This window comes from Ascaphus truei, chromosome 8 (assembly GCF_040206685.1).
Source record: "Ascaphus truei isolate aAscTru1 chromosome 8, aAscTru1.hap1, whole genome shotgun sequence".
Classification (NCBI taxonomy): Eukaryota; Metazoa; Chordata; class Amphibia; order Anura; family Ascaphidae; genus Ascaphus; species Ascaphus truei.
In genome coordinates this window covers 17,007,218-17,079,306 of record NC_134490.1, presented here as the reverse complement: position 1 = coordinate 17,079,306, position 72,089 = coordinate 17,007,218, and positions in this window count along the sequence as shown.

Below are 72,089 nucleotides of genomic sequence, written 5' to 3'. Positions count from 1 at the left end.
TACTTACCCACTACCATGATGTCGATCATGCAATAAAGGACTTTTATTTACCTTGGTGTATAGCCCCTGCATTTGCTCTGCTGTGCTCCGCTCACCTCTCGCAGGATTTTTCAATTTGTCTACTACTAGCGTGATGCACGCCAAAGGAATAGCCGATATCTTCTAACCGTGAGTACCCCAGTCCGCTCACCTGCGCTCTGGGGCTTATGTTCCTTGTACCCATACACTTCCTAGGGGGGCATTAAACTGTTCTTAGGTAATCAGATATTTTTCACTGATCTTACCGGTAGACACAGGTCCCGCCCGTTTCAGAGAGGAAGGGGTCAACTCTATGGAACACACGGCACTTATGTCTGAGAAGACGGCTTCTACAATTTGTTATTTCTTATGATATATAATATATACCTACCTCTAAAAGGAATACCACATAGCTGAGCACGGTACTGGGGATTTCTTTCCCTATTTTTCACTCACTTTGGGAATATACAGAGAGAATAGATCCCTGATAAACTGACCTCCATAACCTTGATTTCTACATCATTTTCACCCAGCAGTTTCTTCTGCTAGTCCGCACTGAGAGAATTATACAAATGATATAAATATGTGCCCTGTTAGACCAACATGACAAGAATATGCAGATATTATTGTAGGTTTCTTACTATAAGCCACCTTTAAGGTCTTAAAAACTCAGGAGCAGCTGCATCCCTGTATAGTTAAGATTATATATAAAATATCTATTCTCAAGCGTCTCTTTTTTTATATTATTTGTATTAAAAGGCGTCAGTAAATATATATCATATATCATATATATCATATATATATCAATGGCTGTACGTCAAATATAATGTTTCCTTTTCCCCTCTTTTCCATTTAACACTTTTCAATAAATTTTTAAGCAAAAACAAGTTCTTCAAACAGAATACAATACCTGGGAGTTGACGTTTCTCTTTCCTTGTGGATTGCAGCGTATTTAACAATACTTAAACTTAATCATTATAGTTAAGCTTCTTAACACATGATATTTTCGCAATCAGTAATTTGAAAGTTTTTGATGGTCCAGTGGGAAATATTATTGACCTTAAAGGAAACCAATTTCTTCAGAGACGTATTGAATCACATGTTGAACTGTAATGTTTATTTTATATATAATCGATATGTTGTGTCTGTGTGTAATGACTCGTGTAATTGGAAATCACCTTCTGATAGGATACTTTTCAAATGTTCAAATCTTTACGTAGAATTTGCTGTTACTATAAATGAACCCCTTTTTTCCAACAAGATGTTGCAGCCATGTTAGACAGAGACAGTCCTGCCACAGGCTGTGATAACTTTTATTGCATCTAGGGCTGCCACATTTAAGTTTTTAGATTACGTGACGCCAAAATCCGTATGAAACGCTGAGTAACGCCTATAGGCAGTGTTCGACAAACCTATACATTTGCTCGCCCCGGGCGAGTGGATTTAACCCCCGGGCGAGTAAATATTGGCCCAAGCAGCACACGTTTGGTACTAGGTGGCGAGTAGATTTTTTTGTGTGGCGAGTAGATTTTTTGGTGATTTGTCAACCACTGCCTATAGGGATTGGGGTCATGGTATTATGAGATGACCAGATAATTTAGTAAGGGCACATCTATCGGAAAAGGTAACTCTATTATGTTTTTATGACTGAGTTCATTACAGTAATTATAAGTTCAGGCATCTCACGTCAAGGTGCTAAAATACGGGACAATTATGCCTTCCGACAGACCTTTCAGCAACAACGGGACAAGTCAATGAAATAAGGGATAATCCCGTAAATATCGATATATGAATATTCTTAATATGCGTTTTTATATAACTACAGCAATGTCATTTGAACAAATGTGTCCCACTTGTGACCAGTTCTGGAAAAAGATGGTGTTTAAAGGAGCAGTTCCACCTGCAGAGATGAACAACAATCATTTAACCTCTGGGGACCCCTGGTTTCTGAAATGCGCACCGGGGAAGATGCCACCATAGCATCCCCTCCAAGGTGAACAACATGGGGTTTATGTGGTTCAACAAGAAGTCGCAATGTCATCTGGTGGCATCTTCCCGGGTACCTATCTCTGGAACAATGGGGTTCCCAGAGCTGAAATAAACACGGTTCTGAAAAAGGAGGTGCCAAAGATGGACTGCTGATTTACAGAAGCAATCCAGCGGTATTGTTTTCTTTAATTTATTTTTACATTTCTTTACATAGGATTGAAGCAGGGGGTCTCTGGAGCTGAACCCCGTTCATTTCAGCTCCGGGGACCCCCTGCTTCCTGAGATACTTACCTCCGAAAAGGGTGTGCCAGTAGTCGATCCGCTCAGCTAGCAGGGTTCATGTAATGGCGGCATTTCATAGCTTCTTCCTCCGGCGGGCTAATAGGAAGCCGTGACATCATCAGGTTCGGCTTCCTATTGGTCCGTGTGATGCGGGAGCTTTAAACTATTTCCGCAAAGCTTAAAGCTCCCGCATCACATGGGCCAATTATAGGCCGCACCGGATGATATCACGGCTTCCTATTGGCCCGCAGGGCGCGGGAGCTCTGAAAATCCACCATAACATTAACCTCGGCTAGCAAGCCGGAGTGGCTACTGGAACACCCTTTCGGAGGTAAGTATCTCTGGAAGCAGGGGGCCCCCGGAGCTGAAATGAATGGGGTTCAGCTCCAAAAAACGCTGCTTAAAAAAATGGCTCGCTTGGATTGCCGCTTTAATATTAGTATAAAATGTCACCATCAATAGACGATAAATGTTGAAACCTTGTAATATATTCACAATTTTACATGAATAATTAACACACTGACTGCCGGAGCCACCAGGTATGCAATGCATAATAATGCATGAACGTTCCCCCCATAACATACCACAACACAACCCATATTGGTATTGAAGAACCCTGTATCCCCTGTGCCCAGTAATCCTTTATTGAAACATGAGAAAGAAACAACAGCTGCATAGAATAAATAACCCATTTTAATTTATGCTAGTGTCATCCATTTGGTCACTGCTTCGTTTGAAGTGATCTCGCGGTGCAAATTACCTATGCTGCTTTTGTGATTATTCAACATATTTGCACTATAAATGTTTGGTGCAACATGCGTGATTGATGAAAGTCAATGTTGACATAATCATATTATACAATTCATCATATAATCAGTTTATATTTGCCTATCTGGCAAGCAGATAGTTCAAGTAGAGTTTACAACACAACACAGAGGGTTTATCATGCAGATTGTTTCCAACTGGTGCCATGTACCCCAACAAAAATCAGCATTCCTTTCCCTAGTGCAGAGAGGGCCAACTCCAGTCCTCAAGAGCCACCAACAGGCCAGGTTTTCAGGATATCCCTGCTTCAGCACAGGTGGCTGATGACTGAGCTACTAATTGAGACACCTGTGCTGCAGCAGGGATATCCCTAATACCTGGCCTGTTGGTGGCCCTTGAGGACTGGAGTTGGCCGCCCCTGTCCTAGTGTTTGCTGAAAATGTATGTAACAGGTTATTCCCATAATACCTTTCTTTCCTCACATATTTTATCTGTTATGTAAGTCCTGTTAACTCCAGGCAGTAACTGGTTAATCTAATGGCCAGTGACCCCCCCTTTTGCTAAGAAGTGTTGTGGTGGGAGCTGACGTCCTGCACCCCAGGAGCCCATCACAGCTGGAGGCGCTGAAGCACTGACGATCAAAAGAACCAGAGAACCTCAAAAGCCTGTCCTGTTGCCCCTTACCATTGCGGCTATACTCAGCTCTCCTGAACCAGCAGGTATGCCTCAGCACCACACTAACATTAGTAACATTTACAGCAGTGGATCTCCCAGCAGGCAGGTTTATCCTAATTCATTTCCCCATCCAGAATCCTTGTCTGCCGCTTAACCACTGTGTGACGTGATAATAGCCGGACAGAAGCAGGTTCGGGTACCTGTGGAACACATGTAGGCACACTAATGGTTATTTTACCTTTGCTGCATTACCTCAGAAATGGCAGTTTTGATGATACTGAAAAGGAAAACAGTTAATAACATTGATACATCTCACTATTGAGAGTATCCTGCCCTAACTCCACCTATTGTAAACGCACACCACAGAGATATTACTGAGGGATCGCAACACACTGCAGCTGCTCTAATACTCCCAGTGTCACAAATAACATCACAAATAACAGATAACTTCAGCCCCTTTAAAGTAAGGATACGCTAATCATTTTCATTTGTAGAGCTACATAACTGTGCACATGTATTATTTACGTTTTAATATGTAAGACTAAAAATGCACAACATGCATTTCAAACTTTCTGAAAATATAGAGATTAAGTAAGCAAACACAAGGAGACTAGACATCAACAGATTCCCTGTAGCAGCACAAGGCTAACAGATGCCATTGGCATAGCCTCAGTCAGTTCTATTTTGCATCCTCTCAATTGGAATACATCATACATGGCACAGTTTATAATTCTTGGAAAAGATGCAAAACAAAATAGCACTTGCTCACTTTTACGCCGGTGACTAAGTGCCATCTGGTTTTGTGTGCTCATGTATAGTCATACTTAGAGATGGGCGAATATTTGGGGTCGCCGGATCCCTTGGTCCCCGGATTTCTGCACATCAAAATCAAAAAGGGCGATTTGTGGTTTGCAGATTTATTATTATTATTATTATTATTACCAATACACTCCGCGGATCCCACGACCCGTGGACGGATTTGTAGAATCCAATCCGCGAATTCAGAAATTCTTAAGAATCCGCGGACGAATTGCTGAATCCCCGGATTGGATTCTACAAATCCCTCGGCAGATTGTATCCAATGGCGGATCTTGATGAATCCGGGCAGATTAAAACTGATCAAATCCGTTTGCGGATTTTACACCACGAAATGTATTTTGGGGGGAAAATGCGAGAAAATACGGGAAACGGATTTGGGCGTATTCGCCCGTCTCTAGTCATACTGTACCATGAACTGATGCTCCTGCTCCTGCAGTCTTCCTCATATAGAGGTGAGTACTCACATATACTGTACATGTTTTCCCCATGTGTTGTTTTTGTTTTTCCAATTTTCTGTGGGAGCTTCATGAATTTAGGCAAAACTCACTAATGCAGCAAATGTTACTTTATGATGAAAAACAATAAAACATGTCTAACCGATGAAATACTTCAAAAAATGGCATGAGCTTTTTGCATTCAGGCACGTTTCTTTGTTAATTCCCACAACATTTACCAACCAAGATGGGACACAATTGAATGTTTATATTGCTTAACCCAAAGCCATATTACACTACAACTCCATTGTTCTCTTTACCCTATAATTGCTTGACAAAGCCTGGAATACCTTTAATTTTACTGGAATTAAAATGGAGCATGTGCGTTTCTAACCAATGCTTGTCTGCAGAGGTACGGCAGTTCATGGTAGAATTGAATCTGCACCGAGTATATTTGTGCAAATAATTCTGCAGCATCTGTACAATTTTCATACTTTTAGATTGTTGTGACATGTTATGGAAAAAGCCTTTCACGATGTGATACTCAGACAATTTGTTATATTGATTCCTATAGGAAATTGTTTGCAATTACAGCTGTTTTTGATTGCCAATCAAGTCAGCTTGATTAAAATAAGCTTGTTTGTAACACTACAGTGGCGACCATCCCTATTAATAGTGGGCTGTCTCTGTCTTAGACTTGGGTCCCGCTGCATCCGGCGGCGCGCGCGACCGTGTTCGTGCCAATCACCAGCTCCTTACTTCCTCCCTAGTCGACCCCAGTCCCTCCTCGCTGCCAGGCTCACTTCCCACTGTGAGGCGTCAGCCAGCAGGGGCTGCAATAGGATTGTGATCCCGAGCCGCGATGTGTCATGTGGTGTGGCAGGGAGCCAATGAGAAGGAGAGATCGCCGGCAGGGGGGTGGATCCTTCCTCAGTGCTGGACACACAGACACACACACACACACACACGGAGCAGAAAATGTACATCATGGCCCCACCCACGTGATCATTATTTATTATTATTTATTTATTTATAAAATATTTTACCAGGAAGTAATACATTGAGAGTTACCTCTCGTTTTCAAGTATGTCCTGGGCACAGAGTAAAACAAATAATACATGGTTACAAATACAGTTACATAAATGAACAAGGTATACATTATATACAAGACATTGCATGCACAGTTAAAGAAAATATATATTATGGGCGTATGAAACAGTTACAGACCAGATTAAAGTGTGAGACAGCCTTAGATTTGAAAGAACTTAAGCTGGTGGTGGATCATGGCCCCGCCCACCTGACACATTTTGGCACATATATATATATGTGTGTGTGTATGTATGTATGTGTGTCAAAAGGAGTGCTACTGAGCGTGGCAAATGTATACAACAAAAGACGGGTGTCCAATGCTACATCCAATTGACAAAATATATATGGTAATAATAATTCTTATTACCATATATGTTTTGTCAATTGGATGTGGCATTGGGCACCCCTGTCTTTTGTTGTGAGATATTTTCTAGCCATGGAATTGGAAGAGGAGTTGTTGTACTAAGTAAGCCTTCTTTAGGGGCTCTTAATGCTGTCTCAGGCATGGTTGGACAAAAAAGTTACCCCAACCAAATCCATCTTTGTCACTCTGTAGACCTTTCCCTGCTGAAGTTGATGCTCTGGATAGGCAGTTGTCACATAGGAGCTCACAACAACAGTAGCCACATGTGACATATTGACAGCTTATGAAGCACGTGTAAAAATCCAGCCACAGAAGTAGCTCTTGGGAGCAAATGTTCTATTACAAAACTTTGCATACAAAAGCACTGTGCAATTACAGGTTTCACTAATTAGACAGACATTTTGAGGCTAATAATTGTGACTGAATGTCTTTAATGAAGCATTGTGATTTATTCCCTTTCGTCTATCTCTTGATGAACCCAACTGCTGGAAAAGGTTTCACCGTCTAATGACCTTTGCTACAAAACCAGATGAATTTTGTTTCTGGGACCTTTGACCCGGTGTCTCTAATAATGCTTTCTCTTGTCAATCAGGATATATCCTCTAAGGAAGGGGAATTCACAAAGGTATATCCTGCTGGGGCAGGTCCATGGATTGGACACATAGATCAGCAGTACTAGGAAGCTACAATATCAGGTTTCTTTGTTAAGTGGAATAATGGATGAGGAGGACAACATGAATTTAAGTGCTGGCAAGAGATCGCCTCTTCCTGTAGCAGTGGCACACTGAGACACTTTTAGATACAGTGAGTGAGATAGTGGGTAGCACATCCCAAACCCTTCATTATTGCAGTACATTCATTCCAATAATTTACTTGGGGAATGTTGATATGGTTAACCAAAATAACAGACACCACAGCGCTATAAGGCTGCGGCCCCAGTCTTCCCTGCTGCGCGCACGCCTGGCGCACGTGCAGAGACTACAGCCGCGATCGGTGGCCCGTAGGCGAGTACGGGGGTGCAGGGCCATGACAGGGGCCACGGCCAAGACGAGGCATATCTGCCCTGCCATTGGCTGCGTGCCGACCACGTGATAGCGTCACTGCACGGGAAGACAAAATTCTTATCTTCCCTGCTAGCGTATGTGTCACAGCGCTTTGCTCGACCACACACACAGCCACTGGGGCCTGCCCCATAGAGGGCTGGGCTGGGGTGTGTGGAAGCAACGCTGCAGTGAGCACCGCCGTGACCACTGCTCCACTTCCTGCCCTGATGAAGCATTAGTTTGAACGTAAAAAGGCCCTTGGCTGGTGCTTCTACCAGGTCCCTGGTCTTACCTCCATGGTGTAAAGTATCTTGCTCTGTTTTGGATTTTTTTTCCATGGCACATGGAGACTGGTGTATATATGCATTTGTGTGTGTTTATTTTTTTGTATACTGCTACAGTTTTCATTATTATGAATATGAATGGATGAATGGATGAATAAATTGAATGTTTCTTGGACAACTGGTTCACCCGTCCTCTTTTTTCCTCTTCTTTTTTACATAATGGATTTATCTGATGGTTGATACATATAAAAGAGGGATTTCAATTAAATATTTCGACATTAAAATGTTCTAATATACTTTATGTGCTGTTCTTGGTTCCCCAAATTAAATGTTCTGGTTCTTAGCACTATTAGGCTGTACCTGTAGAAGACGTCCTGATCACCTCCCAGTGTTATCCAGTTTAAAGAGAGGTGATGCTTGCTGCTTGTTCCCTGCAGAATAAATGTTTTAGCAGTTGCATCAACCAAGGGGAAAATGCTACAGTACTGATGGACTTTACTAGTGCTATTTACACTGTCACTTGTGTAAAATTAGCCAGGTATGTAGCTTTGCTGCTTTAAAGCAGGTCTACTTTTGGCAAACACAAACGCTATTATCATTACCCTGGTATTTCCTGGGATTTTGCAATCTAGTTCCAGATGATTGAATACCTGCAGGGCCACAGTCTGTATGTGGCTACTGCATCCCAGCCTGCAATTTTCCAAGGCCATATTTAAGCCGTTAGGATCAGGGTGTTATTACTGGCACTTCCCATAGCCTAAAACAGACCTGTTTACTCAACAACACTATTGAATGTTGCAGAGTATGTGAGTGGCACAATAGTACCACGTCACATTCAGAAATGACCTCTACAGCAAATGTTACCAGTAGGATCAGGATGCGTTTCTTAGGAAACTGACCTGGCAAAAACAGGATTCAAAATCCATTGCCTAGATGCAGGTAACCCTGTACCTCTACATATAGCTGCATGGAATATATGAACAAACTGAAATAGCTATGAGATATAGAGACGTAATGCGTTGTGCAGCAGTCATTTATGGAGCAGCACAGTATCCTTGGATAATAGTCATCTATGTTAAGTCCTTTATTTAAAAATAACCCCTTTTGCTGCCAGGATGGTCGGCAATGTATTGGAAAGAAAGGCCTTAGCCATTCTGACAGGGAAGGTGTCAAGCAGTGACTTTAGCATTGCAAATAGAACACGTGTTAAACGCAATTATGGAAATGAATGTGGTTTGATAAAAGTCCTTCAAGCAATTCTTTTCGATGGCCAATGTTTGGGGAGTTTGCAAGAGAAGAGATTTATCTTTCTCAAAAAGCTTACACAATGAATGTGGTGATGAGTGTCTAAGGGCTTTCTAACTTTAGCACTGAAGACAGTGATGTGCTAATGGATCTTACATTCCACTGATAGCCCCATAGCCCTATGGACCTATAGGACCAACAGAACAGAGAACACCAGGACTTACAACGAAAAGCATTTAATCTATTGCAGCAGATACATTTTTCCCCAGTCAATACAAGCTGTAAGATGCTAATACATTCAGGGCACTAAACGTTTAGACCTCAGCACAGCACAGCACAATGATCTGTTTGTTGTATTATGAACGATCTATCAATGTAGTATTTTTGAAACCTCTTCAGGGACAGGGACTGAAAACTGTTACAATATAAGTCCTAGGGCATCACACCAAATAGAAGATTCAGTAATAAAAAAAAATCATCACTCGGTCCCTTATTTAATCACCCACTGTACAGGTAGTGCTTTAAAATATTTGAATGTATTGCCAATGTTCAAATGCAACATGTTTTTTTGTGTATTGTTGGGAATATTTTGCATGGTTTAACAGTGTGGTCGATAATAATATACCCCCTGTATCCACCCTAAGCTGTCTACATCTTAACTATACACTATAAGAAAGAGAATCTTTGTGACACTGCAAACTCCATCTCATATTTCCATTGTTAACATGGTTTCAAGCTCCATAACACAGGTACAGAACCACTACCTCTTAACCGAAACAAAGGATCATTGTGTCAAATTGCCATATGTTATTCCTTTATATGATATCCTACTCTTTAAAAATGTAACCTGCAGTAGTCGGTCACATGACATTTGGAAACTTCTGGTAGTTAAGAATTTTTCCAGTGCAGATTGGTCCTCTAACAGGGACACGAGAACTCCATGCAGATATTGTACTGTAGGTCTTCTATGCCCTAGTCTAGGATCAACGCTTCCTTCTATTGTAGCATCATAAGATGGTTAAAATGCAACAACTTGTATCAAGTAGACAAAGAAGTGGCATTGAAGACAGACAGACTCCCAGCTTGGGGCTCCCTGCAGATAAAAAGTGACAAACAAAATGTTTATATGTCCTATCCTTTTAAACCAAAGGTATGGCTACATTTCTAGTGTAAGAACTTAATGGATCTCTTAAGCATGTTTGTGTCAAATACATTTCGAGTGCCGACTCATTACTACCCTATGCTAAGAAGTATTTCATTAAGGCACAGTTTGGTTTAGACATTTCCTTTATTACAGAGAAACATAGAATTTGACGGCAGATAAGAACCTTTTTGGCTCGCCTAGACAATTGAGAATTAACAGTTGTTAAATTAACATTCTCATTAGAGCAAAAATATTGTCCTTCTCCATCTAGAGTAAGACATGTAAAAAACATACAGGCTCCATTCAGAGCAACGTTTCAGTCAGTAGAAGAAGAAGAACATAAATGCTACAGTATGTGTTCATTTCATTTCTGAGCGATCACAATCAGAAGTTATTTAAGCACTTCGCTCACATGATTCTATGTTGATGGGGTGTCCTATTGCATGTTTGCAAGAGTGTGTCCCACGTTCCCCCTTTTGAAATTCCTCCATGTTACTCAAATGATTATTTTGCTGGCATCCCCTCTGAAATTCACATCCTGAGGACTTGTTTTATTTATATGGGTTCCATAGTATGATTTTCAAAGCATCTGGTACTCCAAAGTCTCGGTGTATCACAAAGCAAAACTGATCCACCGCCTGTCAACTGTTGAAATTCCTGTTTACGGAGCTCCTTTTGTGCTGCCATCAGCTGTCAACCTTCATCCTATTTTTAGGCAAGCATGGCTCTCTCCCTGTAAACCTATATACTGTAGCAAAGAGAGTAACAATTAGAAGCCTTTAAATGGTTGCATCTTCACCACTTCTTGTGAATATGGACAAATAAACACACTCAATTCATGGCATCTGCCTTATTTATCTTCCCTTAGATGGCTAAACATGACTAAAACACAGTGGGTGATTAATGTAAATATCTATGTACACAAATGTTGGACTATCTTATTATAATACAAAAATAAGCAGTAAAATGAAAGCTAGAATGCATAAATGTATCCTATCTAGAAAACAAATCAGGGCAGTATTTACCAAGTATTCTGTAAAATGCTTTGTGGCTTATTGCCACTTTGTAAATTAGCTCTGTTCTAAAGCACTTTAACCATGCATTTGTGAATATGATAGAAGAGGCGCTGCTATTGCTGAAGCTAATAACCGATGGGACATCACAGTCATGTTGTCCCTAGTTTGCCCAGTGCCGCTTTTTCACATATCTGTAAGTGTAATTTTAGCACAATGCTATCGTTTGTGGCCATGGTGACTTTGCCCAGTGGCTCGATCTTGAATAGCTTTGATAGAGAAATTAATAGGGAATTTGGTATCGTTATGGGCATATAACCTCCACTTATCTGTGGAAGCCTACTCAATTAGTAGCAGATATAGGACCCAGATCCAAAGCTAACACAGCAGCCATGGCTCCATTGATCTGCTATACAATAGGTTGTCTATAATCAAACTGTGTTCCTCTTTCAAATGACTGTTTGACAATTATTTGTTTGTGATCAATAAAGTGGTTGAATTAGGAAGAGGGCTTAGCCTTAAACATTCTCTTCACCATCTGTAGAGACTCAGCTTTAGCAATAGCAGAAGCACCCAGGGATTATTGGGAAGACGTATGGGGCATTAGGGGATACTTTCTGTCATTGATGTTTTGGAGTTGATGATTCTAGATAAGTTTAAACGTATTTACCAATGGTGATGCCTCTCGCTGATCAAGAGTTGGTTTTCTTAGGCCAGTTACAGCTAAGTCATTGGCTCTAACATGGAGGTATATATGTTCTTACCTGTTCCTATTTTTACCTGAAAAAGGCTGCGGATTGCTTGGCATATATTATATGGGTTAGGATGCAATCCTTTCAAAACAGAAGAGGTGGATTTGTTTGTCTTTTTGTCAGGCATGACAATGCGCTTGTCAAGGGCATGTGGTGGCAGTGGCTGAATTTCACTTTCTACTTCAACACAATGGAGAATGGGATCAGTAAGATACACGTTGGATACAAGTTGTTTCACAGTGTCAGAAAAGTCATGGCCACACTTTTTGGACTCTCTCTGGGTTTATTATGTGAAGGTAAGGGTACAGAAACAACTTATTTTTCCTCTGACTCGCTGTGCTCATTCTTTGATCAACCAGCCTATGACTCTGAGTGGTCTACAGATAACATGCAGCTGAGAGACCTCAATATAGTCAGAGACAGAAGTTGTATGACCCTGAAACTGGGCACTAGTAGTTCTGGTATCAAGATGATCTGAGTTTTTCCTTTCCACTACGTGTTGTGTATGGCATGTTGGCAATGATTTTCTTCCCATGTTGAAAATCCACATAATTTGTTCTCTGCAAGCTTGGGACATCTACTTAGGTTTTCTGCCTTTGGTGTTTGGTCATTGGTTTTGTGAAAATATTGTGCCTTACCATCATTTGCCATTGGTGTAGCCATCAAAAAAGAAATCCTGAAAGCGTTACTTTTTTTACTTTGGTAGTAATCACTTCACTCAACCTAGTGATTTGGACAGCACTGGTTTAGCACTCTCTGAAACACAGACAAATACGAGCTCGGGAAGAGAGGAGTCAGACAACAGGTCTGCTTCCACACTTCAAAGTTTATTCAGTTGTGCCCCGACATTTATACAGAAAACCAAGGGCATGTTAATACATAACATATCATGTTTAACAATGAGAAATAACAAGTTTCTGTAGAGGTTATGTATCTGTGTCTTTGGACAAAGCATTAGTAAATCATTACATCTTGCTTGTGTTTGGCCAGCAGCTTCTACTTCTACATTACAAAGAGAAATATAGGGAATGTCTATCAAGAGCATGCAGTTGTATTGTTTGGGACATGTTACTGCTCTTGTGCTATTGTATAAAAGACAAACTGAGAACAACAGAAGTAAATAAAGATTACAACAAGCATAGTGAGTTAATTCTCTCAGTACTGGAACAGCCCGTATAAGAAAGATAAAGCTAGCAGATTATATTCACCCTTTAAATCCCTGAGACTTGTAGAGCTGACATATAATTTTAACCCCTTCAAAACCCTCCTTTTGTTCTAAAAGAACAACCATTTGACCAATCCCATTTATTCTTCTGCTCACCACTCAGGAGAGGAAAAACTCCCGGGGGAAGAAACCTCCAAAAGACCACGGGCTTGCAGAATCCTATCTCTTACTAGGTATCTCATGTGATGATTAGAGATGAATATATGGGTGGTCTGAGAGAACCGCAAAGGTTGGCATATCTCCCTTTTGTATCACCCAGAATATTCTGTACAATTGAACATACAACTGGTGGGTGTAACATTTATATGTGTTTTTCTCCGTGTTTTGCATATAACAGGCAGTTAGTCCTGCAATTAGTCCCCAGATTATAGCTATTATAATAGATAACCACATGGCAAGTATTAGGAGCTTGCTGACGGGTCCAGGATGGGTGGACCATGGAAACCAATTGGTGCGGTCTTCACACGGCTTGCGTGTATCCATGTTGGGCTGTCTTCTGTCAAGATTGCAGTACGGGTGATAGCGATGATGGTGGTTGGTTTGCCGAAGGGAGGATCCAGTGTCTTGTTTTTGAACAGTTGCTTGACCAGGACCGTGTCACCTGGTTTGAAAGGGTGTTTTGGCGTACCTGTGGGACAAGGAGGAGACATAGATACATCACCATAGATGCCATTCAACTTGTCAAATAGGTGTATTACATATTCCTGTATTATACATACAGGTCGCCCTTTGTTTTTGGTACACCATGAGTCTTTGTCCATGCATTAAGAGTCATAATATCAGGGGGTTTAGTAATCAACTGGCTGCCCACAGTGATAAATGGCATTGTAACAACAGTGTCAACCTGGGCTGAAGGTGCCACATAATCGGCTATGGTTTGTAAGAGACCTCTAGGACTACTCATGGTCCACGACTTACTGTCTTTTGAGGGCTGACTAACTCAGTGAGACCAGTTTTATAAGCAGCCAGCTGCTGAGCAGCTTGTATTTTAGCTCGGGTACCCTCACTAACAGAAGTGGAGAATATTTGTTGCGTACCCGAACCCGAAGGGGGTGGAGGGGTCTCACTGCGACTCACAGTCGGACTGGGGTCAACACGGGGTGTTATTGCTAATAAAACATCCTCATCCGAAAAGGGTTCCTGAGATAAACTAGTGTACAGGGAAGATATATAAGGAGGTGGAGGTGCGGAGGACACAATTTTATCGGGTGACATTTCACACCCATAAGGGGCAATTTTAACCCATGCATTGGCAGATTCCCGCATATATTTCATATTCCACTTTGGGTTGGGACCAAACCACAACCAGTCAGGATCCCCTAGACAAGTGCCTCTGAGCATCAATATATGAAAATCATCAAAGGCACCGTCTCTTGGAAACAGACTAGTGGATCCCATTGCTTCAGTCCACCCAGACAAATTGTCCACAAACGGATCAACATAATAATCTCCGACAATCTGTACAACAAATTCTTTGGGGCTTTGACCTGGTTTCCGTCTACAAACGGTGACCTGTCCTACATTTTTATTTTTCTAGTCTTTTTGTTAGTTTTATACTTAATAAACTCTGGTTTACCTCCCAGATTTTTACTAGTGTTAGTACCCATAATTAGTTTATATAAAAATGAAATGATTGCAATACAAAGGAAACTTATACAGAAGATCTAAAAGAAAAAACTTATAACTGTAATTGTAACACTTGTGCTCTACAATACAATACTTATACTCTATAATACAACACTTATACTCTATAATACAACACTTATACTCTATAATAAGTCTGCTGTGTCCAGGAGAGCGTAAACCAGTCTGATAAACAACAACAATCAGGGACTTTATACCCATAATTGGTATCAGGGACTTTATACCCCAATAATATCAGGGACTTTATACCCCAATAATATCCTACCAATAGGGATCCCCAGAGGGAAGGCAAGAAACAATAAATTAGAGTATACTCACCGACCCAGTGGAGATCCCACTGCTGCCACCAACTGAAAGCGTTACTTTTTTTTACTTTGGTAGGAATCACTTCACTCAACCTAGTGATTTGGACAATACTGGTTTAGCACTCTCCGAAACACAGACAAATACGAGTTCGGGAAGAGAGGAGTCAGACAACAGGTCTGCTTCCACACTTCAAAGTTTATTCAGTTGTGCCCCGACATTTATACAGAAAACCAAGGGCATGTTAATACATAACATATCATGTTTAACAATGAGAAATAACAAGTTTCTGTAGAGGTTATGTATCTGTGTCTTTGGACAAAGCATTAGTAAATCATTACATCTTGCTTGTGTTTGGCCAGCAGTTTCTACTTCTACATTACAAAGAGAAATACAGGGAATGTCTATCAAGAGCATGCAGTTGTATTGTTTGGGACATGTTACTGCTCTTGTGCTATTGTATAAAAGACAAACTGAGAACAACAGAAGTAAATAAAGATTACAACTAGCATAGTGAGTTAATTCTCTCAGTACTGGAACAGCCCGTATAAGAAAGATAAAGCTAGCAGATTATATTCACCCTTTCAATCCATGAGACTTGTAGAGCTGACATATAATTTTAACTCCTTCAAATCCAAAAGTGAATACCAAACAAAATATGTAAAAGGCATGTTTATAAAGATTATACTTTAAATCTAAAGTGAAAATAAAAGTGACATCAAATGTGACACTTGTTTCAAAACACACGTTAATAGAGTGAATAAGTGCTTAAATATGAAAACTGTAAATGTGTAAAAACTGAAAAGCTTTCTTGGTTTTGCAGCGTGTAAAGTTTGCAATTTCTGCACAAAAGAAAAGACCAGTTTCCATTTTAGGGTTACAGGGGAAAATCAGGATATCACAATATCTAAGTTGCTAAATGACATATGGTTTATCTTTTGGAGTGCCCTTGTGGATTACCATATGTGGGTAGGTCCATATGACCCCTGAAAGTTTGTATTATCGAACACTTGCGGAATATTAAAAGGAAAGTCCTTACACACAGTGTCTTGAGACATTTTAATAACTAGAGCCAATCGAATCCAAAGGGACTCCCTTTTAGAGGAACAGAGCACGTGGCCCTAAATTGGAGAGGGGGCAATCGGATGATTGACCTTGCGAAAAGGGAAACCTTCTGGATCCATAGACTGAAGTCACTGGCTCCAGGAGACCTCAATGAATATTAACCAAACTGTAGCTAATTAATTAGTATGTTTGTATGTGTGGATGGATGTATAGATGGATTATGGTGGGTGAAAAAGGTGACAAAAAACCCTCCACCGTATAGCATATAGCAAATAAAAATATCGCTTATTTCCCAGAATCCCTTGCTGCAGCAGAAGCACTGTATGCTGGGTGATAATGGTGAAAAGCAGGGTTGCATACCTGCCTAAGGCCTCGGCCATGTTACTTGCTTGCTGGCGGAAGCGCGCTGAGGCGCGCTCCCGCTCAGCACTGAGCCCCTACAGCCGCAATTAGAGCGGCTTTAGTAGGGGCTCACCTGCGCTTACGCGCGCTTGCGGAAGCACAGGTCTTGGGGGAATTTAAAATTCCCCCGCTTGCCGGCGAGACAGGCCGGTCACGTGAGCGGTTCGCCCAATGAGGGCGAACCAGCTCCGTGACGTCACTGGCCCGCCCCCGGCCAGTGACGCGCCCGCCCCCGGACCGCCCCCAGACCGCCCCCTGACGGCTGCTGAGAGCGCTTGCGGTAAGCAACCGCAAGGCCAGGGAAAGCACCCGCTTTCCCTGCGCCTCAGCGCGCCTCAGCACGCCAGCAGGGACCGTGGACTCGGCCTAAGACATGTGAATGTGCTCACAAGCAATATTTTTATTTGGTGTGTGTATGTGTGTGTAGCCAATAAAGAAAATCACTTGTAAGCACATCCACATTGGCAGGTCTGTAACCCTGCTTTTCACCATTATCACTTCACATACAGTGCTTCCAGTGCAGCAATGTTTTTCTGGGAAATGACATGCAAATGAGCACACAATGTTTCACCTTCTTCCTGAAATCCATTTTTACATGGAACCCTTAAGCAAATGCTGTGCTGTTCACACAGCTTTTAAGCATAGCATGGAATTAGATGCAAAACCAGTCAAACCACTCATAGACCGCTGTTTCAACCTTGTGGGTCTCATGAGTGTGAGGTTGGTTGTACTGGCTTAGCAATTTTCAAGGCTGGGTAGGTTTATCATACACATTTTAAGTTATGGTGGGTGAACAAGGCGACATAAAATCTCCACCGTTAGCACATAGCCAACAAAGAATATCACTTGTGAGCACATTCACGTCACCATGGGCTACAGTTTGCTCCAATCGCTGGGGTTTGGGGAGGGGTTCAGATTTTGTCAAACTCCTATCTAATAGGTGGTTAGTAAAACATGCACAGAAATGAGTAAGCAGCATAAGACAAATACAGGTGAATCAGCAACTCTGCAGCTGGTTGCATTTCAACACTACTCTGACAAGTTCAGCACCTATGGCTCAGGGCAGCGGCTATTAATTCTGGCATGCATTATATGGCAGAAACGGTTGAGTGATGATTTCCCCCAAAGATAACATCAAGCTCGGAAATCTGCGAAACCTGAATAAGTTAATTAAACTGCAAGACAGCAGTTTCCATGGGAAATATCGCACGGAAACACCCCTCACTGTATTCATTAAACAGTTCCAAACAGTTCCAAACTGTGATAAGGTTTTTTCTGTTGTAATTTTTTTCCAGCTTGTCAAATCCATGCGATATGCAGATTTGGCATACAAATGAGCAAATTAGCAACCAATTAAATATTCCCAAACTATTCAAGTGCGAGATTGGAATTGACAACTCAAATCTTCCATCGTGTTCTCGCAGGCATTCTAGGCAGGCATTATACGAGAATATTGCACAGAAGGCGTTAATAGTCACATATGAAAACATTGAACAAATGCCAGGTGATATGATTAATAGGTTTATGTATGTCTATCTTTATTTATATAGTGCCGCTATCTAGGTACATAGCAATATCACAAGTGACATAATAATATAACACACAGTGGGAATAAGCGCTTCAGATATGAAAGTAACAATAGGAAAAGGAGTCCCTGCCCCAAAGAGCTTACAATCTATGCTAGCTGATTATTGATTTTGCAGTGTGTAGTATCTTCAATTCATGTTTTTACTCTTGATTACGGATATCATTGGAATCAATTGTACTGTCCGTTTTTAGCACTTTCGCTTTTTTTTTTAATTTCAAATAGTTAATAAAGAAAATCTTCATGTTACACATGACATTCAAATGTTAAATACCTATACATGGGGGCAGGAGTAGCCAGCTCCAGTCTTCAAGAGCTACCAATAGGTCAGGTTTTGAGGATATCCCTGCTTCAGACTTTGACTTAGATTAGGGGCTGTATGTACCAAAAGTAAAATGGTGGCACAAAGTCGCAACTCGTGCTAAAATATACCTGCGCTGGGGGCAGCTTCTCTGTATTATTCTTACTTGCACCACTTTTGGGTATGTCTGCGTCTTCCTGCGACGAGACGAGGGATTTATGAGCAAGTGGAAGGAGTTAGGGGCGGAGTTACATTTGCTTATTGCCGCACGTCTGTGTGTTAAAAAAATGTGCGGCTTGTGTTACTTTTCTTGATGAGTTTCTGCGTTGGTTTTCTCCCCAACCTTAAAGGTGGCGTAAGTCATGCAGAATACCAGCGTGGCATGGACCAAAATCTACAGCATCTGTAGATCTGATCTGAAGGTGGCCATACTCAAAGGTAATCTTTGAACACCGAGAGACGGTTGCATGAATACAAATGTATGCAACTGTTCGGGACACTTAGCGGTGGCCTAAACCGAGACCCCAGCTTTATGAGTCACTAATGACACGAGAGAACTCTCTTCCCACGAGTGCTAAAGGCCATGTCAATACACACTGCGCTATATGAATGCACACACAGCTGTCTCTTACAAATACATATGTACAATGTATTTCCATACCTATATACCAATAGGGACCACATAGTATCTACACACAATAGTAATGCTACACCCTCTTATATTTCTACACCTACCCACATCATTGGTATACACTCCCACACACACTTTTTGTAAAGCGCTGTATACACTGTGGGCACTTTATAAATGTATATTTGCGCGCACACACACACACACACCTCACTAACATTCAGGGACCATTTAACACCTTAAGTCATAAATCACATACTGCACAGGGGGGAGGGATAGGCTTCAGTCAAGATACATTCCAAGATGCACTGCTTTTAAGTAAAACCCTTTCTTGTTTTATCCATTGTTACATCGCCGGGAGAAGAGATCAGTGAATCTCGAAAGCTCGCACAAATAAAAGCATTTCGTTAGCCACAAAACTGTATCGTCTATTCATTTTTTTTTTTTTGTGCGTGTATGTATGTGTGAATGTGAGGGCGCTATCTACAAGCACCAGGTGTTTAGCTCATTGAGCAATTGCTGGACTGGAAGGGAACTGTGGTGCTGCAGAACGAAAGGAGCGTGAGCGGTCTTAGCCAGGGGGGGGGGGGGGGCGCTGAAGTGGACGCACATCACGACGGAGACACCCGGCGGCACAGAGAGAGACACACGCTGCAGCCACGAGACTACTGTTCCTGACTAACAGCATGACCATTGGTGTTCTTGTTCGATGCGCATGTCCTATCTCATTGCTGTGAGGTTTTTGATTTTAGCTTGTGATTAATAAACCTGTACTATTTTACACTATGGAGCCTGCGCTGCCCCCTTTTGTTTTATATATATATATATATATATATATATATATATATATATATATATATATATGTATATGTATATGCAGTGTTCGACAAATCACCCAAAAATCTACTCGCCCAACCAAAAAATCTACTCGCCACCTAGTCCCGCCCCCAACCCTAGTCCCGCCCCCAACCCCGCTTTAAAATAAAATATATAAATAAAATTAATTTAATAAATTCCTAGTCAGAACAACATTCGTTTTTTACATAAATGCATTTATTGTATTACATTATACTACAATTAGTCTTTGTTACGTGTGTGTGTAAATGTCGATCTAGAAATAAAATAGAAACCCAGTGACTTGGAACGGCGCTAAACAACAGTGCTAGTGCAAAAAAATATATAAAAGTGGATTATAGGGTGTAACTAAAAAGATTCTCAACCTTCACAGGGAAAATGTACTGATTCCCTTACAAGTAGTATGGATCCAGGGTAGAAGGGAGCGATGGTATCAGGAACACCCAAAAAAAGAAAAAAGGGGAATAATGGTGCAGCAAGTAAACACAAAATGTGGATCTATGACAGATCTTGGTTCTAATAAAATGCCTACTTACAACAAGTGGGTATTAAAACAGCAAATATTGATGTTGAAACAAGAGGTGGTTCGTGGAGACTTCCACTCGCAGTAACAGGTAGGTATTACAGCAGCATATACTGGTGTTGAAGTGGGAGATGGTTCATGCAGGCTTCCACTCGCAGTCAGGGTCATGCAAGACAGGGAGAGGCCATCGTGTAGATCATAAAAACGCAAGTTTTATATTTAAAAACTCATAAGACATGTACTCACATTGTGTACATAGAACAGGATCACATAAGATTTTACTTGAGGCAGTAGGTCAGCAAACGAGGTGTTAGAGCTGCAGCCACTTCAATGTCCCTCCACGAGAGTGCCCCCTCACCGGATCGCGGATGGAGAGCGTCTGATGTCACGTCCGGGCCTTGGACTGACGACTTCCGGCTGGAGCAGACAGAGAAGGGGACGGCAGGATCGCAGTGCAGACTCTGTGCCTTGAAAGATGGAGCAGCTTCCAGACTGTGTTACAGCTGTGCTGCAAGCAAGCAGGCTCTACGCGTTTCGCTGTATGAAACAGCTTCCTCAGGAGAATAATCACACCCCCAATGGGCTCACAATATATATAGTACAAACAATCAAATAATTAATTAAAAAATAAACCAATTTAATTACACACAGGTTCTCCCCATTAAGGGGTACATAACTCTGTAGTCAAAAAACGACGACGCACTAAAATAAAACACACTTTAAAAAACACAGGAGCAGTGATATTAATTGATTAATTAACTCGATTCATGGGAGAGAGAAGAAGAAGAGAAACTTCAGTTAGTAGATGGTCTAATAACAATATCAGAGATATATAGTTATATAGTTAAAATATGGCATATATAAACGAATAAAGTAAATAAAATAAAAATAAAATAGAATAAAATACACATAGTGAGGAGTGAGGTAGATCTAATAGGGAAAAAGGAGGGGGGGAAAAAGGACACACTAAAGTACTAATGAAGGGGAGTAGGTATATAACTAGAGGAAAGGTGTAATTTCGAAATCTGCATTTAAACCATTGGGCATCAGGGTATATAATCTATGTATCCAATACATCTCTCTTTTGCTCAAATCCAGATCTCTATTACGGCCTCTCCAATGTTGGGCTATATGCTCAATTGCAGTGAACTGCAAACCTCTAGTGCTGGAGTTATGGAAGTTAGCAAAGTGTTTTGAAACACTATGTGTCTGCACACCCCGTCTAATGTTGCTTAGATGTTCTAAGATGCGGATTTTGATAGCCCTTTTAGTCTTTCCCACATATTGTAGCCCGCAAGGGCATTCTAGGACATATATTATATATTCAGTGTAGCAGTTCATATATTGTTTTATTTTATAGTCCTCATTTTGATTGTTACACTTAAAGCCCTTTTGATCTGGCTGTTTATTCTCGCAGGCTTTGCAGGTTGAGCAACCGTAAAATCCTTCTAATTTTTGAAACCATCCATTATTTTTAGTTTCTAATTTTTTTAATAGCACTAGGAGCAATCATATTTTTCAAATTTTTTGAAAATCACCTTTGGATTTTTAGGGATTTCACTTTTCAAAATGGGGTCATTTAGCAGGACATGCCAGTGTTTATTGATTATTTTACTGATCTTGTTTGCTTCTTTATTAAAGGTTGTTAAAAATGCTGTGTCAAAGTTCTTATTTGTATTAGTTTTTTTGGTGGGCACTATTAGATCTTTTCTGTTTAAAGTTTTAGCTTTTACAAAAGCTGTATCCAGAATATCTGTTTTATAATTTTTATCCAAAAAGCGTGTTTTTAACACATCGCATTGATCCTCAAAAACTGCTTCGTCAGTGCAGTTTCTGCGCATCCTTCTGAATTGATTGTAAGGGACGTTATCCATCCATAGATGGTGATGACAGCTGGTGCGTAAAATATAATTATTACTATCCACGTCCTTGAAAAAGGACCTGGTTTTCAAAAGACTATTCTCTATATAGATATTCAGATCCAAATAATTTAGAGAGACTTTGCTGGTTGTAGAGGTGAACTGTAAATTATACGTATTAATATTCATATTTGATACAAATAAATCAAGATTGTGTTGGTCACCCTGCCAAATTAAAATAATATCATCGATGTAGCGCCGCCATAGGACAATGCCCGCCCCCAGAATGCCATTGGACCAAATGAAGCTGTCAATTTTTTCCTTAAGCAAGATCCTGAACTTAAAGAGCCACAAGTTCAATTTATTATTGATGGTATATCTTTCATACTGGAGAAGAACTATTTTTGGTTTGAAAATAATTTTTATATTCAAAGATGTGGCACCGCCATGGGAACGAGGTTTGCCCCCAGTTATGCCAATCTCTTTATGGGACTTTGGGAGGAACATCATATTTGGCCCAATCGCATTCTGGGGGCGGGCATTGTCCTATGGCGGCGCTACATCTGCCCTGCTCGCCTCCCCGCGACCGTCTCCCGTGCGGACAGCCACGGGACCGTGGGGAAGCGGAGACCAAGGAGGTAAGGGGGAAACACCCCCGCTACCATCTCCCGCCCTGCGCGGGGATCGGGTATCGCGGGAAGCCGGGATAAGTGGGGAACACCCCCACTACCTTCACCCGCCCCGCACGGGTATCGGGTATCGCGGGAAGTGGCGCGTGAAGCCGGGGTAAGCGGGGAACACCCCCACTACCATCACCCGCCCCGCACGGGGATCGGGTATCGCGGGAAGTGGCGCGGGAAGCCGGGGTAAGCGGGGAACACCCCACTACCATCACCCGCCCGGCGCGGGTATCGTGGGAAGCGGGAAGTGGCGCGGGGACCGGGGAGAGAAGGGGGGGGGGACACCCCCACTACCATCTCCCGCCCCGCGCGGGGATCGGGGGAAGCGGCGCGGGAAGCCGGGAAGAGATGGGGGGAACACCCCCACTACCATCACCCGCCCCGCGGCGCGGGTATCGGGAGAAGTGGCGCGGGAAGCCGGGGGGAGAAGGAGGGGAAAACCTTGGCTTGCAGGGATGAGCAGAGGGGCCGCAGGATGGAGGATTGGAGAGTACTTACTCTCCAACAGATCTCTTGGCAGAAAAAATGACTGCTCGTTGGGGGCGGGCTCCCCTACCGACAGCTGATTGGTGCGCGCTCCCAGGCTTTGTGGGCGCGCACACCAATCAGCTGTCAGTTAGGGGGAATTTTTTTATTTATTTTTTCAGCCAGCGCGAGCGGGAAAATTTCAGCGCGAGCAGGGGAAATTTAAAAAAACAAACAAGTGTGCTGCTTGGGCCAAAATTTACTCGCCTGGAGGTTAAATCCTCTCGCCCCGGGCGTGTAAATGTATAGGATTGTCGAACACTGTGTATATGTATATGTATATGTATACATATATATTGCAATTTGCTCAGGCTGGGGTGACTTTATTGACTCAATGAAAAAGGAATTAGCAGATACCAACATTGATGTATCATGTTAAAATAACAATGAACAAAGCAATTCCTCTTCAACTGCTCCTACTGTATAATCACTCCCTATATCACTCGCTGACACAGCTGGAACAAAACTGAAGCAAAGCATCGTGATGCAGGGACACCGTATAAAGTCAGTGTCCTATCACAATACCCATTTGGATATATTTCTACTGCAAATTTATTTTTATTTTTTTACATTTAACTTCGTATTAAATCCAACGTGAAATCATTAAAGCAGGTAACATCTTGTGTCAATCTTTCTTTCACTGATTTAAGGTATGTTCCATCTTGTGTTTGTTTTTAACTGAGGCTGATCTTATCAATAAATCCCATTGAATATGCAATACATACTGCACTGCTGTCATTAGGGCTAGTAAATATGTTATACCTGAATGAGGTAGGAATGTAGTGGGGATTTTGCATGTAATTCTTAGGAAATTCACAATGGCAGCTATAATTAACCTTCTTGAGGCCTTCAGGGATCTGTAAATATGGTGCTGTTATTTATGCTAGTTGGGTCCAGTTTTGCACCCAGAAGAGTTTAGTAGACACCTCTCCCACCCAGGGCTGTCTTAACAGCATTATATGCCCCCAGGCAAAGCAGTGCACTGGGCCCTGCCAACTCTCCGTAATTTTTCTCCTTCTACCGAGTTAGCGGGAGATTTGAATGTTAAGGCCGGTGAATGGAAAATTAGTGTTATATTCTGGTCTGTGCATAGATTATCATGGGGCCCCTAAGCTCGTGGGGCCCCCGGGCAACTGCCCAGCGTGCCCATGTGTTAAGACTCCGCTGCTCCCATCCCCCAGGCATTCTGTTTATTTGGAGGTAGGCCTTTGGGTTTAATATTGGCATTATATACCTGACACAAATGATTAAAACTGGTAGAGGTGGTGTTACTTTCCGTTTATATTGACATGTATTTTGTTGAGGGGGAAGGCACGTTTACATATGATAGCTGAACTGCCATTGAGTGGGCAAGCAATGGAATTCTCTCTGCAAGTTAACTTGTGGTTGTCAAGCAGAGGAGAGAGAAAAGACATTCTAATCAGATCAGACCACAGTACATCAGTAAAGAACTCAGGTAATTACAGGTTTAGCATTGTCACATTAAAACCAGACCCACATACCATCAAATGTAACAAAAAGTTGATGTTTATAATGCAAATAGTCATTTATTGTGTTCGTCAGTCAGAGGCTATGGCTTTATGTTTCTGATTGTAACTTGACCTCATGTGGTTCTAATTGTGTCAAAGAAAATAAGCTCTCACTGCACTTGGACCCCAATGGCAATCTGGGAATAATATAATGACTGCTTACTTCTGATGCTCTTGAGATAATAATGTTTCCATAGGGATAAAAAAAAAAAAAAAAAGCATACACAAATAAACATTACAGAAACAAAAGGGGTATTTGTTTTGGTTAATTTAATTAAGTGAAAGACTTGATAAATAAGCTTTGCAAATGTGCAAGGCTGCAAGTTTGAATGGATGGGTGGTTTCATGCAACGATTCAAAACAGGCAGAGGTATAACTTTTTGTTAATTGTATTGGTTTTATTGCTATGTCAAATATATGCTTTTTGAAATAAAAATAATGTGAACAATGTGCAGTACATTCTATGAATATAGCACAAAGTAATGTATCTGTACGCTGGAGAATATGATGCCCAATCTTATTAAATCGTTGTCTGGATTTGAAATAAAATGTATACCTTATTTTACATATATATTTTTTTTTTATTCCAGATTTGGTACAAACCTTTAACATGACTTGGATTTCAAGCAATGTGAGATTTTTTTTATTTGTGTGACCATTAATGATAATTCTTCAGAAATGTAAAAAAAAAAATAGCATTGTATTACTGACCTGTTCAATTTGTTGGATTTTGTGTTTTCCTCTGGTTATTTTTCGGGTATAAATCAGTAAGGGACTCCCATCCCTCTTGTTTTCTATGACCATGTGAGAAGTGCTATCTGGCATTTTCCACTTGGCAATTTTATTGCTACTGTTTTTTTCCCATTGCACTCCTCACAGATACAGCCTGCAGATTCAATGGTTACAAACAGCACGGATAAGACACACTTGAGCAGTGATGCTAACTTTATACAATACATGCCAAGTTGCTGCCTTGTGAAATAGTTACTACTTCCCAGCAATGGAATGTGAACCAAACCATTGATAACGTTGATCTTGTGTACAGGTTTTTATAAGTGAGTATGGTGCGGTAAAGATAAGGTTGCAAAGGACAATGTCATTTTATGACATAATGCACAAAGGTTTCTCAGCTTTGTAAAATAACTTAAATCAGCGATTTCTATTCCAGAATATTTTTATAATTCAGTGATGATTACAAATACTTTCCTAGAAGAACTACGGTCCCAAAATAAACTTTTTTGGCCAACACCGCTCATCGTATCCTACAGTATTTCGTTGCAAGCCCTTTCAACAATGAGGCCTCTTTTTTTAAAGCCAGGGACAAGTCTCCCTATCTCCTTCTGCTTCAGTTACCAAAAATAGATGAAGAGTTCTATTGGTGGTGCTATAATTTATAATTAAGCCCTTCATTGAGCAAGCATTAGTTTCCTAATTGTATGTAAAAATGATGCCTTCTGGTATATTAGGTTATTATCCTTGATTATTTAGCAAGAATGTCCAGGCATTATTGCATACACTTTTTGAGTGTTAAAAGCTGTTCCCCATGCTGCATGGGAATACAAACTTGGGCCATGCATACTTCTTTTCACTGTCCAGGGTGAATGGGGGATCCAAGAGAGAGAGGTAGACCTGCAACTTATCCAAGATTCCTTTGTTCTGGCTATTAGAAATGAGATATCCTTTTCTAGCCAGACGGTGGGAACATGTGTTCTTATAATTGCACTTCCTCAGCTACCGTTCAATCTGCAAGTGAGTATTTTGTGTCGTTGGGAACCTACCAGACAGAACCAATCTTCAATGTCATGGTAGGTGAAAGAGAAGGAAGTGAATGACTAAGTGAAATAGTAGTTCCAGCTCACAGCTACTCTGCCAGTCTTTGACATTAGTTTGATTGCACAGGCAAATCTTACACACTTAAGATTGTCCTAAAAAAACAGTGGCCCTGTGCTTGACATATACAGAACTATATTAACTAAGCAATATTATTCCATAATCTTATCTCAACTCTGATCTCTCATTACACACCTAGTTGTCTTGCACGCTCTACCCAAGGCTGTCTCATCAGCATGTACAAGGAAATAATATCAAATTCCAATGTAAAAGTTTGCAATTTCCTTGTAATTCTAAAAACCAATGAACATTTTAAGCAGTAAATAGTTATTGAGCTCATGGATTCATGAAATATGTTTCCCTAAAATGGTCAATATTGAACAATCTGACATTTCACCAATACAATACTTCAATATTATCTATGTAGTAGCAAAGGAGGGAGAGGGAGTAGGCGTATGATGCTTTTTATTGGACCAACAAGTAGTTGATATATTACAAGCTTTTCGAACCTCTCAGGGTCCTTCATCAGGTTTGCCGATGAAGGACTCTGAGAGATTTAAAAAGCTTGTAACATTTCAACCACTTGTTGGTCCAATAAAAGGTATCATACGCCTACTCCCTCTCCCTTCTTTGTTACTACATGGCAGAAAGGACCAACACAGCTTCCCACCCTTCTTTGCTCAATATAATCTACAATTACCAGAAAACAAATTTGTTTCATTATATTCCAAGCACAGTCCAACGGTTTCTGACTTGGTAGAAATTGCAGCTGTTATTTGAACAGTTTATTCATTATTTAAACTAATGGAACAAAAACAATTTAATCTCCGTAATTGTACATTTCATGGGACACCCTCTGCTGTGAATTACAGCTTGATAGAACAGAAATGTTCCCACTCTTTACTTAGCCCTTTTAACAATAGGGCTTCAGGCTTATTTACATATTGCTAATTATTTAAGATATAAACATAAATCAGATCTTTGTCACTACCATTAGGTCTATAACAAATTAGTTAAGATACAGCATTTTTTTTTCCTACTGAGTAGTATGCAAAACAAATTGAGTGTTACACTATTTTAAGCTCGTTTAGTCATTGATATACAGTGTTTTCTGCTACGTCTCTTCAATGTAATATTAAAATACAGGAATCAATCTTGCATCTATGTAGTTCATCACATACACCTACAAATCATCCCTAATCAAACCATAATCATAATTATACATATAAATAATTTGCCTCACATGTGTATGTACTGCCTTTATGCCGATGCAACGCCAGTCCTTAAGATCCCCCAACAGGACATGTTTTAAGGATATCCCTGCTTCAGCACTGGTGGCTCAATCAGTCCCAGCTTCAGCACAGGTGGCTCAATCAGTGGCTCAGTCTTTGACTGAGCCACTGATTGAACCACCTGTGCTGAAGCTGGGCTATCCTTAAAACCTGACCTGTTGGGGAGACTTGACTACTGGAGTTGGCACCCCTGCACTACATCACATTTCCACGCCTCCCCCTACTCCTGTAGATTGAAGGATATTGGATCATATTGCAGAGTATTAGAAAACATAGGCAAAGTTATATTCACATCATTGTTATAAGGTCAGAGTCTATGCTTGTTGCTTGTAGAGGAAGTAATAGATCCCTGTCTGCACCACGGTTTTAAAACTACTGTACAGATGTGGCAGCCGGTATTACTCTCGCTGGCGCATTCCAGCAGGCGAAGGGCCGGACTTTGACATTCTGAGGCCCTAAGCTGTGTCAAGTTTAATTAAGCGCCCCCAAAAATTAGAAATAGGTTCATTATTCTGACTGAAGAGACCAAGGTCTAAATATAAACATGAAACTGAAATGAATGAAAGTATTATACTAGCATTGTTATATACAAAGATGACGGTGTAAAGCTAAAATGAACAGTGTTTGCCCATCACATTAAGTTTAATATTAAAGTATTTTCCCTCGTGGTTTTTGGAGAACAAGGTCATTGATGATTGATGATGCCTTACAATGATAAGCGATTAAGTTTGTCACTTTTGATGCACAAGATGCTTATGGTCCCATTTCAACAAAAATTTCCATATTTATAGGGAAGCTTCTTTTCCCCATATTTTCTATATTTATCATCCGATTTTAAAATTTGAGATACATTCATTTATTTATTAATTTTTTTGAGACCCCTCATATTGTGAGACCCTAATCTGTAGCGGAGTTAGTTCCTGATCTGCAGCGGAGTTAGTTCCTAATCTGCAGCAGAGTTAGTTCCTGATCTGCAGTGGAGTTAGTTCTTGATCTGTAGCGGAGTTAGTTCCTGATCTGCAGCGGAGTTAGTTCCTAATCTGTAGCGGAGTTAGTTCCTGATCTGCAGTGGAGTTAGTTCCTGATCTGTAGCGGAGTTAGTTCCTGATCTGCAGTGGAGTTAGTTCTTGATCTGTAGCAGAGTTAGTTCCTAATCTGCGGTGAGTTAGTTCCTGATCTGCAGCGGAGTTAGTTCCTGATCTGCAGTGGAGTTAGTTCCTGATCTGCAGCGGAGTTAGTTCCTAATCTGCAGTGGAGTTAGTTCCTGATCTGCAGTGGAGTTAGTTCTTGATCTGTAGCGGAGTTAGTTCCTAATCTGCGGTGAGTTAGTTCCTGATCTGCAGCGGAGTTAGTTCCTGATCTGCAGTGGAGTTAGTTCTTGATCTGTAGCGGAGTTAGTTCCTAATCTGTGGTGAGTTAGTTCCTAATCTGTAGCAGAGTTACTTCCTAATCTGCAGCGGAGTTACTTCCTAATCTGCAGCGGAGTTAGTTCCTAATCTGAGGTGAGTTAGTTCCTAATTTGTAGCGGAGTTAGTTCCTAATCTGTAGCGGAGTTAGTTCCTAATCTGCGGTGAGTTACTTCCTAATCTGCAGCTGAGTTAGTTACTAATCTGTAGCGGAGTTAGTTCCTAATCTGTAGCGGAGTTAGTTCCTAATCTGTAGAGGAGTTAGTTCCTAATCTGTAGAGGAGTTAGTTCCTAATCTGCGGTGAGTTACTTCCTAATCTGTAGCGGAGTTAGTTCCTAATCTGTAGCGGAGTTTGTTCCTAATCTGCAGCGGAGTTAATTCCTAATCTGTAGCGGAGTTAGTTCCTAATCTGTAGCTCAGTTAGTTTACGTGCACGCCCGGCACGGAGCAGGACACACACAACACGCCAGAAGGATCAGACGCCATTGTAATGGCATTAGATGTGGGCAAAAAAGGGGTGGGACTAGTGGGTTGTTGTACTCGCGGGCACATGCCAGTGGATGCAATAACACCTGCTACATCTGTACTTCCTCCTCCTGCCTGTTTCCCATGTTTTGACCCTCTTTACCAATAGAAAAAGAAGGATACAATGCCATAAATAGAAAGTTGCTTTGCTCTGGCCAGTCGTAGTCACATAAACACAATGCAAGTTAAGCCCATGTTGGCAAACTGCAAAGTGTTTAGTTTGTAAACTAAATCTTCACAAGTGGCTATGTCTCATGTGGTAACAGTAGATCTCACGGTGCAGAACAAGCCCCCACATACAAATATATTCTGTTTTGAATTTCTTTGGAACTAGCAGGTACTATACAATAAATGTTGACAGGACAAAGCACCATACAAAACAATGGATATACATGTTACAGAAACATATATTGTGTACAGAAAATAAAAACATGTTTTGTGTGTCCCAGGTAGAGTATAAATCTTTAACACTGGATCTGCAGCTTACATTAGGGAAAATCTAGTCATGTCCAATAAAAACTGCAGTAGTTTTGGCTAGTGGTGTATGTTTGTATGTTAAAAAGGGGGAGATGTCACCCAACATAGCTTGGGGCTATCACCAGATGATTTTTAAGAAGGAAAGGGAGATTATTTGTGCCAGATAGATTAAAAGGATCTGCTGTGAGGAGGTGATAGAATGGTAGCACTGAGAATATTTATATTTAAGTTACAGAGAATTTAATGGGATCCACACTGAAGTTACTGGACCTTCAAGGGGATAACTAGAGAATTCCATAGTTACATAGTAGATGAGGTTGAAAAAAGACGTACGTCCATCAAGTTCAACCTATACTAAATTTAGACGACAGATACTTTACCCTATATCTATACTTACAGTATATTGATCCAGAGGAAGGCAAACAAAAAACCCCAGTGACACATCATCCAATATCTCATAAGGGAAAAATGAATTCCTTCTTGACTCCAAGAATTGGCAATCAGATTACTCCCTGGATCGCCATCCTTCCCATGTTTACTTATTAGGTAAATAATGTGTTGAGATGGACAGGGCTAAGACAGAGAAAGTGATGGGGAGTTAAAGTACAAAGAAACAGACAGAACATTAGTAATGGGCCAGGGAGGCATGGCCCCATTGTTCTTGTGGTAGTCCCATAGTATACAAAGTTTCAGATGGTAATAGGTTGTCCGAACAAAAAATAAACATATCTGCCTCCTTTAGTACTGTAGAATGACAAAATTTAATTAAGAAGATACAAAACAACTCAGATCTATAAAATTAAGGACGATTAATAAAATATACGCAGATAAAGTGAGAAACTCAATTGCAAGGAAGTAAAGAAATGTTACTCCTATTCCCATCATAAATCCAGGAAGGTTTTTTAAACGATTGACCATCCTCCAGACAACTTTTCCAGGAGATGTTCATATCACTAAAGATGCAGAGCTAATGGCGTTAGGGCCCGAGCTGTGCTAATCCATAAGACACTGGATGGATGGTGCACTTGAATGATACCCGCTCTATAAAGATACAAACAGCTGTGAAATGAGTGACACAATGAAACAGTGTCAATTTATCTCGGCCTTCCAAAGGTTTTTACAATGTTGCTTTGAGGGCAAGATGCACAAAGCACCTGTATTTCCATAAAACGCAAGCACAGCTGTGATTCTAATATCATTTCAGACCTATGTACTATGTTTTATACTGATCCAAACAAGTTAAACAGCCTCTTTTTTTTTTATTCGGCCATGGCTTATGATCAGAAACTACCACAATAAAATGCAACCGTTGTTGCGGTTGAGTTATTTTATCCGCTTCAGCTACAGTTTTTATTCCTTGGCATGGCTCCCACTCGCGAGGTCTGAGTAGCAGCTGAAGTAGAAAACAGATCGAATTTAACAACCGTTGGTTTTGCTTTTTTATTTCAGAAGGGGATAAATACGAATCTCTTTCTCCCTCACTTTTCTGTTTGTCTTCCCTGTCTCTCAATTAAACACAGATGCCAGGAAATCTCCCATGTAAGGTTGAAGTGAAAACATATGGAGAGTACTTTACTACTTAATTACTGTCTTCTATGGAAACTTGGATGGTACATAAAAGCAATTTGTACCCAATGTACAAATATACATGTGGACGTGCGGATGTGCATGGTTAATTTTCACCTGATTTTTCTATTAAAATATCTGTGTTTTCACATAGTACATTTTTAGTAGAGAAGTTCGCTAGTGGCCTAGTGTTTTGGTTTTGCCTCTACTATATACACACACACACACACACACACACACACACACACACACACACACACACACACACACACACACACACACACACACACACACACACACACACACACACACACACGGAACAGGGCATTTTTTGCGCTCGGGGTAAGTTCCACCAACTGCACCTTCTCTCTCCTCACATCCCCCCACCCCAAATTTATAGAACCACACCAAAACAATGCTGTCATTTTTAACTGTATTTGTGAATCTTTTATATTTTGGTGGGACAAATTGCAGATTAACTTTGACCTTGGTTAAAATGAAATAAAACGAAATAAATAAACGTCTCTCTCTCTCTCACACATACTCCCCCCTCTCGTCACCCTCTCTCACTCTCCCCAACTCTCACTCTTTCCCCTTTCTCTCACTGACTCTTCCTCTCTCTTTCCCCCTCTCTCCGTCTCCTTCACTCTACCTCTCTTGCCCCCTTATTTCTGTCTTCACCCCTTTCTCTGTTGCCCCCCTCCTCTCTCAAACTCCCCCTCTCCTTTTACACCCTCTCTATCTCACCCCCTCTGCCTTCTTCCCTCTCTCCTCCCCCCCCCCCCAGGCAGGAGGAGGAGAGGTGCGTCCTGGCAGCAGAGAGATGTCCAACCAAGCAGCCGATACCGGAAGAAGGGCCCAATTTCTGGCAAGGTCTGTCTTCCAGGAATAGGAGCACCTGGACAGGCCCCCCTGAGCCCCCTGGCCTGGGACAGATGCCCCCGCTCTCTCCGTCAGCTTGTCTGTCTTCGATTGCTGGATCTCAGCTGCCCCACTTATCCAATATTCTATCCTACCTCTCCCAAGCTGTGCACGAGTCAAAGGGGAGAAGGGGAGCTGCGGGATACCCTTATACGATTCTTGAGAAGACGAGCACAGCAGATCTTGACTGGTGAAGGGAACCTTGTGATGAGACCCTGCGGATCCCAACCATGAGCGGATCGGGACAGGGGAGGACAGATCACCCTCACGTGCTCAAAAGCTATTCAAAACACTGATATACCAGTGCTGTTTGTGAGTGCAATATTGTTTTAAGTCAGTTCATTTTATTACATTTGTAACTGCATTTCCCCCACCCGGTGGGAGATTTGGCCATTACTGGTCGTGTGGTGCATGATACCTGCTGGTTACAGCAGGGCTGAGTCGGACACCTGTGGTAGTGGGGACACAGGACCAGGCTTCTGGGGTTCATATAGAGTGATAAAGACTGACGCTCAATATCAGTGTAGACTCAGAGTAGAATTGTAGAAATGAATGAAAATAGGAACTTGTCATAAATCCATAACGTCATATATATGATATAGAGTTAAGGGGGGGCAAAATAAAAAGACCTAGCGGTCAGTTAACCAGACTACCGCAGATATGGTCCAAAAGCACACCCCACTTAACATATACACTTCCTCATATAGGGTCAAAGGTTAGAATATAAGGGCTATTGCCCATTTCCTGCCCACGGGGGTACATTGAAGTCCAGAAGTCATCTGAAGAGGTAGGAAACAAAAGAAAACAGCGCACAACGCCAAATAGTGAAGCAAATTCAACAATATATTATTGAATTAAAAAGGGGGTAATATATCTGCGTACATGAAAAAGGTTGGTAAAAGGCATGTAGTGTGTATCACACTGTTTACCACTCGGCGGCTGTTAGCTGTAGATTCAGGTGCTTGCTTCCCTCTGCTGCTGCAGCTCAGTTGATTCTGGGGCAGGGCGTCAGTCTTTTCACTCCCAAGGGGATTTCCCTTCATGCAGCCAGGTTCAGCAGCTGGTACTGGGGCTCGGTGAAATCGCTCCTGCTTCCTGGCCGATATGAAGCTGCTCCTGTACCTCGGCAGGTGTATCCTCTGCACAGAGGTTAAAACGCAGCTTGCTGGGGTGCCCTCAGCGTGCCACGATGCAGCAGTGGTGGATTCAATAGGGAAGTTTGAACAGTCTTACAAAGTCTCTCACAAGTGTCCAAAACAGCACACAGGATGAAATAAAAACAGGACAGGCCAATACATAGACAAAGGCCAATGTAAGCAGATATAAGGCAATAGAATGTTACATCCAACTAGTTTTGTAGAATTAACATTCCCTGAAGAAGTAGTTAATTCTACGAAACTAGTTGGATGTAACATTCTATTGCCTTATATCTGCTTACATTGGCCTTTGTCTATGTATTGGCCTGTCCTGTTTTTATTTCATCCTGTGTGCTGTTTTGGACACTTGTGAGAGACTTTGTAAGACTGTTCAAACTTCCCTATTGAATCCACCACTGCTGCATCGTGGCACGCTGAGGGCACCCCAGCAAGCTGCGTTTTAACCTCTGTGCAGAGGATACACCTGCCGAGGTACAGGAGCAGCTTCATATCGGCCAGGAAGCAGGAGCGATTTCACTGAGCCCCAGTACCAGCTGCTGAACCTGAGCTGCAGCAGCAGAGGGAAGCAAGCACCTGAATCTACAGCTAACAGCCGCCGAGTGGTAAACAGTGTGATACACACTACATGCCTTTTACCAACCTTTTTTATGTACGCTGATATATTACCCCCTTTTTAATTCTATAATATATTGTTGAATTTGCTTCACTATTTGGCGTTGTGCGCTGTTTTCTTTTGTTTCCATTCTCTTAGTGTGTGTGGGGTGCTGAGCCACCCCTGCGTTTACAGCTGCAGACGCCATTATCCCCAACACGGTTATGTGGCACTTATTATTTAATGTTTAATTATCTCACTGTGGGAGCTGTGGTTTAATTTTTTATAAATTTTTTATCACTAAATTGATGGTATAGTCACTGCACTGTATATATATATACATTTATACTTTATAGGTAGTTAGGTAGTAGCGCACAGTTTTGTTTTTTGTGTTATCTGAAGAGGTAGTTCCACTGCGTGCAATCCTGGTGTGTATAAACAGCATAGACAAGAAGCGCAAAAGAGCACTGCTGACAAGAAGATCCTGAGGAAAAAATCCTGAAGGAAAAAATAAAGGGCACAACTCCAGACTAAAAACTGAGGGTATTTATTCCATGAACTCACAGGGACATAAACACAGCCCACGCACCAACGCGTTTCGTCCCGTGGGACTTTATCAAGGTGTATTAGGAAAACATACCTCCTCACAGTTATAGGCCCCATTTCGAGCCAAAAGGTCCTTGGGAACGCACTGCGCATGCGCGCCAGTGACGCGTCGCAACACTGTGACACCGCCCCATGCCCAACCTATCATCTCGGCCCATGAGGTGACGTCACTCGTGTGCGCCCGCATCCAGCCTGACACGCAAAGCCCTAATGCTCTCACCGGGCTAGAGGTGGAAAGGGATAGTAAAACAACAACAACTTTATTGATACACTAAAAACGGACAGACTAACAAAACTAGCAACAACTAATGTAATGCACATAAACGTTCAGCTAAGAAATAACACATAATAAAGCAAGAAAAAATAGAGAAAACCTAGTGATAAATTTAATACATTAAATGCAGGAAGATGTTTGAACAATCACAAACCCAACCTGACTATGATAAATAATAAGTAATAAAGTATTGAGTATATGAAAAAAATGAAAAAAAATATATATATAAAATATATACTAATTACATAGTAAATAAGTATAAACTAAATTTATAAGAAGAAGCACAGACTCGGTGTTTGTGATTGTTATGGACATAGTTCATTTATATGGAAAGGTAATACATATTAATTCTCAAACATAATATTAAACCAATACAATACTGTAAATAACATAATATAACTTCCATATTTAGATGAAGTAGATAAATACTATTAACTGGAATATGTCAATAAAAAGAATAGTATCAACTTAGATAAATAATAAATCATAAACAATATAATTGAATTAGTTGATCAGGGTGAGCATAGAATATTACAATAATAAAGAACCCTTAACCACTAAAGAAAGTGGGAAAGGTCCCAATCGATATTCATACCATGAGGCACCCTGGTCCTTAAAGTAAAGATCCAGAATGCCTCACGTTGATCCAATCTTTTAATTCTATTACCCCCTCTGGGTAACGGTGAAATGAACTCAATGCCTTGAAAACTAAAGTTTTTTAATCCACCTTGGGTACAGTTAGTGAAATGTTTGGGAACAGGGTGATCCAAATTCCCTTTGGAAATCAATCGTACATGTTCCATAATGCGAACTTTAAGATTCCTAATTGTTCTTCCCACATATTGGCTACCACATCCACAAGTTATGAGGTAGACAACATATGAGGATAGTTTTGTATCCAGCCAAACTGGAAGAACTCATATTATAAAGTCATTCATTAACTGCAAATCCTCATATGTTTGAGAATTAATATGTATTACCTTTCCATATAAATGACTATGCCCATAACAATCACAAACACCGAGTCTGTGCTTCTTCTTAGAAATATAGTTTATACTTATTTACTATATTAAGATGTAATTAGTATATATTTTATATATATATATTTTTTTTTTTCTTCATTTTTTTCATATATTCAATACTTTATTACTTATTATTTATCATAGTCAGGTTGGGTTTGTGATTGTTTAAACATCTTCCTGCATTTAATGTATTCAATTTATCACTAGGTTTTCTCTATTTTTTCTTGCTTTATTATGTGTTATTTCTTAGCTGAACGTTTATGTGCATTACATTAGTTGTTGCTAGTTTTGTTAGTCTGTCCGTTTTTATTGTATCAATAAAGTTGTTGTTGTTTTACTATCCCTTTCCACCTCTAGCCCGGTGAGAGCATTAGGGCTTTGCGTGTCAGGCTGGATGCGGGCGCACACGAGTGACGTCACCTCATGGGCCGAGATGATAGGTTGGGCATGGGGCGGTGTCACAGTGTTGCGACGCGTCACTGGCGCACATGCGCAGTGCGTTCCCACGGACCTTTTGGCGTGAAATGGGGCCTATAACTGTGAGGAGGTATGTTTTCCTAATACACCTTGATAAAGTCCCACGGTACGAAACGCGTTGGTGCGTGGGCTGTGTTTATGTCCCTGTGATTTCATGGAATAAATACCCTCAGTTTTTAGTCTGGAGTTGTGCCCTTTATTTTTTCCTTCAGGATTTTTTCCTCAGGATCTTCTTGTCAGCAGTGCTCCTTTGCTCTTCTTGTCTATTCTGGGGTTCATACCCTACATATCTCTTAAGCAGTGCAGTGCCTCTATCTGTCGAAGGCTCCAGGAACTGAAAGTGATCTCCCATGGTAGAACTATTACCTCTCCCCCCAGTAAGGTCACGCACCAGGTAGGAGATATAACAACAGGAACGGTTTATTATCTCTTCTGTACAGCACAATAACAAGGCAGGCTTCTGCCCGATGCAGTAACTCTCAGCTACCACTGAAGGATGGTCCCTGGATCGTCACCACAGGCCAAGGGCACCCACAGCAGTCCAAGCTCTTCCCTGCCTCCCTAGCAGAGGCAGAGGTATGGTCCACACTCACTCTCTCCCGGAGGGAAGAGCACCAGAGAAGGCCCAATATGCAGGCTCTTGGCTGTGTGACCTGCCCCTCTCAAGTAGGTAGAGGCACTACTGAATTTGGGTTGGCACTGCCCTTAAGTACAGCCACGAGGAGGGCACCAAGTCTGTCTCATAATTGGTCCTGCACAGGCCTGATGTCACCGCCTCCCGCTGTCACTAGAGTCCAGCTCCTCGGAGGGGGAAAACCCCATATCAACTACTGGCAACCTGATCGTACCAGGGCTTACTGCCAGGAGGGAAGCAAACTAGTAGCCACAGATGGCATGGCTACACATTTATTGTGCCATGATATTTTCTCTTCTGTTTATACCAAGCCATTATCCTGACTAATCTGGAGCATAGTCTCATCTAATCTGGTGTAGCTACTGAACTCCCATGTGGGAGCAAAGCTCCATTGACAGAACTGGGATAACCAGTCAACCTGTAAGTGTACCTATTTTTCTATGTGGATAATTGAATAATATTACTCATTAATACACTGCTGTGTTTTCTGCATTTCTTCTATGTCTGGAACCTTTGCTTGGGTCTACGCGCCGAAAGACATTTTCTCTTCTTTGGATGGTACTGTAGGAGATTAGGCCTAATAAATACTAAATGCCAGATTACTTGCACCAAGAGAAGGATGCATCGAGCCCAGGTTACAAATTGCATTATTCAATACTCTGTTAGCAGGCAGGTCTCATACAAAAGATACATCTAGGGAGCATATCGTTCCTACTATAAACTGCTAAGCCATCCAACTCTAAAACTTAATGGAAGGAGATCTATCCCGGGAGTGTGTAATTCCATCAACTGTCTTCTCAACTCTACTTCCAGGCAGAATGATCACACTACAAAGCCTAAATCCCTCACAGACAGAGCCAGAGCTAAATGGCTCTACTGCAATCTCTATGTTGAAACAACAGCCTCTCTTATTACTTACCTCTTTGGCTTCAATTCAATATGCTATGAAGCTACTTCTCCATGTCAGGGAAGACTGTGAGCTCTATTCCTTTAAATACTTCCCTAACACATCGTAGCAGCAGCTTCACAACATAATGAGTAGGGGTTTCTGAGTCACATGGAGTAATATGTGGTTACTTGCTCTGCTATGGTATTATTAAACAGTATTGTTCTGCTTTGCACCAATGTATAGCCTAATGGTTACAGCATTGACGTATAAATTAGGCAGCTCTGCTCTGACACTAGGGAGCAGTTTCAGGTGACTTTGAGTAACCACAGGTCAGAGATGGTGTTAACCAACTGTGATCCAAATGATGAATGTATTAGAACCCCAAACTCTCACCAATGCTTTATTCTGTGTATATTTGCCTAAAACTTGACCACTGAAGGTGTTAAAAAATATATATTTTCACTGAGTCTTTCTTTTTAACTATGGTGGTACATTATTTCAATCAAAAAAGTTATGCTAAAAGATTCAGAATAAAAGAGATTCCCAGCATAAATACGGAGACCTCTACAGTTAGGCCAGGTGGTCTCCAGGAGAGGGGGCTCTGTCCGTGATGGAACACCGGATTAGGAATATGAAGTTATGGAGTGGATGTGAAAAGAAACATTGGTGAAAAGTGAGTGAGTGAGTAGGACCAAAGAGTTCTGAATGTTGTTGTGGGAAATTATAATTTGCACGTAACAAATAGCCAACCATTACAATGTTTTAATGTGCAATACTGATTTGGGATACAAAATCTAAAAGTCAGAAAAACATAAAACAGCCCTATATTTATCAAACAATGGTATCCTATTTAAATCAATTAGCGTTCTTCCTTTGTTGATTTGGTGCAATTTCCATTGCACTCGTTTTGCAGCAGGGAGACTGTAGTACAGGGATGGCCAACTCCAGTCCTCAACAGCCCAGGTATTAGCCCCCTGTGCTGAAGCAGGCTCTTTGACTGAGCCACTGATTGATCCAGCTGTGCTGAAGCAGGGATATCCTTAATACCTGGCCTGTTGGTGGCTCTAGAGGACTGAGTTGGCCACGACTGGTTTAATAAATAGCCCTATATATGTGCCTTGTTGCTGCCATCCGGAGATGTTTGATCATTTGCCAGTGTTCCAAAGTGCAGTTTAATTCCGTTTAGTGATATTTTAGAATTGTGTGTTTGCTTTCTTTCCAGAGTACACTGCTAAATGTTACATCCAAATATGGATTTGAGCAGAAACATTGAAAAAAAAAACATAAGCAGATTTTAAGTCTCTGTAAAATATTTGTAAAGTGACATGTAGCCATCATAAAAAAAACATTCATAAAGGATATAATAACCATTCTCAGAAAAATGTCATGTGTTGCATAACAGGGCTATACTTATTCTCTCAGTGGCTCTACAGAAATAACTGGATATTATTGGGAAAGGAGATATTTTGGAAAAGAACCAGAAATAAATATAGTAATACAGTTTTATGTCTTACTAAACCCATGCAATGAGTATGTGCGTCATATGTACCAAGCTTATTGCTCCAGTTATTTTTTTTTTACATCTGGCACAGACTTCTAAACATGAAGCTTTTCACCCCCTCAGATCCGGGCAAATGTTGTGACTCACTGAATTAAGTAGAAATAGCCGTGTTAGTCCAGTTGCGATAGTGCAGAGTAAATGAGTACTTCAGTATTAGGTGATATTTGGACTAACAATTGATATTATAAGACAAGCTTTCAAGCGTTCTCCTCTCTTCCTCAGGACAGAAACACGGTATTGCAGACCTGAGGAAGAGAACTCTTGAAAGCTTGTCTTATAATATCAATTGTTAGTCCAAATAAAAAAAGTCTCACCTAATACTGAAGAACTCGGTGACTCACAGAGACGCTCAGAGTTATACAACCAGTATAATCTGTGCGGCATGTAACTCCTCCCTTGATTTCTCTGTTTTTGCCCCAGAATTATCTGCGTACATAAGCCCCTCTGCCAAGGCCGCAGACAGATTTCCCGGGGTCCAGGACTAGAGTTGCATCCTGCCCCCCCATTTCACACCTCACGGGCCCCTCTATTTCGCACCCTCTACCCATGTATTTCTCTCCCCTCCGTCTCACTCACTCTCCCCCCTCCCACCTCGCATGTATTTCTCTCCCCTGCGTCATACTCCCCCTTGCCTCACCGGGCCCGGGACGCGATTACTGGCTATCCCCCTCCCCTGTCGTCGGCCCTGCCCCCTGCCTCAAAGCCATGTACTGTATCATTGTTTATTTGCTGCACATTTGATTCAATTCTGTGAGGGTGAAACTGAAACCTAAATATTTGTACGGGTGCGTTTAATTGTCTTCAGAACTACATCATCATTGATGCAAAGGATCTTTGATACATAGTTACATAGTTACATAGTAGATGAGGTTGAAAAAAGACGTAGGTCCATCAAGTTCAACCTATGCTAAATTTAGACAACATTATCCCCCTCAGTGCACCTTATTAATAGCTGCTCAGGGAAACGAGAGGTATTGGAGGTTATGGCTGTCATTCATCAAAGTTTTCCAACTGAACAAAACCAGTACAAAAAAAAACTAGTTATCCAAAGGGAAAATCTATTGTTTTCAATTGCGATAGCTGACATAACAAATCTAGTGCATTTATTTTTAAGGCATTCCCCAACTGTTTATCAAAATCATTATCTGAAAGCAAAAAGGCACCTTAATGGAACTGGATGGGTCAGTTTTGATATTAGCATCAGTGTTTATAATCAAAACAAATTTGGATACCCAACCCTTTACTTTCAGAAATCACTGTAACATGACCTAATATTCAGGGATACTCAACTTTAACAGGATCCCCATAAATATGGCAAAGCATCTGTATACTGTATTCTGTAATAAGTCTGAATGTAGTCATGTGTGGAAAATGGAGGAATTTTCCAATAAATTGTGCATTGTGGAAGTTCAATTATTTTTTCATTTCACGTTGGCATTGCACCAAGTTATTTAGTGAACGTATTAGAATTTTCCTTTTTGGATATGGCTAAATGTAAAGAAAAAAAGATGAGTAAGAGGAGGAAGTCAACGCTGATAAGCCATACTGCAGGGAACTGTATATTTATATGGAACACCCATATAACTATGAATCCGTAACCAACGCAGTTACTGCAATATCAGACATAATTGTACATCTGCTTATTGAATAGCTCTAATTAAACCTAACTAAATGTGGTATTGTTTTTTAATGTATTGCACTGTAATGGTTTTTTTTAATGATTTTTGAATGACCTATTACGGTGTTTTGTTGTTGGTTCAGGGGGTGGGTGAAGGTGGTAGTTGCCCCAGGATGGTGTTTAGGCTTTTTGGGAGGGTAGTGCGAGGGGATCAACCTCTACTGAAACACTTCACAAACCCCCCTGTACCAACAACACATGAGTTCCTGCCATTTAACCCTTTCATTACTTTAGCGGTTAGCTGCTAAGGTATTGAAACTGGCTGTAATTTTATTGTTATTACATTGGAGTGAATCCGGGAGTCTCCGGAGCTGAAATTAATATGCGGGTCCGCTCCGGAGACCCCCGGAGGCCCCCGGTATCAATCCTATGCAATAAAAATAAAAGAAACGCCTTGATATGCAAATCACAATTTAAACCTCGCCACCCTTTGGATTGCGAGAAAAGAGCGCACGTTTTTATAGTACGATCTGCATATCGGAGTTTAGTGAATAGTAGTTGCTGGCAGAAAATGGGAGTTTGGGCATTTTTTCAGCTACCGCACTACTTGTTATAGCCAGAGTGTTATAGCTTGTTAAAAAGCCATTTTAGTGTAATATTGCCAAGTTATCGAAGCTTTGTGAATAGCTACACATGCAATATCGCTCTAAAAGGGCACTTATTGTGCATTAATGCACTTATCGCAGTTTAGTGAATGAGCCCCATAGAGAGAAAAATGACTAACGTCACAATGAGCTACAGTATATTCACCCACTTTAAAGACACTGATATTACACACACACATGCATCTATATATTGATCATTATAAATATATATATGTTATATATATATATATATATATTTATTTATACAACACGTTTTTTTAAATGCAAGCAAACAAACAAATATAAGCCCTCTAAAAACGTTTTTTTAAATGAAGGATTCAATGTTTCTGTGTTTCAATCCTCTAGGGACAGTATAGAAAGAGAGAATCCGGGCGCTACCTGTGTTTATGATAAGGATGGGATAAAGGTATAGTTACAACCTTAGAAGTTCATAAGGTATCCCTCCGCTTCTTGGTCTCCTCCTGTGACTCAAACAACCCCAAAAGAGGATCTACCCAGGATCCTTAGTGGCACAGGGAAAGAAAGGGCGAAACGCGTAGCTCAAACCCCCCCAGCGTTTTGAACCTTCACAGCCACCGTCTGGAGTGGGACAAGGGAAGCGCAGCACTGCATCCTGACGCGGAGGGAGTTTGCTGCAAAACCACAAGTCCTGCATTATATTCCCCATAGACTGGCTTTTTTATCTGTTTTAGCGCTACTTACTCTTTTAGTTTGTAGCACTTCTTTGTTTATCGCTTTTTTTGATTTGTTTAAATAAAGATCTTGGCTTTTACCCCTGGTTTAAGACCTTTCCTTACCTTTCTGGGGCAAGATTTTATCACCCTATTTTTCTTTGGACTAAGATTTGGAGACTGCAGGAGGAGCAACAAAGATACCATTCCAAGTGTGTGCTCACACTTGGCCGTGTGAGTATTAGTACTCTGTTATAAATTATCCATTTCATTTCCATTACCTACTTGGTTTTAGTAGAGATCTTTTATCCCTATTGGAGAGGCTAAACCGTTCATTGGAGCTTAAAGAAACCTCCCCAAAGATTGCACTCACACTTGCCCGTGTGAGTGTTTACAGTGTGTTTTAGCCCTGTTTTCATTCCTTGGGACACTTTGAGACTGTTAATGTATTCTGATCATATGTTCATTCGTTTATCCCGAGGGTGATATTACATCAAAGAAGAAGGAGAAGAAATCCGCAGACGGAGAGCGAAGAAAAAAACTCCACAAAACAGAGAGGAGAAGACCAAAAGATACCTTGATGCGACAGCATTTGCACAAGGCCGTGTAAGTGTTAAGAGTTAATATACACTTTAAAACCACCATTGTCATTGCTTCGGGGATTAACACACCTGAACCATATTTTGTTCCATTTCACCCTTCCACCTGTGCTCCCCCATCTCTCTTTTGTCAATCCTCTAGTGCAGGGCTGAGCAAACTTTTTACGCCGAGCCCCCCTTTTCATCCATAACATTTCTCGGGCCCCCCCTGCCTGATGTAATCAAAATCACATTTAAAAAAAAAAACCTTTATTAAACGGTATACAATGTAAATACAAATATGTCTAAATACTCACATATTTCAACAGCTAGAGCTTGCAAAATTGGCTGTGTCCGCGCTGCCGCTGAGAGCGGTGACATCACCAACTCTCCAAGCATGAGCACAGGGTGTCCTGCATAATTTTGCAAGCATGAGCGGGGGGGCATGGATCGGGGCTATTTGTGTGTGTGTGTGTGTGCGTGCGTGCGTGCGTGCATGGACTGCTGCTGAGCACGGTTCAAAGTAAATTTTGTTTGTCTCCCCAAGCCCCAAGTGTGGGAGAGCGTACGTGCACAAAGGCAATCCTTTTGTGGGGGCATTCATCCACTTCTTTGCTACCTACCTTCCCTCTCTCTCCCCCCCCCTTTTTTTCCCCTTCCCCTCCCTTTTTTCCTTCTCCCATTTGCCTTTTTATTCTCCATGATCTTTGGCTTGCTGTCCCCAGTGTCATCCACACTCCTACCTACAGTGTTATGTATTATTTTCCGTTTTCAATGTTGTGTTTTCACTTTTTTTATTATTATTTCTGTGCATTCATAGTATGATTGATATAGTAGCAGCCTAACCTTTCACTTGCAGAGGATCGCAGCGAAGCAGGTTGCTAGCGGAGGAGAGCAGGAACACAGCGCTATTGCAGGGCAGACACCGGAGGGAGGGGCGTTTAACATCACAGCGCAGGGGCATGCGCCTCCTGGTACCTCCGAAGCCCCCGCGAGTGTTCACACACACCCTCACGTGGCCGCCACCTGCTCAAGCCTGTTCGGCCAGCCGCGCACATCTTCTTGGCCGCCCGCGCAAGCTATTTCGCCCTCCCGCGCACAGTGTCTGTCGGCCTCCAGGTTTTGCCGAACGCCGCATGCACTCCCATAAATAATCTTGCACCCCCCAGTTTGCGCACCGCTGCATTCAATCACAACACCCACACACACACACAATCACAACAAAGACACAGCACACATACTCAATCACAACACACACAGACAACACACACTCATATCACAACACACACTCAATCACAACAGCACACACACAGACATCACACACTCAATCCCAACCAACACAGACACAACACACACACAATCACAACAACACACACACAGACAACACACACACAATCACAACAAAGACACAGCACACATACTCAATCACAACACACACAGACAACACACACTCATATCACAACACACACTCAATCACAACAGCACACACACAGACATCACACACTCAATCCCAACCAACACAGACACAACACACACACAATCACAACAACACACGCACAGACAACACACACACAATCACAACCAACAGACACAACACACATACTCAATCACAACACACACAGACACAACACACACTCAATCACAACCAACACAGACAACACCCACACTCAATCACAGCACACACCCACACTCAATCACAACACCCACACACAACACGCACTCAATCACAACCAACACAGACAACACACACACTCAATCACAACACACACCACACACTCAATCACAACCAACACAGACACAACACACACACACACTCAATCACAACACACATTCTCACACACATACACACATCACAACACACACAATCACAACACACACACAATCACAACACACACAACACAGTCACACTTTCACCTGAGGGGGGTGAAGTACAAAACATGCTGGTCCCCCTTGTGCAGCTGAAAGCACAGCAGCAAGCACAGGAAGTCCTGCCCCCGCAGCAAGAGCAGAGCAGGGAAGCAACTAGCACAGAGCTTGAGCTTCTTGGCCGCCCGTGCACAGCAGCTGCCGGCCCGCGCCCCCCCTAAATAATCTGGCGCCCCCCCCAAGGGGGCACGTCCCTAGTTTGCGCACCGCTGCTCTAGAGCAGGGGTGTGAGAGATGTGTTTGGGGGACCGCGCGAGGCCTCTGTAAATTTCCTTACCTTGGTGTTAGGCAACGTGTCGCCAAGGCAACCCAGCGTCAAATGACGCCGCAATATCACGTGATGTCGCGTTGTCATGGCAACGTGACATCACATGACCCCGCGGCATCATTTGATACTGGAGCCGAGCCGAGAGGGGGCAGAGGGGTGCAGGGGGGAAACGTTTGCACACCCCTGCTCTAGAGCTCAGATTTCACATATGTTAGGGAGACAATAAAAGTATATTACAGTTACAAACAAAGCTTTGCATATTAAAGGTTGATGGAAAGAATATTGATTTGCCGTCTTGCGCTTGCACTCGGCTCCAGTTTGGGGCCATGTGAGTCAGCTTGCAATTTGGGCAGGGAATTATCTTCGTCAAAAATAATGTGTCCGGCCCAACAAGTCATAAACCTGCCGGGTAACAATCTGTACAGGAAATAAAACAAACATTCTTTAAGAAACCGTATGTGAACGGAAAGAAAAAAGCAAATATTTTGTCCTCTCAATATACGCCTTTTTTAGTAGCACGTGAAGAATGAGCAATTTCCTTAACGATAAGTGCATTGCTTGGCCGTCTGAAGTCCTGAGAAGTCTAAATGTTCCTGCAGATCGGATACATTTCCCCCAAAAATATTCACATTGCTGAAAGATCAAAATATGAGAAAAGTGGAAATATTCATATTCCTTATGGGTCCCACTCACTTGTTAGCAAAATAATTTGGGCCAGATTGTGAACTAGAAAAAAAAAAGGCCGAATTTTATTGAGGTGTTAAAAGAATAGACAGCACTGCAGGCATGCAGATGCCGTAGTAATAATACTCGTAATAATGTTTTCAATAAGAATATAGAAATTATTTTCCCAAGCATATGGAATGTCGATAAACTATTCATTTCCTTTTATTAAAATTCCTGGAAAAGCAGTTGGAGTAAATGATTTTCTTCGCATTCATTTACCTCCTGGTAAAGATGAGAAGAGATGGGCGAAAGAAGAGAAGAGATGCATAAGGAAATGTGCAAAGACTATGTTGTGTATTTACTAAGAAGTGCTCTGCTAAACTTTGGTGTCGTTGGCACCAAAAGGTGTCTCATGCAATATAGCACTGCTTAGTAAAGAGGGGCTTAGGAGACCTATACACCAAGCTAAAGGTCTTTGCCATTACATTAATGCTAGCAGCAGAATTTGGAACATCTCATCATTGTTGATTGTTCAGCTTACGTAGGAGCAATAGGATATAATAGAAAAGATTAACGCAATACTGTGCTATATAACTGGGAACTTCATTTCCCCAATGTTCTCTGTTAATATTGCTTGCCAGGTCTGAAATGGAGTTTCCGTTGATGTCAACTAGAAGAAGCTTGATCAGCAGAGGATTAAAACCTGGAAAAGAGCCGTTTAAGAGCTTGACGCATAACTTTCTTTACGTTTGTACACTGTTACACAAGTCTTAAATCGGTGAAGTTACCTGTGTCTCTTGCACGTCAGAGGATGCAAAATGGCTGTTCATATTTTCCGCATTACATGGGCCAAAAGGAAGCCACAACGTCATATTTTGCGGTTCCTATTGGATGGCCATTATTAACCCCTTTAGAAACCAGTAACTGATACCAGTAAATATCTTGAGAACTGGGGGTTGCCAGAGCTGAAATTAACGCAGGGACCCCCACTCCCCCCAGGTTGCCATCTTGTAAAAAAAAAAGTGCCAATAGACTTAACGTTTCGGCCACACAGGCCTTTCTCAAAAGCAGAAATAGTACAACAGAAACTGTGGCGCTTCCCAAATACAGACAATGAAAACAGTCAATAAAAACGCACAAATGCCGTATATGGAAAAGGATGCAGTAATATAAAATAAATATGTAATGATACTGGCCCTGGGTGGTAAAGATGCAGCTCTACCCGATGAAGAATCTCCCTGGATCCTTGAGGTAAGTAGTGGAACAGGTGTGGGGAGCGCAAACCGTAAAAATAAAGAATATACAGAACAGATATCAGTCAAAAACACTGTATATAAAAATAGATGTTTATAGCATGCAATAGGCCATGCACAGTTGAGGGTGATATGGGTGAACACAGATAATGGTTAACCCTCTGTGGGGTGTCTGGAACCCGTGGTGGTATCCAAGACACACTATATAGTGAGAGAGATGATGGTGTACATAATAGGTATAAGTAAATAACCAACTCACACGGCCCTGTGTGAGTCCCCACACATAGAGGTGTCTTTAGTAGGATCTCCTTGTACCTTGCAGTAGCAGCCCCAGTGAGCGTGCAGACAGAGGGGTGATGGTATAGATTATAAGCAAATAAATAAATAGTGACTCACACGGCCATGTGTGAGTCAATACCCATAAGTGGTATCTTTTCACTTCTGTGTCTCCTGAGTCTGTCACTCCACAGGGCGTCCTAGCACTCGTGGTGGAAGCAGTCCCACAAAGACATCCAGAAGAATAGGGGTTAGAAATATAAAACACTTTATTTAAGAAAACAGTAAAAATTAAAAATCACTCACATAGCAAGTGGCCTTGCTGGTTCTCCGCTCCTCGTTCCTCCTCACAGTGACGCTGGATGCCGCGTCCGGCAGCAGAGAGGGAACTGTAGAGGTATGGGAGTACGGAGTCCTGTAGTGTCCAAAAATTCTCCACATTCACCAGGCTACGCGTTTCGCACAGAGAGCGTGCTTCGTCAGGCCATGAACGTGATGGGCTGGAAGTGTCTATATGTAGTCTGTAGGAGCAGCTGATTGGATCAATTAGTAGCCACTCCCCCTTGAACATATATGACGTTATAGAACCTGGACGCCACGAAAAGGACAAATTGAACATTTGCCATCAGTTAGAATTGATCCAATCAGCTGCTCCTACAGACTACATATAGACACTTCCAGCCCTCCACGTGTTAATATGTATATTGATTTACTTTTACTCACGTAGCATTATTCAAAGATCTCTTTAAATTGAAGGTTTTAAGTCCCTTTCTGAATACAAAATTTCACCGATCATTTTTCAGTGTTTCAATGATAGATTCAATGATAACCCAGTCATGTAGAAAAATGGTCCCAGCTGTTCCTCAACTGCATCTATGGTCAGAAGGCCCCAAACACCAAAGATGTTTCATTTTAGGGAAACAGTGAAATAGTCATGATAAGAAAACCAATAAGGAATATTTTTATTGGTCTGTCCGAAGGGTCAGCTAAAATGTATTAAGGTAACCCAATAAAATGCCAGCTGCAAGTTGCTTTTTAACTTTTTTTCCACATCATCTTTGGAGTAAAATTGGTTGCAAAGTAAAAGTGACATTATCCGCCATTGGATCAGTTTTAGAAAAGTACGAACTTGCTGAAATAAAACTCAAAATGCAAAACTTTGAAAAGGTTTGCTAGAACTTTGTAACCTAAAAAGTGCAGTTGAAGTTGTCAAAGTCGAAGCGAAATTAGTCATTTTTTTAAATAGAATTTCCAATTTTGCTAGAGAAGTTCTTATCCTGAAATATGGAGATACAGTAACACTCCTCAGTCTCTCTCAAGTATATCAGGGTGAGGAGGCAAATTTCGACAGTGTGGTCGAAATATTCGCACACCTCTAATCAGGTTCATATTATTGGAGGCATTGATCAAAGGGGACAATGTATTAAACATATTTGTTATAAATGATGAAATAGTTTCAAGAGTTCAGTTAGTATGCATTATAGGCTGAAGCTGGTAAATTCCGGATATTATTGAAATCCCTGCTCTCAGATTGGTTAAAATTCTGGACATTATTCATTCAGTAATGGCCCGGAATTTTTGGCACCCTGTCAAGTATTTCAAACAATCAGCTTTCAGTTCTCATTCCCAAAGAGTGAGAGCAACTCTCAGTCAGGGGAGTTGATTGGACAGGAGGCAGCAGCAAGGCACTCACTCCTCCCCCACTCTGCCTGCAGAGAGCTCCGCACAGGAGAGTGAGGGGAAAGGTGTGTGTGCGTGCGTGTATGCTGTGTGTTTTGTGGGGGCAGCAGAGTGTTTTATTGGTTTGTGTGTCTGCAGTGTGTGTTCTGTTTGTGTGTTTTGTGGGTGTAGAGGGGGCAGCAGAGTCTGTTTTATTAGTGTGTGTGTATCTGCAGTGTGTGTTTTGTGCGTGTAGAGGGGGGCTGCAGTGTGTGTGTTTTGTAGGTGTAAGGGTGGATGAAGGCTGCAGAGTGTTTTGTTGGTGTATGTGTCTGCAGTGTGTGTTTTGTGAGTGTAGAGGGGGTCTGCAGTGTGTGGGTTTACAGGGGGGCTACTGGTGTGTGTTTTGTGGGTGTAGAGGGGGGCAGTCTGTTTTGTTGGTGTGTGTGTGTGCAGTGTTTTGTGGGTGTAGAGGGGGCCTGCAGTGTGTGTGTGTCTTCAGTGGGTGTAGAGGCAGGGTTGCCACCTCTCGGGTTTGACCCGGAGACTCTGGGTTTCGGGCACATACCTCCATGATACGGCTTGCCGTCATCAATCTCCGGGTGTGGTGGGGTGTGGTGTGGTGCAGTGGCGTGTCCAGCATTCTCCGTTATGCTCCTACAATTTTTCTCTCCAACTACAGATGATACGTGACGTCATGCAGCTAGGCGGCGTCACCTTGCCAATGGCCTTTAGTAGAAGGTGGCAACCCTGTGTAGAGGGCTGCAGAATGTGTTTTGTTGGTGTGTGTGTGTCTGCAGTTTTGTGGGTTTACAGGGGGGCTGCCGTGTTTGAGGGCATAGAGTGGGGCTGCTGGGTGTGTGTGTGTGTCTTCAGTGTGTGTTTTGTGAGTCTAGAGCAGGGGTGGGAACGTCCGGCCCGTATCATTTGGTCAGGCCCCCGGGAAACAAGCCTGCAAGAATGGTTTTTAAAAAATAAATAAAAAAACTAAAAAAACTGTGTGTCTGTCTCTGTCACTGTGTGTGTGTCAATGTAACTGTGTGTGTGTGTGTGTGTGTGTGTCTGTCACTGTCACTGTGTGTGTCTGGCACTGTCACTGTGTGTGTCTGGCACTGTCACTGTGTGTGTCTGGCATTGTCACTGTGTGTGTCTGGCACTGTCACTGTGTGTGTGACTGTCACTGTGTGTCTCTGTGTGTTTCACTGTCACTGTATGTGTGTCACTGTCACTGTGTGTGTGTGTGTGTGTGTGTGTGCGTGTGTGTGTGTGTGTGTGTGTGTGTGTGTGTCACTGTGTGTATCACTGTCTCTATGTGTGTTTGTCTCACTGTCTCTATGTGTCTCACTCTCTGTGTGTCTCACTCTCTCTGTGTGTCTCACTCTCTGTGTGTCTCACTGTCTCTGTGTGTCTCACTGTCTCTGTGTGTGTGTGTCTCACTGTCACTGTCTGTGTGTGTGTGTCTCTGTGTGTGTGTGTGTGTGTGTCACTGTCTGTGTCACGGTCACTGTGTCACTGTTTGTGTGTCAATGTCTGTGTGTGGCAGCAGCCGCCTGAGGTGATGAAGGACCTGAGTATCACAGGGCAGAGCGGGTAAGCAGCGCTCCGGGTGGGAGAGGGTATAAGAGGAGTGGGGGATGGGGGGTGTATAAGAGGCTTGGGGGATAGAAGAACGAGTCTGCGGAGGGAGAGACACCTCACTACCGCCTCTCCTCCTCCCCACACCGGGCAGCAGCTGCAGATGAGGGCACCTGCTCCGCAGTGCCGCAGTGTAAGATGAGAGGGAGCCACACAGGGCCCTGACGGGGAGGGCAGGAGGGCCCTGTGACTCCACCAGGCCTGTCACTCAGTCACTGAGTGACACCTAATCCCAGCATCATTGGTCTCCTTGACGTCAATACATGTTGTATGATTAACTTTTGCAGACACCCCCCCCCCCAATTATCTGTGCCCCATAAAATGACTCAGTGTGATCTAAGCTGTCAGACCGTCCCTCATGCATCTCAAATTGCCACTTCTTGCAGCTGATTGTCATTCTTGTTTAGAGAGTGTCTGAAAGTGAGTGAGTGTATGAGTGAGAGGGTCTGAGAGTGTGTGATTTCCCTCCCCCCTGCTCCGATTTGTGTGTGTGTGTGTGTGTGTGTGTGTATACAGACACCAACCCACAGTCAGTCATAGTCACCCACCACCCATGTCAGTCAGTCAGTCACCCAAGTGTCAGTCAGCCACCCAAGTGTCAGTCAGTCAGTCACCCAAGTGTCAGCCATTCACCCAAGTGTCAGTCAGTTAGTCAGTCACACAAGTGTCAGTCAGTCAGTCACCCAAGTGTCAGCCATTCACCCAAGTGTCAGTCAGTCAGTCAATCACCCAAGTGTCAGTCAGTCACCCAAGTGTCAGTCAGTCATCCAAGTGTCAGTCAGTCAGTCATCCGTGTCAGTCAGTCACCCAAGTGTCACTCAGTCACCCAAGTGTCAGTCAGTCAGTCAGTCACCCAGGTGTCAGTCAGTCAGTCAGTCAGTCAGTCACACAAGTGTCAGTCAGTCACACAAGTGTCAGTCAGTCACACAAGTGTCAGTCAGTCACACAAGTGTCAGTCAGTCAGTCAGTCAGTCACACAAGTGCCAGTCAGTCAGTCAGTCACCCGTGTCAGTCACCCAAGTGTCAGTCAGTCAGTCAGTCACCCAAGTGTCAGTAAGTCAGTCACCCAAGTGCCAGTCAGTCAGTCACCCAAGTGTCAGTCAGTCAGTCACCCACCCAAGTGTCAGTCAGTCAGTCACACAAGTGTCAGTCAGTCACACAAGTGTCAGTCAGTCAGTCACACAAGTGTCAGTCAGTCACACAAGTGTCAGTCAGTCAGTCAGTCAGTCATACAAGTGTCAGTCAGTCAGTCACCCAAGTGTCAGTCAGTCAGTCACCCAAGTGTCAGTCAGTCAGTCACCCAAGTGTCAGTCAGTCACCCAAGTGTCAGTCAGTCAGTCACACAAGTGTCAGAAAGTCAGTCAGTCACACAAGTGTCAGTCAGTCAGTCACACAAGTGTCAGTCAGTCACACAAGTGTCAGTCAGTCACACAAGTGTCAGTCAGTCAGTCACCCACCCAAACCTGGAAAACCAGTTGCGAGTAGCAACATCATCAATACCAGCTAACATCACACGCCTCACCAAAGAGAAGCCGTTCCAGCCATCACATTAGGGGTGAGTTAATTAAATGTTTGACCAAATATAGCAGGCTAATTTTTAAGTTGATCATTTTGTATGGCCCGCGAATGATGTTATAAATATCCAAATGGCCCTTGGCAGAAAAAAGGTTCCCCACCCCTGGTCTAGAGGGTGAAGGAGGGCTGCAGAGTGTGTTTTGTGGGTGTAGAGGGGGGGCAACAGAGTGTGTATATATAGAGAGGGGTTGCAGAGTGTGTGTATATATATAGAGGGGGGTTGCAGAGTGTGTGTATATATATAGAGGGGGTTGTAGAATGTGTGTTTGTGTGTATAGAAGGGGGACTGAAGAGTGTGTGTATATAGAGGGGGGCTGTGTGTATGTACAATTTCATTTTAATAAACACGTGTAGTAAAAGCAAAAGAATGTAGACGATCATGCTGATAAAAATCAATATGACTACAAGTGTCTATTTTTTAAGAAAAATGTAAAAAAAAAGAAAGATAAGCCTATATTTAGCCTATAATAGTAGTAGGATGAGGGGGATATTAGGGAGATGGGAGCAGTGTAGGTGAGAGTGATGGGATGAGGGGATATTAGGGTGATGGGAGCAGTGTAGGTGAGAGTGATGGGATGAGGAGGATGTTAGGGTGATAGAGCAGTGTAGGTGAGTGATGGGATGAGGGGGATGTTAGGGTGATGGGAGCAGTGTAGGTGAGTGATGGGATGAGGGGATGTTAGGGAGATGGGAGCAGTGTAGGTGAGAGTGATGGGATGAGGGGATATTAGGGTGATGGGAGCAGTGTAGGTGAGAGTGATGGGATGAGGAGGATGTTAGGGTGATAGAGCAGTGTAGGTGAGTGATGGGATGAGGGGATGTTAGAGTGATGGGAGCAGTGTAGGTGAGTGATGGGATGAGGCGGATGTTAGGGAGATGGGAGCAGTGTAGGTGAGTGATGGGATGAGGGGGACGTTAGGGTGATGGGAGCAGTGTAGGTGAGAGTGATTGGATGAGGCAGATTTTTGGGGGGTGGGAACAGTGAAGATGAGAGTGATGAGATGAAGGGGATGTTAGGGTGATGGGAGCAGTGTAGGTGAGTGATGGGATGAGGGGGATGTTATGGTGATGGGAGCAGTGTAGATGAGAGTGATGGGATGAGGGAGGTGTTAGGGAGATGGGAGCAGTGTAGGTGAGTGATGGGATGAGGGGCATGTTAGGGGATGGTTGCAGTGAAGGTGAGTGGTGGGATCAGGGGAATGCTAGGGCGATGGGAGCTGTGTAGGTGAGAGTGATGGGATTAGGGGCTATTAGGGAGATGGGAGCAGTGTACGTGAGTGATGGGATGAGGGGGATGTTGGGGAGATGGGAGCAGTGTAGGTGAGATTGATGGGATAAGCGGATGTTGGGGAGATGGGAGCAGTGTAGGTGAGTGATGGGATGAGGGGGATGTTGGGGAGATGGGAGCAGTGTAGGTGAGTGATGGGATGAGGGAGATTTTAGGGGAATAGGAGCAGTGTACTGTATGTGAGAAAAGATGAAGTGCAGACATGAAAGGGGTTGGGAATGAAGGACCCTTAGCTCTAGTAAATCTAAAGAAAATGTATTTCTTTTGAACACTGTATTTAGATTTACTAGGCCATTTTCAGGCTTTAAAAAAATGTTTTATACAAACTATAAGAAAGGGCTCCCAACGTCTTGGTGCCTAGGGGCCCGCAAGGATCTTAATCCACCACTGAGGTTAATTAAAGGAATCACTAGCCTTTGTAATTGCTTGTGCATATCTCAGCTTTAAAGATATACAAATTGAAAGTAAACTATACAGTATCATGTCATAAACCCTAACAGAAGAACATTCCTCTGGCAAAAAACAGGTTAAAGTCCATCTATCTCCTTTCAAATTACCAGCATTTGCATGGGAATAAAAACTATTTTGAATAAGGATTATGCCATTTTCTTCTCCCACCTTTCTTTTCTCTGTAATTCTGCCGGTTTAACTTGCCCTTCGATAATAGAGGCCAAGTAAGGCTGTAATTAATGGACTGGTTTAGGAGCGGGATCACTCGACCACAATGAATGTGTACATAGTGAAAATGTGCAAGGTAAATCATCTACAATGTTTAAAACTGCGAGGGGCAGAGAACATGTAAAAAATACAATGTTGAACATAAGACACACATACATGTACAGTATGTAAACGTGTCTCAGCACTACTGTAACTAGCACACTGGCATAAGCTTTCAATCTTTAAGTTATGACTGGAGAGAATTTACAAGGAAATGCTGTTTGAGAGTAATTAAATACAACTTCTAATGCACAGTTTCCATTTGAGCCATACTACTAAAATAATAAAGGAAAATGCCCACTCCCTTGTGTACTTTTACAAAGGTTCTCTCAAGTACATGTTTACTGAAATTTAGAACTCTAGTTATAGTATTGGTCTGAAATACTCCCCACACTGAGGGTTCATTAGGAGCATCAGCAATCACTTCAATTTGTTGTTCCTCAACTGAGTTCTGATACTATTGTTGGTAATTAATCCCATTGGCGGCTTCAACACAAACAACAGTGAAAAGCATATCCCGAAGGTCCCACTCCTCTGCCGAACCTGAAACCAGTAGTGAGTCTTCTGTTGACAGACACTGAAAGAATATTGTGGTCTGAAAATAAATGTTACTAACCAATATTCATGGCCTGAAATTGAACAGTGTCCAACCCCTGGGGATTTTAGGTTGCCTATCACTAATGTATACAGGACAGCCACAATTTAAGGAAACACTCAGTATTGTAATGGTCTTGTTATCACAGGGTTTACTTTAAGAACAGGCCGCTATATAGTCACAAAACACGTGTATCAATAAATGTTTGGGTTTATAACGCTAGAATATTAAGTATTCTGGCCAATTATATTTAATCGTATATTTAAACGTTCCCAAGTACAAGCCCTGCAGGAAACCAGTTAGGTAATAAATAATCTGACCAACCAGGTTTGTAGATGGGAGGGGAGAACAGGACCCTAATGAAAGCATTGTAAATGAGATGATGAAAAGAAAGCCTGTCTGACCTTCAGGCCTTTTGGAAACATATCACAATGAGTCTTAAAACTGACTCACCATAGGATTGCATACATAGGCCATACAAATCACAGGGGTTGCCTTTCTGTCATTTAGGCAATAAGTGTAGATCTTTATCAGGCTAAGTACCTGTTAGCCACGAAAAATGATAATATGTTACTTCATCAAAGGAACTGAGAATTTGACAAAATGAGAATTAAAAATCGAGCATTGGCGGGTGGCTTTCTGAAGTCTATAGAGGTAGAAACCAAAATAAAGTTTTCCAGCGCCAACTAAAGTATAAGTGCAATATATTTATTAATTTATCTTATGCATAGATAGAGCCAAATACCTGCTAGGCAGGCCAAGTAAGACAACCACTTTCCTGTATCTGTATATAGTGGCAGTAAGTGGTCCAGAAAGATATTAAGATATCACTTCTTACCTCAATGCCTCAGGCACCAAAATATTCTGTGTTGATGAGTTGTGTGTTGTATGTTGTTTGTACACTCTCTATAGTTGTGCATGCTTTTGTATTATTAATATTTGGTATTCATACAACTCCATACAAGTCAAGTTACAAATGCAACATGTGCCACTGGAAATCTGACCCTACAATGTCCAGCAATATATTTGATCAATCTTACCAATGTATCCTTGTGCACATATATGATATTCTAAACTATTTTATGTTGTGTTGTGGTATCAATATGGCCAATTACACACGCTTCATATTTAGTTTGTTACGGAGTACTATACTGTAACAGGAAAGGGATTTAAATTACCCTGGTTTTATTACATCTGTGCTCAAACCCACAAGCTGCATTTTTCTTTAGCTGCCTTCTCTGTACCATGAGACATCACATTTTGGGAAATTATTAAACTCTCTTTCATGTGATAATATTGATTTGAAAAAAAATCCATGTTACAGCACATCATCTGCTTCATTAGCTCCACATTAATAAAATATACTTTAAGGTACTGTACAAAGCGGATTCCATCTTTTTGATGATGTCTTAGTCTTCACATAAACAGAGGGAAATGCAAGTTGATAGACATAAAGTACTGCAAATTATTGTTCAGCCAGATGGGATCAAATTTACTTTCCCCTAAATAACATGCTGCAAAAATGAAATCGTTAATGGTAAAATCATCTTCTTTAAAAGAAGGTTAATGCAGTGCTTTATCAATCCCTGTGATCATGTGTGAGTTGGCCAACCACCAAAGAAGAACTTTGTCTCTACACTTGTGGTCTGAAGCACCATTTACAGTTTTCTGACATTAATTAAAAGCGACTTCACTCCTGGCTTGGGTTTTACATTAATTTATAGTCTGCCAAAATAATCCCACTTTTCTGTCAGCAGTATATCGAGCTCTGATATAATACTGAGTATTTTTTTTTTTTTACAGAAAGTTGTTTTCCATTTCCTAAATAGCACTTACTTTGCAGCTATGAAAACTGAAAACGACATAACCTGAATTCACTGGAAAATGCCGGCATTATTCTTTCCTTTTGTTTCGCACATGCCAACTGGTATAATCAGGCTGTTAATTCGTATTGGTCTGTTCTGCTGCAGCAAAACCTGTTTAACTTTTACTTGCGGCTCACTTATAATTATAGAAAGATGTCACATGTCCCCTGGCTGACCCTGTGCTGGACCATCACACACAGCTCACACACAATAGTTTTACTTGATTTTTTCTGTTCATTTACATTCAAAGGGAAATGTACAGTAGCTAGCAGTGACACTGGTGTGAGTGGTGGGTAGGTTACACGACTTCAGTATTTGGGTTAAGTGGAATCCCATACGTTTGTATGGTCAGAGCGGCCTCTTTAACTTGCACTTATATAGTGAATAATATGCTATGATGTTGTGCATAAATAACAAAAAAACTTAAGCTGCACAAATAGAAGTACCTTTTTGACAATGTCACTGATGAAACATGTATCAATACACAACTTCTGCATTGACAAATGAACTTGATCCTATAGATTGCATGGTTCATTTAAAGATATATGCTCTGTCATAACAAAAAGCTGCTTTGCAGTATACTGAAGGTTGGAGCAAGCCAAGATCTAGCTGTCGTATAAGCCTGGGAGAGGTATATATTGGTTGTAGGTCTCATAATTACCTCACATCATACATGCAATACGTTCCTATGACAGCACTCGCAAAGAAGAAGGCTTTAAACGCTCTGAAAATCACATTTTTACACCAATACAGATATCTCTTGTTGTTCCGTTAAAATGTATTTCAAACTACAGTGAATCTGCAGGATTAAAGTACAATAGTGCAGCAGTTATTTCTCGTACCAAATGTGTAAGTCAGGGGTGGCCAACTCCAGTCCTCAAGGGCCACCAACAGGTAAGATTTTTAAGGATATCCCTGCTTCAGCACAGGTGGCTCAATCAGTGGCTCAATCTACCTGTGCTGAAGCAGGTATATCCCTAATGGCCGCCCCTGGTGTAAACATTCTACCAAAAGGTCCCAGATATATTTTACAGATACAGTATGGGGCCTTTGCACTAAGGGCCTCATGCAGTAAGCCCCGATACGGCTTTTTCGGCATTTTATAGCCATTTTTTGCCCTCCGGATTCAGTAAGCGCCGATAAATGGGAATTATCGGGAACTTTTCTTCCCGATAAAAACTTATCGGCATCCGGCTGCCGATAAGCCAGTTATGGGCACTTTTTGAACCCGGCTGAATTCAGGTAGCCCCGATCAGCTATTCGATGCTGATCGGCACTCCAGATTGGAGAGTTTATCGGGAATTCAGCCCGCCAACTAAAGTTGGCAACTTGGTGGAGGAGAAGCATCGGCAAGGGCGACACTTAGAAAAAATCAGCCCTTTTCCCTGCCTGTGACTGATGCCGGGGGGGTCCGGAGCTGATACCCGCACCGGAGCCCCCCGGCATGCATCCGAGGAAGGAAAAAGGCATGTACAGCCCACGTCATTATCTTAGCGGCTAACCACTAAGGCAATGAAGGGGTTAACCCTCCGTTCCAGCTTTATTGTGGGTAGCGGGGGTGGGTGAAGGGGGTATTTGGCCCTTGGTGTGAGTTTAGGGCTTGCGGGGGGTTGCGGGTGCACTTAACCCCTTCACGACCGTAGCAGTTAATACCGCTACGGTCATGAAGGGGTTAAGCCCTCCCGCTACCCCCCCGCAAGCCCAAAACAACCACCGTTGGGGCTAATACCCCCTTCACCCACCCCCACTACCCACAATAAAAAATAATCACACACAACAGCCCAGCACTAAATAAATAAATAAATCTAAATAAATAAATAAATATCTCTATATAAATAAATAAATATATATATATATATATATAACGCTAACAACCCCTAACATACACATATATGCACATCAATGATACTATAGGCCGGTGGGGGCCCTCGAGTGTTACCCGCAGGCCTGCAGTACCAACTATGTGCCTCCCCAAATTAATGTCTAAACACATACATACTTATAAAGAAATAACACCCCCCCCCCCCCTTAACACATACAGTATAGTAATGGCCACAATTACTATTATCCACAAAGTCTGAGTCTGTTTTGCAGCAGCGGAGGGGCCATGGGCAGGATGAAGAGGAGGATGGCCTTCATCGTGGCAGCCGGACATGGGTGGTGAGTACTATATGTATTTAATGTTTTTATTGTTGTTTATGTATTTTACATACAGAGTGGGTGTATGTTGTTTATTGCAATGTTTATTGGGGGCAATTGTCCCCAATAAACATGCTATTCTGCCTTAACCCCTTCATTGCCTTAGCGGCTATCCGCTATGGTAATGAAGCAGCATTTATGTATTTTTAATAATATTGTGCGGGAGCAGGGGGCCCCCTGAGCTGAACCGCATTGATTTGTGGCTCAGAGACCCCCTGCTTCCCAAGTTACAGGCCCCGGTTTGGGGCATCGGGTGCCAGTGTCGCCGCCATATTTATAGCGGACACGGCGCGAATGGGGTGCAATAAAGACGGCGGCGGCACTGCCACCCGATGACACATTCCGGGGCCTGTAACTCGGGAAGCAGGGGGTCCCTGGTCCACAAAGCAACGCGGTTCAGCTCAGGGGACCCCCTGCTCACTGTACACTATTATTAAAAATACATTCATGCTACTTCATTACCATAGCACATAGCCGCAAAGGTAAGGAACGAGTCTTTATTGATGTGTTTTATTCATAGTGTAGATGTGCAGAGGGTCTCCGGAGCAGAAACGTTTTGGTTTTAGGTCCGGGGACCCCCTGCTCCCCGAGATACAGGCCCCTTTAGGGGGTGCCGGTATCCCTCTGCTTTGGTTACATGTCGCGGTCACGTGATCGGGACCTTTAAATGCAGAGGGATACCGGCACCTCATAAAAGGGGCTGTATCTCGGGAAGCAGGGGGTCCCCGGACCTGAAACCAACGCGGTTCAGCTCCGGAGACCCCCTGCACATGTACACTATGAATAAAAGTTGTTTATAAATAGTTTATTTTTTGCTGATGTTTGCGCTGAGAGAGTGGCTTGTCTCTCTCTGCTGCAAACATCTATCGCCAGAAAAGGCCTATCGGAAGGCTTATCGGGAGCCAGGCTGTATCGACACAGGTCATCGGCAGCTTTGCTTTCGCAGTGCTTCGGCAGGGATCGGCATGGATTAGGCCCTTACTGAATACTGCGAGGGCAAATCGCCAACAAAACCACTATCCGCCACCTATCCGCCACCCTTCCCGAAAAGATTTTATCGGGGCTTACTGCATAGAGCCCTAAGTGCCGATAACCCACTCATCCAGGCCTTTTCGCCAGATATGCCTTCTGCTATTCAATAAGCCCCGATAAGTCGCAGATAAAAGCTCTTTTCGGCAATTTTTTGCCCCGAGGAAAAAAAAATTGCCAAACGTGCGCCGAAAAGGCATTTATCAGCAGGTTTTCAAACTCGTGCAATACTAGTAGCCCCCATTAGCTTATCGAGGCTAATCACGGTTCTAGTATTGAGATTTGCTCTCAAAATCATCCCGCCACAAAAAGTTGGCAGGAAGGTGGTGAGAAGCTGCCGATAAGCGGCGAGAGGGGACTTAGAAATAAAAATGCATTTTTCCTGCATCGGATTGATGCTGGGAGTCTCCGGAGCTGATACCTATTAATATCAGCACCGGAGACCCCCGGCATGCATCCCATGCAATAAAAATGGCCTTAGCAGCTAACCGCTAAGGCAATGAAAGGGGTAAGGAACAACAGCAGCTGTATTGGGGGCAGAGGGAGTGAATGAAGCGGTTACTTGGCCCTTCACTCACCCCTCTGCCCCTAATAAACATTACAATATGTACTTACCACCAATACACATCCCACCCACCCCCTGTGCCCCCACATAAAAGCATTTTTAATTTTTTTATACACTGGATTGATACCAGAGGCCGCCAGGGGTCCCTGGGTGGTCCCCGCGAGTATCCATAGGCCTCAAGGTGGTCCCTGTGGCTGTCAGGGGGCGCTCGGGTGTCTGGGGGCCCATGGGTGGTCCCTGTGGGTGTCTGGGGACCCTTGGGTGGTCCCCGCGGGTGTCTGGGGGCCCTCGGGTGGTCCCCACAGGTGTCTAGGGGCCCTTGCGGATGGTCCCTGTGTGTGTCCATGGGCCCTCTGATGGTCCCCGCGGGTGTCTGGGGACCCTCGGAAGGTCCCCGCGGGTGTCTGGGGACCCTCGGAAGATCGCCGTGTGTGGTCCCACCCAAGGACCACCGGACATCAACTGAGGACCCCCCAGACACCCACGGGGACCACCTGGAGGCCCACGGACACTTGCAGGTACCACCCAGGGACCCCCACCGGCAATGTTTTTATGTGGGGGCAAGGGGGTAGGTGGGTTGTGTATTGGTGGTAAGTGCCTATTGTAATGTTTATTGGGGCAGAGGGGGTAGTGAAGGGCCAAGTACCCGCTTCACTCACCCCCTCTGTCCTCAATAAACCTGCTATTGTGCCTTAACCCCTTCATTGCCTTAGCGGCTATCCGCTAAGGTTATGAAGCTGCTTTAATGTAATTTTTATTAAGTGTGCGGGAGCAGGGGGTCTCCTGAGCTGAAGCACTTTGATTTATGCCTCAGCGACCCCCTGCTTCCCGAGTTACAGGCCCTGGTATGGGGCATAGGGTGCCAGTATGGGGCATAGGGTGCCAGTATCGTCGCCATTTTTAAATCATCTGCGTCACGTGACCGGGGATTTAAATAATGAAGGAGATACCGGCACCCCATATATGGGCCCGTAACTCAGGAAGCAGGGGGTCTCCGAGGCTGAAATCAATGCGGTTCATCTCAGAAGACCCCCTGCTCCCGCACACTATTAATTCAAATTGCATTAAAGCAGCTTCATTATCATAGCAGATAGCGCTACGGTAACGAATTTGTTCAATTTTTTTATTTGTTTTTTAATACTAGTAGCAGGGGGTCTCCAGAGCAGAACCTCATTAATTTGTGGTCCGGGGACCCCCCGCTTCCCGAGATACAGGCCCCGTTATGGGGTGCTGGAATCTCCTATGCATTTAAATGTCCCGTGTCACGTGACCGTGGGAATAAAATGCATAGGAGATACCGGCACCCCATAACGGGGCCTGTATCTCGGAAACCAGTGGGTCCCTGGAGATCAAATCAACGAGGTTCTGCTCCAGTGACCCCCTGCTACAATATACTAATACATTTTATATTTAAAAAAATTGATCTCTGGCGAGATTTGCGCAGGGAGAGGCGGCTCTTTCTCTGCAGCAGAAAGAAATCTCCGGGTGACCCCTTTTTCAGAGGAGCGATCATCACGTCTCCGGCTACTCGCCAGTTTTGCAAATGTTGCTTTCATAGGAATTCTGGGCTTTCTACATAGCAACGCTGTCAAAACTGGCGATTTAAACAGCTCGGCGATATTTTTTTTCCGACAGTGCATAGGCCCCATAGTCGGACGCAAATGCACTGATTTTATCACTGCTTTGGGAATAGACCCCATAATCTCTGGGTGCTTGATACACGTACACTGGCGACACACTTTATTCGAGCTTGGCTAGTCCCACGAATTCGGGTATACCCGGGTGTATTGAGGTTTGTGACTGTTTTCTGCCCGAGTGCATTGAGTTATTTTCCAAGCAGGGATTGAAGCATTTTATTCCCGCTGGCTGCAATACTGCACAGTATATATATATATACTGCATTACAATTCATGAATTTATGCCATCTGGTAGACACGCGAAGCATTGCAGCCTATTAAATCCTAATCATTATCATTTAACAGATCAGCCGCCCATCAACCAGGCATGAACCCAGGCTGGGAAGGCAAATGCAACGGGGCTTGTCAGAGGTGAGGAGCGGCGCATTCCAGGTATCTGCCAGGTACATACCGGGTATTTGCTCGAATAAAGTGTGTCGGTGCAGTATGAGCCAGCTTACCTAATTATACATCAATATACAATAATTCAGCAATAGTTATTATTACATTAGGTTCACTAGCCCATATTCAACAGATTTAGGAAGATGTAAGCTTCCCTAGTTTTACAACATATTGAATAGGATACATTTAGAGGAGTACTTTTCTGAGACAGGGGACATGTCCGTCTAGCCATGCTTCTTGCCTAAACCAATATAAGAATAATCTCTTTTTTTGCTTATGAAAGTACCACCCATGCTGCAAATGGAAAGGAGATCATTTTGCCAAATGAGTAGCTAACGAGTCTACAGTACTTTTACATCGCGTTGTGCTGTTACCTGCCAAAGTGTGTGCTGTGCATTGTCAAATAAAACCTCTAAGTTATCCCAGAATCTTTCCTTATTAAATGCGCAGTTCATCTGCTTATCAGAGACAGTGGTACGTGTAACAGCAATGCTAATCTTAAAAACTAACCGTGCTTTTTTTTATTTAATCTCCATAGAGCAATTTGATTAAAGAAGGAAAAATAGACAAAAACACAAATCTACATTTAGCTTTAATTTGGACAGCTTGCTGAATGTCTGAATCAAGTCGTAGTGCTTCCGCAGGCGGCACTGGGAAACGTATGAATGAGGAAGAGAATTCATTTAGTATTGGTGCCTACTGCATGTAACAAATGCACTCATCATGATGTTTATGTTAGGCGGAACTGATGTTGTAACATCTGGAAAATGCTTCACCATTGTTAGTGATGTCTTTGACACGTTAAAGAAGCAGTTCTTTAGAAATGCTGCCTCGCTGAATTTGAAGACTGTGTGAGCCAAAGGGTCAGGTGGCCACAGATTCTTCTGTTTCAAGCACTCAAGAGGATCTGTGAGTGCCAATAAATCGCAGGGCTGAGCAGACAGGTCAGAATCACAAATATCATAAGGCTGATTGACATGTGCGCCCTAGTGACGTTCTACAAACATGGCTAAACCAGGCAAGGTGTTAACATGCTGCACTGTATAATGATACCATGACTTACCCATGCCTCGAGCTGGACCCCTATCCCATTCCCAATAAACACACCATACAACTTTTTTTGGGAGAAATTAAACGGCCACAGCTTTATTTATTACAACAGAAATATCTCATATTAATCCCCAATTAGGGACCCAACCAGATTGCTCCGTGCTCATCTAGCTATTTAGTAGCTTAGTCTGAATGCACAGAGCCCCCAGCGGTAGGTCACTAACACACCAACCGAACCTTGTCAGGAATGGTACCGCCTTCCACAAATCCCATCTGGAAGGTCACCACCATTCTGGTCGCAGCAGCCTGGAATGGAACCACCTTCCCCAACTAAAATACTCCCCCCCCTCCAGGAGCCAATACTGACTGAGTCCCCCTCCCAGAGTAACATTATTCCCACCACCAGCAAGGTCATTTAACAAGCCTTAAACTGGCCTTGCGCACTGCCACTACTCACTGCCTTCTCTAGCGTGTCTTGCCATGCTATAATCAGGATATCATTCTCGATATCCGAAAAATGGGCCTCATCCAAACAAGCTTTCAGCTCCCCTTCCAGGTCCTCGTGCCTTATTGTAATTCCCCCTAAAACCAGCACGAAAGCCGCCAAAAGCCTTATTTATTTTCTTCCTGGATCTTTCGACAGCTGCATCATTCGTAGCCCCCTGCCAGCGCAACCTAGGAGATTACTTCTGACCACACTATCATCAACTAATTAAATCTGGTTACCTATCTGCCTATGTCCTACCGCATGTTACTCATTAAATCCAATGATGGGACCGAAACCCCGGCATCTCTGAACGTCTTTTTAGAACCCTTCTAAACTGGAAACAGGACACCGCTGTTCCATCCTTGTGTATTAGAAAGGAAGGAGCACCACAGGGGCCTGGACTTTCCATAGTCCTTTACCCGCCTTACAGGACAAATCATACTTGCCTCTACCCCCCCCCCCCCTAGGTGAATCCATTTTCCTTTTCCTACCTGGTCCATTTTAGATCTCCTGATTCTAAACCTCACAGACCCTGCATCCCACTCCACATCCTCTCTTTACAACCCCACGGCCTTTCATCGAGGTGCTCACTATTTCACTAATATGCATGGCCCCAATGAAGGCCATGCAAAAAGCTACGCCAAATAGCTCCCCTTCATAATAAGAAAAATTGCCCCCACAATTTTCTCCAGCATTGCTGCCGAAATAAGGGCCTTATCATTCTTGGATTTTCCCCCTCCCTCTTCCAACTCACCACCGCCCTGCGGATTACTAAATCTTTTGTAAAATCCCTATCTCCCTTCAACTTGAAGGAGACACATCTTTTTCCGCGCCAGCCGGGCATCCCACGTTGCACCCAAATCCCTCCTCTCCTGCCCTGATGGACTCAACCTCAGCCGAGTCTGGGACCGCCGTAGTCCTAGCCGTTCCCTGCTGCGGTTCGTGCACTTCCTGATGCCTTGGGCGGCCGCAAGCTCCAGCATGTACCTTTCGATCTCCCGCATTGGGTCAGCGTTGCTGCATGCAGCCACACCCCCGCTCACGCTGCTTCCTGTCCTCGCCTCGCTCACCGGTCCTGACACCTCCAAGCCTCCACTGCTGGAGCCCGCCCTACTACTAAAGATGGGTAAAAACATAAAAATCTGTTTTCTTTCCCTTTTCCTCACAATACACTCCATGGTGCGAAATCCATTGACGGATTTGATCCAGTCTCTATCTGTGCAGATTTTTCCTCTGAATCCGTTGATGTATGCAATCCACACGGATTTTACCTTTGAATCCGCCATTGTGTCCAATCCGCACGGATTGTACTGGAAATCCGTCTCCTTGTCCATTTGTGAGAATCCTCCCCCTTTAGCTAAATGCGTGTGACTTCCACCCCAAAATCCGTGACCAAGCCCAAATCCGAACTTCCCTGCCAAAATGTACGCAAACTCCGTCAAATACCCCAAAATCCGTGCTGCCTGCCAAAATCTACACCAAATCCACACCATATACCCCCAAATCCATGCCCCACACCCAAATCCACGCTTGCCGCTCAATGTCACCAAAATCCGCGCTGCGTACTGAATCCATGCTAGCTCCCCAACCCGGCGCCATCCACCATCCGCCATCCGCCTGAGCACCATCAAAAACAACAATCCACCAACGTATTCCAGAATTCGCAACTGGTCCACCGTGCCAACTATACCTAAACGCGTCACCCCTCCCAAAACCAACTCGAAAAAATCCACGGACCCAACAAACTTACATAGGATTGGAGCAGGGGGTCTCTGTAGTTGAACCCTGTTAATTTCAGCTCCAGGAACCCCCTGCTGCTGGACATACAGACCTCTGAAGGGGTGCCGGCATCTCTCTGCATTTTAAAGTTCCCTCGTCACATGGGTCAATAGGAAGCCTCACCGGATGACATCACAGCTTCCATTTGACAGGGTGCGGTAATTACGTGAACTCTGTTAATGAGCCAGAGCAGCTATCGGCACCTACAATGGAGGTAAGCAACTTCGGAAGCAAGGGGTCCCCGGAGCTGGGGCTCTGCTGCAGAGACCCCCTGCTTCAATCCTATTACAAAAAAAAAAATCACACTCACTTGGATTCCTGCTTCAAAATACATGAAGAGACCCCACCTCCCACACCGCTAATTGATAGATGCCTGCAAAGCATTACCCAGAAAATATTAGAGAGGAGAAAATATGAAGTGAGTTTGACCATGAGAGAAAAGTATATAGACGTTACCTCCGGCACAGATCGAAACTACACTACTCCTGCACAACTCCACTGCTTCTAAAAAGACAGCTGTTAAAAATTCAAGCAACAGATGTCTGCAAGAGATACTTGGTGCAGGAAGCACACCAAAATATGTGGTTGTGAGGCCAGTCAAATATGAAAGGTTTGCTTATTTTTTTTATATGGAACTCTGATGCCTACATCCTCTGTATTTAATTACGTAGATACTGGGTACTTACATTGTGGCTGAAAAATAATAAACTCATAAGGGGTCATATATCAATATCACCAGGCTGCAAAACAGGGCAAACAAACTGCTGTCAATGAAAGAGAGTGGCGGAGGAAACACACCTATATGTAGTATCCAGGATTTATAGAACAAAAATCATTTAAAGCCGGTCTCACTCACAGTTACATGTGCTTTCCACCAAAGTGAGAACTTCACTGGTTGCCCACAAGGCAAAGAGCAATGGTTAAACTCCTCACTATGGAACACCAGGGGCTCCATGGCAGAGGACTCCTTCACCTTCAAACAAAACTTAAGTTCCACAAACCCACCTTTAATCTACGATCCCAAAACCTTCAACTTATAAAATTCCCCAGCTTCAAATGCACTATACAAGTTGGTTGTACAGCAGGGCCCCGCTTCTCGGCGCTCCGCTTTCCGGCGATCCGCTGATACGGCGGCACCGAGAAGGGGGCCGCCATGTTGAATCTGAATTCGCGCATGCTCAGAATGGGCGGGTGCGCCCGGCGCGCATGTGCAGATCGCAGGTTGCGCGCGCAGCGCATAGGTCGCACATGCGCAGAACGCCAAAAATGCCGGTTTGCGCATGCGCAGTACTGAAAATCGCCGGATCCGCTTTCTGGCGATTTTCACTATACGGCGGGCCTCTGGAACGGAACCCGCCGTATACCCGGGGCCCTGCTGTATATCTTTGGCAGAGAGAGACAGGGAATGGAATGCCCTCCATACAGTATATCCATCAGAAACATCAAAGTCCTTCCCACTTTAGACAACTGCTCTTTGAAAAACCTTTTCCAAACCCGATTGATTCTTCGTCCCACCCTTTTAAAAAGCGCATAGGAGCAGGGTTCGCTGTGTGTATGCACTATAAACAACATTGAGATACATAGATAGAACATGCATGAATGTATGGTCCTCAGAGATGGTCCAGCTGGAAAACGTGCCTCCCCCAGCACTCCTCTACCCCGCGGCTGGCGGGACGCTGCTGTGCTGGAGCCCAGACCACTACTGCTGCCCGGTCCATGCACTAGGACGCCGGCACCAAATCAATGTTTTTTTTTTTGTTTTTTTTTTAATTAATATAACGATTTCTATTTCTTTGATAATACCCTGTTTTTTTTCCCCTGATTTTACAGCTGGGAGATTTTGATATTTAAGCCTCGTAGGGGATATGTTAGCAAAGTTCGGCAGCAAAAATGATCCAGTTCTTGTGCCTAAACGATCGAAGAAAAATAATGCATAGAAAGTAATGTGATTTTCCCTTCGATTAAACTGGCACTGCATTTTGCTTGGAGATTTTATAGTGATCGTTTCTGTAATACATACGTGTGTTATTTAACCCTATGGGTGTCTAATATAATTTTACACATGAACCGGCAATTGTATTTCTTTCTTAAATATTACACACTGAATGACACTTGAATCGAACATGAAGGCTAACAACTCCACACCAAATGAGCAGAAAATGCAAAGGAGGATCAGGTGCAGATATTGACCATGAGACTCCCACCCAAGAGACTCCCATCCAAGTAATATGAAACGTTTAACATTTGAACAATCACCATCATAAGTTAGATGTACTATGTTTACAGAACATAGGCTAAGGGTAAAATATATAATTTTGTTTGGGTAAACCTACTAATTAAATAAGCTGTTAAAAAAAAAGGCTTTAGCCCAAAATGTTGTCTTTTTTTGGTTACAGGTAATATTCCCTTCTAAGTGTTTCTGTGAGAAGGGAAGTTCAGGTGTGTAGTGCTGTAGCTGAATTTGATCATACACTGTAGTAAAGCACTTGGACTAGAGATGGGAAAAGTATTTTTGCTAATTTGGATCCGCAGGGGATCGTCCGGTTCCTTTGGTCGGCGGATTTCAGCGGATCAATCTCGGATTTTTTATTGTTATTATTACCAATACACTCTGTGGATTTCCACAACCCATAGAATCCAATCTGCGAATTCAGCGGTCCATTGGTGGATTCTTAAGAATTGCTGAATCCGAGGATTTGATTCTACTAGTATCTAATAGTGGATTTTGATGAGTCCACGCGGATTGAAACTGCCCAAATCCGTTTGCTGATTTTACACCACGAAACGGATTTCGGCAGATTTATCCATCTCTACTTGAGACCATACAGAATTTCTTCTTTCATTATAACCCTCATACTTTAGTGTCGCTGGTAAAGTTGATGACAGCGTTTATGTAAATGAACACAGGCAAAGGCTGAGAACCAGAAGAAAGTACTGTGTATTGTAGTCCCCTGTCTATGTATGAAGGCATGTATATCTTTATTTGTATAGCGTCTTTATGTACATAGCGCTTCCCAGCAGTAAATATGAAGATGTCGTCATCGGAATGGGGCCTAAATCTTCCCTGGCACTGGGAAGGCATCTTTACAGCCTCATGAATATGGCCCTAAAAGAGCATCAAAAGTAGTCATAGTGATGCCTTGATTGGAGCTTTTAAATTACTTTTTATTTTTAAATACATTTACTTTTATAAGAGAAACAAAAATATAATATTGCTGTAATGTAACTTGGATACACCTTTGACATGCAGTAAGGCTGCACTTTGTAATTAATGGAACAGAGCAACAAAATACATTACTCAAATAAACCACTCATTTCTTAAAGGTTATTGAAGGTCTGAAAGAGAGCCCTGGACTCCTGGGAGGGGAGGCAGGATTTTAAGCTGAGGGATCCCTCCCCAAGGGAACAGATCTGAATGTAAGGGGCCAGGGTTTAGAAAGTTATTTAAGGGGAAGGTTTTAGTAGCCCTACCTTTCTTGTCCTGTTATCCTGGATAACAGAAAGTTTTATCTATGACCTGCAGCTGGGATATGAAGGACCAGAGCATGACGGAGACCTGCAGAAACAGGATCGGAGAGGGGAGCAGAAGGGGTGATGTGAAGCTGACTGGGAGAGGAGGGAGAAGAGAAGTTTTGGCTAAGTGACCTGCAGGACGAAGGAAGAAGACAGGGATTGGAGTGGCAAATCAGGAAGGTCCAGGGTGCGGCGAGGGCAGAGAGAAAGAGTTTGGCATGTGAGGGTGGGTGAAATGGTGAGCGGCAGCAGTGCTGCGTGTACTCACGTGGTATGGCGTGTTTGGGCTCAGGTGGCAGCATACCGGGGGGCTTGCCAACAGAGCTAGGAGTGCAGAGAGTAGTGTATAGAGCAGCACAGCCTTTGGAGAGGGGTGCTGGCGGCCTAAAGGAAGCAGGCGGCCTACGACTGGGGATGGAGTCAAGGTACAGGCCAGGCAGGTCTGGCACGGACCTTTCAAGGTTGTGAACGGGCCTGGGAAGCATGACATAGTCTGTCAGCAGAAGTAAGAGGTGGAGCAGCCAGAGCAGAAGTGGGCAGTGCAGCTCTAGCAATGAGGGGGCTCCAGCAAGTCAGGGGTGTCCAGCAGAGTGAAGGAGAGATGTAGTGCTGCATTGCCAAGGATAGGTAGTGGTCACAGCTTCCCAGAGGAATAGAGAGGAGTGGGCATTGTGGCACTATCTTGAAGGAGGCAGGCAGCGGCCAGATCAGGTTGAGCAACAAAAGGTGTAGCTCCAAGAGTGGCCTGGGCAGCAGGGCTCCCATCAAACGGAAGGTAGCAGAAGATGTCTGCAGCCACAGTAAAGGACAAGCGGACCGTCCATAAAAGAATCAGGTTGACCTTCATTCTACAGGCGGCTGGTAAGCAGAGGATGGACTGGGAATGGTGGAAGGTAAACCAAAGAGGAGGAGGAGTCCAATGTTGAGGAGATGGATTTGGGTGTTAAGGGTTATGGGGGGTGTCACCCTTACAGCTGCAGGTGTTTTCGGGCGTGCTAGGGCCTAAGTTATATGGGATTGTGAAAACGTGATAACAAGAAAATGGTGTAAAGCGCTATTATTGTAGCTAATAGGCAATGGGTGTGTGTAGTGAGACCAATATCAGCAGAAAATATATCATGCTTATACAATAAGTGTGAACAATATAACGTGACAAATTCTTAAGATGGTAGCTGCCTGGTACAGTCCTCTGATTGATCTTAGAAAAATCAGAAACAGTACTATGAGAAGATGGGACTCATCCGGAGCTGTTAGGGTATAAAAGTGAATGATACAAATCGCTCAACAAGTGCAATAAATGAGAATAATCAAACCACAGATGTCTGTGGATGTGTATCTTTAGTGTTTGTGAGTTCAATTGTTGCCGTGGGAGACCCCTGCGATTTCAGGGTCATGGCAGTTAATATAGGAGGAGATGAAGGAAGTACCTCCGGTTGTCGGTTCCCCAAGTGGGGGAGTTGGAGATACAGGTAGAACGTAGAGATTTGCTGGTTGGATAGTTATGGAGGCTGTTGGCCTGCAAGGAGCTGCTGAAGGTTTTCTGTAGGTGATGGGGCTTCTATGTTTAGGCCCTTTGGATATTTTTTTTTGGGGGGGGGGTCACAATGTGAGGCAGGCATGATAGCTGAAGATGAGGGGGACTTGTGGTACAGAGTATAAGTTCCCAGGGGGAGGAGGAGGGGGGGGGGGTTGGATGTATCACATGTATGGTGGTTGGCCTGGGTAAGGGTTTAAGATATCAGGCTTCAGTGAGCATGATTGCCCCAGAGAGGGAAAGAGGCAAGAGCACATTGGTGGCAAGGATAGTGGTCCCTGTGGGGTTAAACATATAGTTTGCAGAATCAAATCTAGTTTCAGGGTTGGC